Below are 72,089 nucleotides of genomic sequence, written 5' to 3' on the forward strand. Positions count from 1 at the left end.
TGTGTACATTTTCAAATACTGTGCAAAGAGTTACGTGTCAAAAATGCCACAAAGATGCAGCAACATTTAGACAAGTGACTTCATCAATGACTTTTCGGACTTTTTGGCAGGAATTATGCCCCGCTATGATCGTGTCCTCATTGTTTGAGATTTTAATATCCATGTATGCTGTCCCAACAAGCCACTGGTGAATGATTTTTTTAACCTTATAGACTCTTTTAATTTGACACAGTTTGTGTCTGGCCCCACACACGGACGTGGTCACACGCTTGATCTTGTCCTGTCATATGGTCTACCTGTGTCTAACTTGGACATTTGTGACAATGTACTGTCAGACCATATGCCTGTCATGTTTGAGGCCAGTTTTAACCGCCTGACAGCTGGAGCGCACCCTCCTGCGTGTCTCTGTCGAGTTTTTAACCCTTCCACTGCTGGTCAGTTTATTATTGCTTTTAACCAAGGTTTTTTACCCTCTTACTCTGTTTTTTCTGACACTGAGAAAGTTAGTGCATTGTTTGACTCCACCTGTGAGACTGCCTTGAACTCAGTGGCTCCGATAAAAATCAAAAAGGCCAAAACTAAATCAGAACCCGTGCGATCAGACGCGAGTGCCACAAAGCTTAGCGCAGGTGGAAGAAGGACAAGCTTCAGGTGTCACTCCAGATTTGAAAGGACTGTTGGCATCGATATCAGCACAGTAAAAGAGGAAAAAAGAGAACATTTGGCAAACATTATTGCCTCCAATGGTTTTGACCCTCATGTTTTATTCAAAATCATTGACTCTGTTCTTAATGCCCCTCAGCCTAAATGCTTGGAACCCTCCTCTGAATTGTGCAATGCCTTTTTAGAGTATTCTATTGATAAGATTGCCACAACAAGGGCTCTCATTTCTGTTCCGACTTCTGACCCTTCTGTCCCGTTTAACTACTCTGCTGTTTTTAATCAGTTTGAGCAAGTGACTTTGCGGCAGTTAGAAGAATTAACGAATCATATGAAGCCCTCAGGTCCCCCCCATGATGCTGTCCGTCCTACATTTTTTTATAGAAGTGTTTTCTTGCATAGGTCAGCCTGTTCTTAACATTTTAAATAGCAGTCTGTTTTCTGGTGTAGTTCGTACCAGTTTTAAACACGCTGTGGTTCCACCGCTTTTAAAGAAACATGGTCTTGACAGTTCAGTTTTAGCCCATTTTAGACCCATTTCTAAGCTGCCTTTCCTCTCAAAGATCTTTGAGAAGATTGTTTTTACCCAGTTAATCACTTTTTTAGAGGACTGTGATATTTTAGAAGTGTTTCAATCTGGTTTTAAACCCGTCCATAGTACCGAGTCAGCATTACTAAGGGTTTTTAATGACATCCTGAGAGCAACAGATTTAGGTGATCATGTGATTTTAGTTTTACTGGATCTAACAGCAGCATTTGATACAGTGGACCATAATATTTTAATTAGCCGCCTACAGCATCAAGTGGGCATCTGTGGTACTGCTTTGAGTTGGCTGAAGTCATATTTCACTAACAGGACTTTCTCTGTAAATGTTGCTGATTTTGAATGCTGTGTTGCTCCATTGACATGTGGGGTCCCACAAGGCTCAGTTTTAGGACCACTTCTCTTTTCTATTTATTTACTTCCTCTGGGCTCAATCCTAAGAAAGCATGATATTTGTTTTCATTGTTATGCCGAAGACACACAAATTTATTTTACGTTAAAGAGAAATCATGCCTCTTCAATGAAGCCACTACTTGCTTGCCTTGAAGATATCAAGGCCTGGATGGCGCTAAACTTCTTAAATTTCAATGAAAAGAAGACAGAAGTGATAGTGTTTGGACCTAGTGGTACCTGTGAGCTCCGCCCTGTTGACTTTGGCCCCTTGACTTTGCACATTAAGCCCATCGTCACCAACCTGGACTTTTGTATTGACAGTGATTTTTAAATTGGACCGTCAGTTTGGCACAGTGGTGAAAGCCAGTTTTTTTTTATTTACATCAGCTGGCCAAGGTTAAAAACCTCCTTTCTAGGCAACAGTTTGAGACAGTAATCCATGCCTTCATTACATCTCGGCTGGATTACCGTAACTCTTTGTATTTTGGTATTAATCAATCCTCTCTCTCACGTCTGCAGCTGGCCCAAAATGCAGCTACCCAACTTTTAACCAACACAAGAAAAAGAGAGCACATTACTCCTGTTTTAGCCTCCCTCCACTGGCTGCCTGTGTCTTTTAGAGTCAATTTTAAAATTATCTGACTTGTTATTAAATCTTTACATGGTCTTGCCCCACCTTACCTCTCTGAGCTGCTCCACCTCTATGCCCCCACCGGTCCCTCAGGTCAGCTGATCAGCTGATCCTGGAGGTCCCCAAATCAAAGCGCAAGCTCAGAAGGGACAGAGTTTCTCTGTTGCTGGTCCCAAACTCTGGAATGATCTCCCTCTCCATGTGAGACAGGCCCCTTCCTTGGCTATTTTTAATACCCTTCTTGAAACCCAATTTTTTTCACTGGCTTTTAACCCAGCATGAGACTTTAAACTGTTGTTACCGTTTAACTTTTTTAACTGTTTTTAACTTTTTAACTGCTTTTTATCTAACAAATTGTTCTTAGGGTAATTTGTATTTGCTATTTCAATGTGTTTTTTACTTCTGTTTTAAATGTTATTTTTTTAGTTTGTCCTTTTGCCTTTATTTACTTGTGGTGTACAGCTTTGTTCTTCAACTATGGTTGTTTTTGAAGGGTTTTAGAAATAAAGTTGGTAGGGTATGGTAAGTGCCCAATAATATATAATTATTGTAATTACCCATTAATTCCCATATATTTGTCTGGTTGTGGACCTGGGAAGGAGGAGGAGTACTCCGGCAACCCCTGTTTCCATCAGGGGGTTCGATGTGGACATGGTTGAGGATTATTAATACCTCGGAGTACACGTCGACAACAAGCTGAATGGGTCAAAACACGCTGAGGCCCTCTACAAGAAGGGACAGAGCCGCCTCTACTTCCTCAGGAGGCTAGAATCCTTCAACGTCTGTACAAAGATGTTGAAGATGTTCTACGAGTCAGTGGTGGCGAGCGCTTTCTTGTATGCCCTGGCTTGCTGGGGCAGCGAGCTGAGAGTGAGGGACGCATCAGACTGGACAAGTTGGTAGAGAAGGCCAGTAAAGTGGTGGGAGGGGAGCTGGACTCTCTGGCGGTGGTGTTAGAGAGGAGAAGTCTAGCAAAACTCCGAGCCATTATGGACAACACCTCCCACCCACTACACTCGCACCTTGTGGAGAGAATGAGCACGTTCAGTGGAAGGCTCAGACTCCCAAAATGTGACACAGGAGGTCCTTCATACCGACAGCCATCAGATTGTATAATGCATATGTTCCTTCTTGACTGCACTTAAATGTAGAATATATTTATATTATTCATATATTATATATATAATATATGTCATATGTTATTTATTATTATTAATGTTTATTGTGAGCGAACTGTGGTGCTGAATTTCCCCCAAGGATCAATAAAGTACTTTCTATTCTATTCTATTCTATTCTATATTCCCATTAATTCTCATGGACGGTGTCCAATTTTGGAATAATCCAAAAATGGTAAAAATTTCCAAACTTCCCCAGCTTAACTTTCTGTGGTAAATTTCTGGAAATGTATCTGAAACTTTCCACCCATTTGCAACCCTAATGGTAAGTCAACAATTTTACCTTTAGAATTCCTGTCGAATAAAATGGCGACTCCACTAGATATATTGGAGCCATGACTAAAAAGAGACTAACCTCCCCACTGTTGTTTCCAAAAAGATTAATCTCTTTTACATGAATGTGGTTCCTGTACAGATGTTAAAGGCCTACTGAAATTAGATTTTCTTATTTAAACGGGGATAGCAGGTCCATATGTGTCATACTTGATCATTTTGCGATATTGCCATATTTTTGCTGAAAGGATTTAGTGGAGAACATCCACGATAAAGTCCGCAACTTTCGGTTCAAAGAAAAAATGCCCTGCCTCTACCGGAAGTCGCAGACGATGACGTCACATGTTTGATGGCTCCTCACATATTCACATTGTTTTTAATGGGAGCCTCCAACAAAAAGTGCTATTCTGACCAAGAAAACGACAATTTCCCCATTAATTTGAGCGAGGATGAAAGATTTGTGTTTGAGGATATTGATAGCGACGGACTAGGAAAAAAAAAAAAAAAAAAGTAAAAAACAAAAATCAGGACGTATTCCGATTTTTTTAGACACATTTACTACGTTAATTTGGGGAAATCCCTTATCTTTCTATTGTGTTGCTAGTGTTTTAGTGAGTTTAATATTACCTGATAGTCGGAAGGGTGTCTCCACGGGTGTCTAGACGCGCAGTGTCTCAGGGGAGTCGACGGCAGCTATGGACGGCACAAGCTCAGCTTTTCTCCGGGAAGAACTGACTTTTTAACCACAATTTTCTCACCGAAACCTGCTGGTTGACATGTGGTTGGGATCCATGTTCTCTTGACCGCGCTCTGATCCATAGTAAAGTTTCACCTCCAGGAATTTTAAACAAGGAATCACCATGTGTTTGTGTGGATAAAGGCTGCATAGCTCGGTTGGTAGAGTGGCCGTGCCAGCAACTTGAGAGTTGCAGGTTCGATTCCCGCTTGTGCCATCCTAGTTACTGCCGTTGTGTCCTTGGGCAAGACACTTTACCCACCTGCTCCCAGTGCCACCCACACTAGTTTAAATGTAACTTAGATATTGGGTGTCACTATGTAAAGCGCTTTGAGTCACTTGAGAAAAGCGCTTTGTAAATATAATTCACTAATTCACAAAAGCTTCCCAACTCCATCTTTCTACTGTGACTTCTCCAATATTAATTGAACAAATTGCAAAAGATTCAGCAACACAGATGTCCCAAAAACTGTATAATTATGCCGTTAAAGCAGACGACTTTTAGCTGTGTGTGTGCGCAGCGCTTATACTTTCTAAAAAACTGTGACGTCTTGCGTACACGTCATCATTACACGACGTTTCAAAGACGAAACTCCAGGGAAATTTAAAATTGTAATTCAGTAAACTAAAAAGGCCTTATTGGCATGTGTTGCAATGTTAATATTTCATCATTGATGTATAAACTATCAGACTGCGTGGTGTGTAGTAGTGGGTTTCAGTAGGCCTTTAAGTACAATATTCCTGCAGAAAGCATACATATTTACTTTCAGACTGACTGAAAATAATGACTTTCTTTTAGTTATGTCACGTATCCCTCGCACATTAAGAGCAAAAACAGATAGGACCATAAGAAAAAAGAAAAAAAAGTCATTGATCTTCATGAAAGGAGTTGCCACTACTTCCCAGGGTGCATTGCGTCTTGGTCACGTGGTCTGGAATCTCAAGATATCGCGTCTTCATCCGCAAAATTTCGCAGACATCTTCACCCTCAACCATCAACTGACATAGCTGGGTAGATCTTCCATTTTCCTGACAAGTAGTAAAGATTTCTGTGGGTATGTACTTTAAACATAATTATTTAAATTTTGAGAAACTGCACATAGTAAGTATTTCTGCGACTTGCAAAGTTAGCTGTGTACAACCACGTTGTCTCCTTTTGGCTGTTGTTTGTGTAGTGAGGTTTAGAAAAATATCTTCTTTTCAACCGTACTTTTGCTACTCTCGCACGGCTCTGCTGGCATCACAGATAACGTTACCCAATCTGCTACCTCTCTGCTTCGCGAGGGCGTATACGTATGTGACTTATGACGTGACTGTATGTGACATATGTAAGAAGGTGCGATTTCTGTCAGAGAGAAGGAGAGACAGGAAAGAGTGAGGAGAGCCTGTAATGTAATACTCGCAGCTAAAAGCAACTGCGTGAGAACGTATACTCGAATATCACAATAGAGTCATTTTTGATATCGCGCAGAGACCAACCCGCGATATATCGTGTATATCGATATACCGCCCAGCCCTAAATGCCCGGGACCTTCGATCCCTCAGGTAGTACTGCATCCATAACCGACATCAGTGTGTAAAGGATATCACCACATGGGCTCAGGAACAATTCGTAAAACCACTGTCAGTAATAGAGATGTGCGGATAGGCAATTATGTCATCCGCAACCGCATCACCAAAGTCGTCATCCACCCGCCATCCACCCGAACCAACATTTTATCAGAACCGCAACCGCCCGCCACCCGCCCGTTGAAATACATCAGAGGTCGGCCACCTTTACCACCCGAAGAGCTATTTAAACCCGTGTCACAGAGTAAAGAAGACAATGGGAGCAGCTAACGTTCTCGCGAATATCCACATGTGTTCATCCTGACGATAAGAGTAAGGGCATGCTGTGAGGACATTGCCTTTGACACTTTCAGCAACATGTACAAACCGATTGTTAGTCCAGCAACATGTTGTACGCAGCTTCCGCAATCACACGTACAAGATTGAAAGGCATACTGGGTGATACAGAGTACATTGATGGTTGTGATATAAACAATTTTAACACTCTTACTAATATGCGCCACGCTGTGAAGCCACACCAAACAAGAATGACAAACACATTTCCACATTTCGGGAGGGAGAACATCCTCACAGTAACACAACAAATACCCGGAATCCCTTGCATCCGTGACTCTTCCTGAATATATTTTACACCCCCGCGCCCCCAAGCCCACCCACCTTACCGACGCATGGGGGGTGGGGCGGTGTGGGGGGGGGATTTCGGGGTTTGCTGCTAGCGGGGTGTATACGATAGTCAGGAAATGTCACGGATGCAAAGGATTCTGGGTATTTGTTGTGTTGCGTTTATGTTGTGTTACTAGGAGGATGTTCTCACAAAATGTGTTTGTCATTCTTGTTTGGTGTGGCTTCACAGCGTGGTGCATATTACCAAGAGTGTTAAAATTGTTTATATCACAACCATTAGTGTACGCTGTGTCACCCAGAATGCCTTGCAGTCGTGTGCATGTGTCTGCGGAGCCACACACAACATGTTGCGGGACTGACAAGCAGATCGTACATGCTGTAGAAGGCGACTAAGCCAATGGCTTCATAGCACGCCCTAATACTTATTAATTGGGTGACTGCCGGCAGTCATTCTAGAGAATGTTAGCGTCTCCTATTGTTTTCTTTGCTTTGTGACACGGGTCGTAAATGGCTCTTTAAACGATAAAGGATACCCATCCCTGAACCATGAATAACAAATAATTCCGAATAGTTCAACCGCCACCCGCCCGAATCTAATTAAAATCTGTTTTTCGTCATGTCACCCGCCAGACCCGCAGTTTATCCGCGGACTCTGCGGATGAGACCGCAAACTGCGCATCTCTAGTCAGTAACTACAGTTGGCCGCTACATCTGTAAGTGCGAGTTAAAACTCTACTATGCAAAGCGAAAGTCATTTATCAACCAACACCCAGAAATGCCGCCGGCTTCGCTGGGCCCAACCTCATCTATGATGGACTGATGCAAATTGTTCTGTGGTCTGACGAGTCCACATTTCAATTTGTTTTTTGAAACTGAACATTGTGTCCTCTGGACCAAAGAGGAAAAGAACCATCCATGTTGCTATGAGCGCAAAGTTCAAAAGCCAGCATCTGAGATGGTACAGTATGGGGGTGTATTATTTCCCTAGGCATGGGTAACTTACACATCTGTGAAGGCACCATTAATGCTGAAAGGTACATACAGGTTTTGGAAACATACAGTGGGGCAAAAAAGTATTTAGTCAGCCACCGATTGTGCAAGTTCTCCCACTTAAAATGATGACAGAGGTCTGTAATTTTCATCATAGGTACACTTCAACTGTGAGAGACAGAATGTGAAAAATAAATCCAGGAATTCACATTGTAAGAATAGTAAAGAATTTATTTGTAAATTATGGTGGAAAATAAGTATGGATACATACAAAATGGATACATGGATGATACAGAAGAGGATTGGGAGAATGTCATGTGGTCAGATGAAACCAAAATATAACTTTTTGGTGTAAACTCAAATCGTCGTGCTTGCATCCCAAGAACACCATACCTACTGTGAAGCATGGGGGTGGAAACATCATGCTTTGGGGCTGTTTTTCTGCTAAGAGGACAGGACGATTGATCCGTGTTAAGGAAAGAATGAATGGGGCCATGTATCGTGAGATTTTGAGCCAAAACCTCCTTCCATCAGTGAGAGATTTGAATGGTTGACCAAATACTTATTTTCCACCATAATTTACAAATAAATTCTTTAAAATTCCTACAATGTGAATTCCTGGATTTTTTTTTCACATTCTGTCTCTCACAGTTGAAGAAAATTACGGACCTCTGTCATCATTTTAAGTGGGAGAACTTGCACAATCGGTGGTTGACTAAATACTTTTTTGACCCACTGTATGTTTCCATTCATGCAATGTTATCATGGATGCCCCTACTTATTTCAGCAGGACAATGCCAAGCCACATGTTACAACAGCGTGGCTTCATAGTAAAGGAGTGCGGGTACTAGACTGGGCTGCCTGTAGTCCAGACCTGTCTCCCATTGAAAATGTGTGGCTCAATATAAGGCCTAAAATACCACAACGGGGACCCCGGACTGTTGAACAACGTAAGCTGTACATCAAGAAAGAATTGGAAATAATTCCACCTGATAAACTTAGAAATTATTGGTTTCCTCAGTTCCTAAACGTTTACTGAGTGTTGTTAAAAGGAAAGGCCATGTAACACAGTGGCAAAAATGCCCCTGTGACAACTTTTTTTGCAACGTGTAGCTGCCATTAAATTTGAAGTTAATGATAATTTGCAGAAGGAAAAAATTAGTTTTTGCAAATAATCATTAACTTAGAATTTAAGTTAACGGCTGATTGCAAAAACAAATTAAGTTTTTCAGTTCGAACATTAAATATCTTTGCAGTATATTTAATTGAAAATAAGTTCAAAATGATTGGCAAATCATTGTATTCCGTTTTTATTTACGAATTACACAACGTGCCAACGTCACTGGTTTGGGGTTTTGTCCAATATGATATAAATTTGGCTAATGCGTGTTGATGACACATTGTAGCTATGTCTGCAATTTTGACAGCGATAAGCGAACAAAGGCTTCCTCAATGCAACATAGTATTAACGCTAGCAACTAACGTCCTACCACAGTGCAAAGTCACTTGTAAGTCAGCAATCCTCACCTGCATGGCGGCAAATAAACTGTTTCTTACAAGTATCACCTTTAGAAGACGAGAAATAGCTAAAGTTGCTACACTATACACTGTAGGAGAATATGTTAAACACAAACTACAGCTCTTGAATGTAAGCAAAGCTGGGTGGATTGATAAAAATGTCAACAGTTTAATGGTACCAAGTTTAGAATCAGAATAGATTGTATTCACCTGATGTCATGTACGGCTCATTAACTATGCGAGCCTCAAAGTGGGTTGTCATCGAGCGTTTCCAAGAAAAATGCATTATACTTGCATTGTTAGGCTGTGGAACCGTTCAAATCGTGAAAAGGATAACGTTTCTTCAGAGTTTCTCGAGAGGTAATCAAAAAGAAGGAAGAATGTAAAGATTTTACAAAACGACGAGAAAAGTGGCTCTGAAATATATTACTCCAGTCCAAGGTAGCAAAGTCAAAGAACATTTGCAAATATCACATTAAGTTTGTTTGATATTCTTTTAACTTTTAGTGATTTCCCTTTCAAGTATTATGTTGGCATCATTTTTTTATTATTTTGTTTCGGAATTTTTTAAAGGCATTTATGCCGTGAGTGTTTCGTAAAGCACCAAGTCGGCAAGTCCAAATAAAAGAAAGCAAATGTGAGAAAAACCTAAAAAAGTTCAGCTTTTACTAAGGGCAGCAATTATAAATGAAGCTTTCAACACATACACAACGTTGAGAGCTATAGTTATAATTCAATAAGACAGGACAAAAGTCACGCATACTTATTGAGCTGTGATCACTTCTTTCTTCTTTCACAACCAGCCAGGTCTTAATTGGTGTCACCGATTATGTTTCAGTGGTTAACATAGTGTGAAAATGAACAACAGTGAATCAAGGTTATCAAGTGTTAAACACAGTTTGTTTACATGGAGTTAGGTTAAATTATCAAATGCAACCTTACCTGAACATTAACAATGTACAATTTATCCGGGATAATTTGATACCAATTTCCCTCACGCAGCCACACGCAAAGGAGTTTTACGTTTCCATGCTTTTCCAGAAATGAATCTGTTTTGTTATGTAGAATGACAACGTATCGTTCGACATGTCTGGGAATGCGACCGACGGATAATCCTTGAGATCACTTGACAAATCTTTCTTTGATAACATATATAGAGATAGATTGCATTGCATGATTTGATTTTTTGCTCCTAATGGCTTTTAGCGGTAAAATATAGACTCTTTGCGTACTCAGTTTGCACGCAGTGTTGCACAGTAGCCATGTTGGTTTGGTGGCCTCCCACTTTCTTTTACTTCCACTCATGTCATGTGACTGAATACAACCAACAGTATATGGTTGATCTCACAGTGGTTAGAGAGATAAAAACTCAGGAAGTACGTCCCAGGACACATGGGGGTTTTTAGGGCAAACACTAAATTATTTAAATCCAAGCCAATAAGAGGAAATCATTTATTGCTATTGTTCTATACCATTCTGTGTTTCTGGCGCATTAAAATTGTGGATGAGAAAATTCAATCATCCAATGATGTTACAAATTTAAGGTATCAGCGGAGGTATGACCAATTCTGCCCCTGTAACTACTTGGTATTAAAACAATAACGAAATTTGTAGTATTGACCAAAACTAATGTAAGGTAGCCAAACAGACGAATAAGTAGTCAATACATTTAAGCAGAAGGGTAGCTAGACACATTTTACAACAGAAAGTAACCAACTATCAACAGTAAATAAGCAATTAGATTAATAATAGTTTTGATAAAATAATACAACAGGAAATGAAGCAATATTTTACTGCAAATGTCAGCAGCCTACTTTGAAGCCTTTGTAATACGTGCCTTTACTTCAACGGCTTTTTTTCCCCGTTAGCCATATGCTTACATATGGAGTCTACAGACATATAAGTTTGAACTCTACGCTATTTTTGTATTAGAAATGGCAACAGCAGAGGATGCATGTGCATGTATGAGACAGTCTGCCCCACATCAAGAAGACAGACGAAAAAAAGAAATTTAGGGACTACAACATTGGACTACAATAGCAAACTTGTGGAAAATCTAAAATGACTTGTCTGGAGCAAGTATGAAGGCAGGCAAGATTGTTTTACTAAAAGCTCTACAATGTCTTCATGGTTTGATTTCAAACTCTCGGGACTTATGGGAATCCTAATTACACAAAAACAGGTACCAATAGCAGGCACGTGAAATGTCTGTGAACACAATAATATTCGCGGCAAAATATCACCTCTGCATTTTTTTTTTCTGTGACATCGATAAAAATACAATTGAAACTAAATCTGTTGAACGCTCTCCTCAGCTGCAGGTACTCACTGTTCATCTTGCCTAAACAAGTTGCATGACAGGCAGACGATGAGGAGCACCAAAACTAGCTTGCTAGTTAGCTAACCATCTAGCTAGCTTACTTGTTGTCATCTCCATTCGCTATCTGAGCTACAACTGTAGCGGCGAAAAGCTGTCTCGTCAGCTGATGTGCAAGCTCGCAACCGTGGCGATTTGGCAACCAGCCAAACCCCATTTTTAAAAAATATATATTTTATGGTAAAGCTCCCCTATTCACCTTGGCAACCCCAGGTAAGCTGTATAATTCGGCATTAGTTCAACCAGTCTGTTTATATGAGCAGAGCCCATCTATTTACATTCATGCGCGGGTAGAGCGCAGCACGCTCCCGTCTCACCTGCTGGTGCGCGAGCCCGGTAATTAGACAGCTGCGTCAAATCAAGGAGGGCAAAAGACGCCACCGCAGCGCAGAGTGGAGGAAGGTTCACTATCCTTGAAGATAACCCAAAGTTGTGCCAAAAAAGTACCAAAAGCTGAACGGACAGCCGGTTTTTCACCTAAAAGACTGGTAAAAGCTCCTTGAAGGGGAACATTATCACCAGACCTATGTAATCATCAATACATACCTTGATGTTGCAGAAAAAAGACCATACATTTTTTAACCGATTTCCTAACTCTAAATGGGTGAATTTTGGCGAATTAAACGCCTTTCTATTATTCGCTCTCGGAACGATGACGTCACGTGACGTCACATAGGTAATCAATCCGCCATTTTCTCAAACACATTACAAACACCGAGTCAAATCAGCTCAGTTATTTTCCGTTTTTTCGGCTGTTTTCCGTACCTTGGAGACATCATGCCTCGCCTTTATGTTGTCTTAGGGTGTAACAACACGATCAGGGACGGATTCAAGTTGATGCACGTGGTTAGCACAGTATGCTAATCGATGCTAACATGCTATTTAGGCTAGCTGTACGTACGGCGATGCTACGACACACATGGCACGGAGAAACGTGAGGATATCGTGCGACACTCAAAGCAGATGCATTTCCAACGATAAAGTCAACGAAATCACATAGGTGAGTTTTGTTGATGTTATTGACTTATGTGCTAATCAGACATATTTGGTCGCGGCATGACTGCCAGCTAATCGATGCTAACATGCTATTTAGGCTAGCTGTATGTACATTTGTAGCTATATTTGCATCCAGCCTTTCCCTCCACCCACGTTTAATGCCAAACAAACACTTACCAATCGACAGATTTAAGTTGCTCCAGTGGTCTGGTCAAAAGATGCAATCGTTGGTTGGAAGGCGATCGCCGAATAGCTTCAATAGCTATTCGCTCAATATCTTCAGTTTCTTCTTCAATTTCGTTTTCCTTCGTTTGCCTCCACACTACATCTTGCAGTGCTATCCGCCATGTTGTTTGTATTGGCATCACTAGATGACGTCACAGGAAAATGGACGGTGGTTTTACAGATAGCAAAAATCAGGCACTTTAAAGCCTTTTTTCGGGATATTTCATGATGGGTAAAATTTTGAAAAAAACTTCGAAAAATAAATCAAGCCACAGGGAACTGATTTTTATTGGTTTTAACCCTTCTGAAATTGTGATAATGTTCCCCTTTGAAGACTAGTAAAAGCTACCAAAGACTCTAAAAGCTCCTGAAAGCAACCAAAAGCTGCTAAGGCTTCTTAAAAGGAAAAAGAAGCTGTTTCATTGTTTGAAGAAATTGATGCAAACTAAAGGAAAATAAAATAAAAATAAAATAACAACGGTCTGGTCTTTTGAGTGAAATCCAGAAGCTATATTCAGCATTTGTACACCCTTTCGAGTGTGGGAAAAGCACAGCGAAGATAGCAAAACACTTGACAACAACGTTTAAGGTCTTTTTGCTAATCATATCGAGATGATTACAATCCAAACACTGTTAATTCCGAAGCATTTGTATTTCTGCACTATTAGTAGCCAGCGAGAAGGTGTATTTTTGGCGTGACAGGTTGTAAACAAGTAACAACACCGGGAATATATTAGCCGTGGCTACAGGACTTAGTTGCCAAAATGGTGAAATACTGTATGAAAGGTATTTTTGGACATATTTCCTGTGTTCTTTGCATGCATGTTATAGAATTTTACATAACATTTTCAATCCTTATTAGGGGAAACTTTGAGTACATCTACAATTTTATAATCTTTCCAATGTTTGTAATGCTTGTTATTTGGTAGGTATTTGTATTGTCATGTCTAAGAGTTTACTTTTTCCTGTGTGTTTTAATGGATGTCCTGATCTTGCTGGCTGCAAAACAAGTTTACCTTTTGGTACTAATAAAGTAACTTAACCTAATGATGATAATGTTAAATAATGTAAAAATCCGGACTCCCTGGTAAATTTAAAACATGGCTCTACCAACATGGACTGTTACCAAGACTCATGTGGCTGTTGACGGTGTATGACATCCCTATAACGTGTAGAATGAGTGGAGAGAAAGATAAATAACCTCAGAAAATGGCTGGGAATCCCTCCAAGCTTCACATCAGTAGTCCTCTACATAAGATCAGGACAGCCCCAGCATCCCTTGTCATCCGTGGTGGAGGAGTTCAAGGTAGCAAAGTGCAGAGTCTTAATGACATACAAAGTCTCCCAGGATGAACAAGTCAGACCAGAGGCGTCACTACGAGATCAGTACGCAAGTGGGCAAGCTGACACATCTGTTGCACAAGCTGAGAGCATGTTGAGGCTACGTGACATCATAGGAACGCCATTCACAGGAAGACAAGGTCTTGGAACTTCCCATGTTTAACTGTGGAGTGAAGCAGAACCCAGGGAAAGAAGAGCTATGATCGAGGAGGAAGTACGAAACCTGGAAGAGGAAGGTCGAAAATCAAGAGCAGTGGAACTAGCGACCCAGGGAGCCTGGACCAAATGGGACCTCCCTAAGAGAAGGATCACGTGGGCAGATCTATGGAAGCTGGAACCATTTTGCATCTCTTTCTTGCTGAGATCAGTGTATGACACACACCCGACTCCAACAAACTTGCATAGGTGGGGGCATGAGAGAGGATCCACTATGCAAGCTTTGCCGGGAGAAGGGTACCATGGCGCACATCCTGTCAGGGTGTAAAACAACACTTACTCAAGGGAGATACAGATGGCGTCATGACAAGGTGCTCATGACACTGGCTCACACCCTGGAGCAGCAGAGATGCAAGAAACGGAAACCACAAGGGAGAAGATCAATCCAGTTTGTGAGGGACGGAGAAAAGCCACCAACCACAGCAACATCAAGGAAGAGCCTATTACAAATGGCTCGTTCTTGGGACATGAAGGTATACCTGGGAGGAAGGCTGCAGTTCCCCCAAGTTGTCCAGACAACCCTGATGTGGTGCTGTGGTCTGAAGAGGCAAAGAAGATCATTCTCATAGAACTCACAGTCCCATGGGAAGAAAGGTGCGACCAAGCCTTTGAAAGGAAAAGTGCCAAATACCAAGACCTTTTGAATGACTACAGGGGAAAAGGATGGCAGGCATGGCTGTTCCCGGTCGAGGTCGGCTGCAGATTATTCCCTGCCCAGTCGGTATGGAGATTGCTCACAGTTTTGGGAATAACAGGGAAGGAGAGAAAGACAGCAGCTCGCAGAATGGGGGAGGCAGCAAACAGGGCCTCTTGCTGGTTATGGAACAGGAGAGACAAGATGAGCTGGAAGCCAGGTGGAGGAGATAGGCAGTTACTTGCCACCACTGCCGGCCCACCAGCGGTAGGGTGTTACGGTTCAGGGTCGAAACACTCAATGATCGCTAGATACCGCTTGATGATATCAAGTCCTCCTGGCCAAGGCTCCATACACCTAAGGTGAATGAAGAGGAAAGCATCTCTGGAAGTAAATTATCTACTAAGAATAAACAAATTATTTGGTACATTACATGGGACTTCTAAGTGTCAAAAAGACAGCCAAAAGTGGTTGACATAGTGTAGAAATGCACCCAATTGCAGGAAATTTTAAAACACCCCATAATTTTCTTATGTATGAATTGAAGAATGCATGTTACAATTAGTATGAAAGTGATTTATTGCGTACATATAATTTATTGATTTCCCTCTCTGTTTTGCAGAGGTTGATGATGCTGCAGTTCCTTTTGTGTGGGGTAACAATAGTCATCGGTAAGTCAGACAGTATCTTAAAGGGGAAGTGCACTTTTTAAAAATGTTGCCCCTCATTTTTAATCCCCATGCGAGAAAAGTACACGAATGCTTTTTTTCTTTGTTGTGCATTTTGATTTGTAGTAGAATTTGTTGTAGACTGCTAACAATGCAGGTAATGGGTATTCAATGTATTTAGCCTATAAAGCCTGTAAAACACTTCCATCAATGTTTTAAATACATTCTGCAAGTAAATATGTGATTTAATGTAATAACAAGCACTTTCATAAAGCATTTAATATTTACTGTGGAGTTTGCATGTTCTCCCCGTGAATGCGTGGGTTCCCTGCGGGTACTCCGGCTTCCTCCCACTTCCAAAGACATGCACCTGGGGATAGGTTGATTGGCAACACTAAATTGGCCCTAGTGTTTGAATGTGAGTGTGAATGTTGTCTGTCTATCTGTGTTGGCCCTACGATGAGGTGGCGACTTGTCCAGGGTGTACACCGCCTTCCGCCCGATTGTTGCTGAGATTCATAGCAGACTTCATGAGAACTAATGACTACTTTGTGACATGATAATCCAGAACTAAATCACTTGGATCCTGAATATACGAAGGATGAGCTAGAAGTTTTACACGCTGTGTGATCAGCAGATCTAAAAATAGTAAAGTAACAAGCAATACAAACTATGTAAATAGTAAAACAGTCACTTACCATACAATGTCTGCTCTCCTTATGTGTTTCCCGTTTAGATGAAGATTTCAGCATAATCCTTAGAGGTAAAATTTAAAAAGAAGATGGGAGCAAACCAGAGTTTTTTTCCGTCTTACTATTGATATCTTCGGGGCTGAATTAATAATCTAATACAAACTTTGAACAACTCGAGGCGATAATGCAACAACAGCTCACCAGCTCAGTATGTACACTGGAAAAACTGAAATCTAAGTAATATTAAATATCTCAAATATGGGTGATATGTGCTTATTTTTTGTCTGATAAGATAATTATTCTCACTAAGCAGATTTTATGTTGGTGTTTTACTTTAAGGGTTTTGGTCCTAAATGATCTCAGTCAGATATTACAGCTTGTTGCTGAGATTTTATGACCAATATTGAGTAAAACATCCTTGAAACTAGAATATCAACTGATGCAAAGCTATGTAATTAACACTCACAAGTATAAAACTACTTTTTTAAAGTAATATTTTCATACTTCAAGCATGAAAAAAAAATCATGATGCCGAGCTCATATCATTATGTCAAGATAATGGCACTAGCATTTGCTTAATTTAAGAATATTTTTGAACATATTAAGCAAAAAGGTCATTTTTTTTTCTACAAAGAAAAGTGCACTTGTTATTATTGATACTATACTTATTTTAAGGTATTTTTTGGTTCATTGAAGTTAGCTAAATTGACTTGTTTTGGAAAGTCTTGACAAGCCGAATTTTCTTGTTCTATCGGCAGATAATTTTGCTTGGTTAAAATAAAATACCCCTAATTTTAGTAAAAAAAAAGGTTTTTTGTTTTTGAACACTGACTTTTTGCAGTGTAAATAGCCACAGTAGCTAGTTTTCTCTGATCAAGGTGCTGGTAAATGTAGTTCCTCGTTGTTAGCTTTTCTAATAACGGTGTCACTAATACTTGGGTAATATGCACCTCACGGCACGTAAATGGGAGTGTTGGCGGGTTTTGGATTTTATTTTATTTTTTGGAGTTATGGACAAAATAATGTTGGCTGTGTAGTACAAGCCAAATATTACAAATTAATACAAAGAGAAACACGTTTTTGTCTCAGGTAGGGATTATGAGGTATAGACAAAATAAAAAGTGTGGCTTTCCTTTTAATAGTGGCACTATGAAACATGTTTATTTTTTGTCATTTAATGTGGTTGTAACTTCCTTTTCTACCAGATCAGAGGCCAGACCCACCAACATCGTTGGTTCAAATATTCGTCCACCAACTTCACTGCCATGGTAGACAAAAATGGTTTACACAGAACTTTATTTTTCATGTAAGTTGCTCTCCGAGCCGATTGGTTGACGTTTTTTTTTTAATACTCATTGTTTTTCATTTTTTAAACACTTAAACTTGGTTGATTTTATATTAAAATGTTTGCATTAAATGGTCTTGATCTGTGGCCTTTTGACATTTGCACAGGTGAACATTATTGATACAAATGGCCACTAAAGGGCAACCATTTTTTTCTTCTAGGTCAGATGTACAAAATAAATCTCATTACCCCTTTGGACTTCTTAATAATCTTTGATTGATTGCATTGAACAGAGTCAAAGTCAAATCACTTGCGCGATACATATTCGACCAATTAAAATGATTCTGATTAGTCATGCATACATTGGGTGGAGGTTAACAACAGCGCAATCACATTAATCATGTTGCACTTAAATGTCTTAATTCACAAGAAGTTCCTAATCAAAAATAACAGTCCTCGTATTTAAAGATTTAGTGCAGTTCTTCTAACATCCTTCTTGCCTTGGCATCCATTTCAGGCCGCTCAATGGCTGGTGGCTTCAAGACAATCACTCGGAGAGGTCTCTGATCCATCTGCTTCATAAACAAAGACAAAACAAATATTGTGCACCACTTAAACAATTTCACTCAGTGCCTTTATGTCTAAAAAAAAATGCACCCTCTGGGGGGATTTTTGTTGTAATTTCTACTCTACCTTCACTTGTCCAGTCGTGTGATGATTCAAAATAATTGCAAATACTGAAACAGAAAAGTAGTTTGGGGTGAGAGCCAAGAAGCAGAATATGCTTAACAGTTGTTTATAGTTTAGCTGGCACAACTATGCAGTAGATACTCATTGAAGTCAAACACAAAGCTTTGTTTGATTACACCGGGGTTTCGGGTGGGTATCCCAGAAAGCGGCTTAAGTGAAAACCAGAGCAGTGATTTTCAAACTGGTATGGGCTTTATTTAGTGGTACGCCAAAGAATCACTTAATTGAATACTCAAACACAGTGTAACTGTTCAAACTGTGTAATGTTAGTGGCAACAATTTTAAATATACTTGTTTAATAAAACCTTGCCTTGTTTTTAATAAATACTTAGGCCTACTATGCTACTGTATTTAAATGTTGGTTATTATGGTAGTACTTGGAGAGGCAAGTGTTTTCTAAAGTGATAGTTGGTGAAAAAAGCTTGAAAACCACTACTCTACAGTATGTTAACCCTCTGGCAAGGGAAAGTCTGGGTTCTCAGTTCTAGAAAAATACACAAGTCAGTTACCATGGGAACTTATAGTCAATACACTTAAGATGCTCGCATGTAGGTTTTCTTGAACAAACCCTGACTTCATGTCTCCTTCCTGCTGAACCTAAGGTAAACTGTCAGACATGGCATGTCTGTTCCTTCGTAACCCATTAGATGTTCATTCCCGAAACCTTGTTAGGAGAGGACTTTGAGTCTGCTGTTGGATGTACTATCATCGCATCCGACCCAAAGTTACTAGCAGTAACTAGCAGTTGTTCATTGTTTGTTTAATTGCAGCCGTTAACTAAAATCAGAAAAGTTCATTTTCCCTCAATGTACACTCATTAAGAATCTAGTTTTTTTTGCAAATGTATTAAAAAAGTAAAACTGACATCACGTACTAAAGATGCATGTAAGTAGGGGGTTGAATCATTTTGTCAATGAGATATTAAGAAAAATCTCCCTTTTTGGTATTTTGTCAAATACAGTATTACAATTTAAGTTGCATTTGTCTATTTGACACATCTTTATTTGATATGACTATAAACAAAATACGGACGTTGTACCGATCCGTTGTGGTGAAGAAGGAGCTGAGCCGGAAGGCAAAGCTCTCAATTTACCGGTCGATCTACGTTCCCATCCTCACCTATGGTCATGAGCTTTGGGTCATGACCGAAAGGATAAGATCACGGGTACAAGCGGCCGAAATGAGTTTCCTCCGCCGTGTGGCGGGGCTCTCCCTTAGAGATAGGGTGAGAAGCTCTGCCATCCGGGAGGAGCTCAAAGTAAAGCCGGTGCTCCTCCACATCGAGAGGTGCCAGATGAGGTGGTTCGGGCATCTAGTAAGGATGCCACCCGAACGCCTCCCTAGGGAGGTGTTTAGGGCACGTCCAACCGGTAGGAGGCCACGGGGAAGACCCAGGACACGTTGGGAAGACTATGTCTCCCGGCTGGCCTGGGAACGCCTCGGGATCCCCCGGGAAGAGCTAGACGAAGTGGCTGGGGAAAGGGAACTCTGGGTTTCCCTGCTTAGGCTGTTGCCCCCGCGACCCGACCTCGGATAAGCGGAAGAAGATGGATGGATGGATGGAATAAATGTCCAACTTGCTAAAATACAAATTGTGTGGGGGTTGAATAATTTTGATCACAACTGTATGTGTTGAGTGTCGGTGTGGTCTCGAGCTCGGCAGAGTAACCGTGTAATACTCTTCCATGTCAGTAGGTGGCAGCTGCTAGCTTTATAAATGTCGGAAACAGCAGTGTAAAGGTAAAATTGTGTCTAATGCTTAAACCAAAAATAAAAGGTGAGTGCCCCTAAGAAAAGGCATTGAAGCTTAGGGAAGAGTATACAGAATGAAACTAAAACCGAACTGGCTACAAAGTAAACAAAAACAGAATGCTGGATGACAGCAAAGACTGACCACGGTGTACAGCCGAACATGACATGACAATCAGAAATGTCCTCACAAAGAAGGATAAAAACAACTGAAATATTCTTGATTGCTAAAACAAAGTAGATGCGGGAAATATCGCTTAAAGGAAGACATGAAACTGCAACAGGAAGATACCACAAAAAAAAGAGAAAAGCCACCAAAATAGGAGCGCAAGACAAGAACTAAAATACTACAAACAGGAAAACAGAAGAAAACTCATAATGTCAGGGTGTGATGTGACAGGTGGTGACAGTACACCTACTTTGAAACAAGCTGTATTGATGCATGCTTGGTCATGGTTTAAATTCATATCCAACAATTGCGACAATGACCTTTTACTGTCAACTGAGTTTAATTTTTTAATGATTTCTGCTGGTGGTGTTCCTCCGCATTTTTTCAATGCAAAAATGTGCCTTGTCTCAAAAAAGGTTGAAAAACACTGTTCTGGGGATCCTCTCCCATTCTTCCTTGTAGGTCCTCCAGTTCTATCAGGTTGGATGATGAAAATGGGTGGACAGCCATTTTCAGGTCTCTCTGGAGTGTTCGATTGGGTTTAGGTCAGGGCTCTGGCTAGGCCAGTAAAGAATGGTTGCAGAGTTGCTCCGAAGCCACTACTTTATTTTATATTTGGCTTATGGTCATTGTCTTGTGGGAAGGTGAATCTTCGGCCCAGTCTGAGGTCCTGGGCACAATGGATGAGATTTTGTTCCAGGATATCTCTTCGTCCGCATTCAACTTTCCTTCAATTGCAACTAGTCGTCCTATCCCTGCAGCTGAAAAACACCCCCAAAGCATGATGCTGCCAACACCTTGTATCACTGTTGGGATTGTAATGGGCAGGTGATGAGCAGTGCCTGGTTTTCTCCACACAACGCTTAGAATTAATGCCAAGTTCAATCTTGGTGTCATCAGACCAGATAATTGTATTTGTTATAGTCTGGGAGTACTTGATGTGTTTTTTTTTGACAAACTCTTTGCAGGCTTTCATATTTCTTGCACTGAGGAGAGGCTTCCATCAGCCATAAAGCACCTACGGGTGGAGGGCTGCAGTGATGGTTGACTTTGTGGAACTCCCTCCCATCTCCCTACTGGATCTCTGGAGTTCAGCCACAGTGATCTTTGGGTCCTTCTTTACCATTCTCACCAAGGCACGCTTGCTCAGCTTTGCTGGAGGGCCAGGAAGAGTTGTGGTCATCTCAAACGTATTCTTTTAATGGAAGAAGTTTGGGAACCTTAAATGTTGCAGAAATTATTTTTTAGCCTTGGCCAGATCGGTGCCTTGCCACATTTCTTATCTCTGAGCTCCTTCGGAAGGGCCTTAGACCTAATGATTCTCATTTGCTCTGATACTGTATGCACTGTGACCTGTAAGGCCTTATGCAGACAGGTGTGTACCTTTCCTAATAGAGTCAAGTCAGTTTAATTAAACACAATTAAGCAGCAGAACCATCTCAAGGCGGATCAGAAGAAATGGACAGCATGTGAGTTCGATATGAGTGTCACAGCAAAGGGTCTGAATACTTTTGACCATGAGATATTTTCTTTTGTAATAAATTTGCCTCAGTGTCTACGATTCTGTGTTTTTTTCCGTCAAAATGGGGTGCTGAGTGTACATTTATGACAAAATGAACTTTTCTGATTTTAGCTAATGGCTCAAATGAAAATTAAAAGAGTCTTAATACTCTCTGTACTCATTGCATATAAATTAAGAAAAAAATAATCGGCAAATTCAAAATGGCAAATTATTTTGTTTATTTTAAAAATATCTCCTATTTTAGTAAATACATAAAATAAGAAACTTGGTTCCATGTGGAAATGTGTTATATATTAGGCATTTGCATTTATTCACATCACATTGTAAATATAATTTAAAACTAAATTAATAGTATTTTACAATGTATTGTTTGCATTCTCTACGTGTTTTTAAATGAAAACAATTTAGTCATAATCTGTTCACCACTTCTTCACCAAAAACAAAATGTTGAATTAAAAAAATACTGCATTTAAACTATGACTGCCCTGGGCAAACCTTTTTTTTTCTCTCCTTTATAGATTTCCACATATTTTATAATAAATGTTTTGATGCTATGATTTTCTTGCCTCCTTTGTAAAGAACTGCGTAACTGCTTTGTTCCATTACTGCAGAGATGTCCAAAGTGTTGCCTCTTGGCCATTTTTGACCCACAGTTTTAAAAATATGTTACATGCATTTAAAAATATGTATTAAATGACTATTATTAAAGAGTTGTATTAGATATGACACATGACAAATACTTCCCTAAATAGTTTAGCATATGCACATTAAATAGTAACAAAAATGGTCTGATTCTCTGATTGTAATACTCATTCAGTACAAACTACATTATCTGCACAGTCCAATATTATTTTCCAATAGTGTACACATTAGGAAAGCTGTCCAGGACTGTGCATATGCCTGCAAGCCACGTGGGTAAATAAATCGTTCTGCACGTTTACATAATTTAGAAAACTGCTAATCAAGTCATATTTGACTTAATTCGAGCTAACATTCATGATAAATGATGATGCATATCATATGGTTGATTGGATGTGTTAACGAAGATTGTGTTAATAAGTTTGCCCCATACATGCAGACGGTAAATTAAAATCACAGGGGTCAAACTCAAGGCCCGCTACATTTTATTTGGTATACCATGTCATTTTGTATGTACAACACGTCATTTTATGTGACCCAATCATATCATATTTCAGGTTCCACCCAATTATTTTATGTGGCCCACTACATCATTTGAAGTGGTACATGACATCATGAGACACTTCTGATTTAGAGCTATATAAATAAACGTTGATTGATTTTATGTGGGGGCTTCACGGTGGCAGAGGGGATAGTGCGTCTACCTCACAATACGAAGGTCCTGCAGTCCTGGGTTCAAACCCAGGCTCGGGATCTTTTTGTGTGGAGTTTGCATGTTCTCCCCGTGAATGGGTGGGTTCCCTCCGGGTACTCCGGCTTCCTCCCACTTCCAAAGACATGCACCTGGGGATAGGTTGATTGGCAACACTAAATTGGCCCTAGTGTGTGAATGTGAGTGTGAATGTTGTCTGTCTATATGTGTTGGCCCTGCGATGAGGTGGCGACTTGTTCAGGGTCTACCCCGCCTTCCGCCCGATTGTAGCTGAGATAGGCGCCAGCGCCCCCCGCAATCCCAAAAGGGAATAAGCGGTAGAAAATGGATGGATGGATGATTTTATGTGGCCTTCAAGAGGCTACAAATAAAACACTTTCTGGCTAAATGTATGTGTTCCTGGCCCTGCGATGAGGTGGCGACTTGTCCAGTGTGTACTCCGCCTTCCGCCCGATTGTAGCTGAGATAGGCAGCGGAGCCCCCCGCCAACCCAAAGGTTGCGGGGGGTGCTAGTGCCTTCAATTTTGACCCAAAAAATGTGTTCCATGCAATTTCGTGTTCTACACTGTTATCTGATCATGCAAACAGATGTTGCATTCATTTTTTTAAACAAATTAAAAATATATATATTTGGATGTCTGCTTGTCAGCTTGACTTACATTTTCAAGCAAATATTGTAACATTATATAATAATAATATATGTATAATTCTAATGTTTAAAAGCAGTTGCCTATGCAAATTGTGTTACGAGGCTATTTTATGCTTATATTCTTGTATGTTCAGTTGTTTCGGTTGGTGAATGTTCAATTACTTCCGGTGATCATACAATTCAGGATGGTGGTAGTAAAACTATTTGTCCAGCTTTTGTGAACTTGTCAAGTTATTGTGTTCAAACTTTTGTTACTTGTTCTTTTTTGGGGGGAAAGAACGAGGGCAGTGGAACCCACCAAACCAACAGTTAAAAAAGAAAACATTATTAGGTTGCCTATTTTCTGCGGGTTTGTTTTTCACATTTGAATTTGTTGGCATTTTAGATGTATATTTTATTTGTATTGCCTTGTCTTGTTGTTTTTCAAATGTTGTTTGTATTGTATTATATGTTGTACTAAAGTCAACAAATGTCCTGCCAAATTTTACATCTTGGACAAAGTCAACTCTGAGTTGAAGATTAGAGTCAGAGTTTGTTAAATTTGCTACCTGGGAATACCCCCCTGAGGTGCTAGTAAACTAATGCAGCAGTTGCTCAGATGCTTTTCCTCAAATACTTTACTTAAAATCAAGCCCCAAAAGGTTTACAACCTTTTAACAGAAGCAGCTCATCTCGGTTGCTGCAAATCTGAGATAGAATTTCCACTACTTTGTGATGCAAACAATATCACTGTATTGGACACAATGTGTACAATTTTACATTTTAGAATGGTTTCCATGGTAGCCTTGTTTTGTGCTTTGGAAACAGCCGTATCAAACCAGTAGGTACTTCCTTAGACGTCCTAAACCACAGGTGCCCAACTTTTTTGTCTCCAAGGGCCAAAGTTAAAATGTGTCCAAATATAGCATTTACACGTGTGAAACGCAAATAGATTGAAGTGCCTTTAATTAGTGCAAATAGCAATGATAGATGTCCAGTAGTAATGATCTGGAAAGATTTAGTGGTGTCTGGAGAGGGTTTTTAAAAAAGGCTTCTACAGGTAAAAGTAGTCAAACGGAGAACAATTGTAGGTGTGAAAAAACAATGACCTGTTTATTATCAACCCACTAAAATGGACTTATGCTGTCTTTAAATTAAAGTGTAGTAGTCATAGGTTTTTTTTTGGCGACACCTAGTGACGCAGAAAGTTGAATAATGCGGATATGTTTTTTACTGGATACTTTTCAATACACTTCTGCCTTGAAATTTGTATGTGTAAGTAAGATGCAACAACGATTTTTGGACACTTGTTTATAATGACAAATGCGCTGTTTTGGAGCGCAGTATTTTTCAACTTATTACGTATGTTTAGCTTGTGCGCTATTGTGTGCTTAGCTGTTGTGTAGCTGCTAGCTATAGTGGCCTACAATACTACATACATAATAAATATAAGAAAAGCCCAACCTTGTGTGCTTATTGGAGGACATTTAGATATGAACTGGCTGTCCGGCTTTGCACAAGTAAACATGCTGAAGGACTGCTTGTGTGGGACATTTTATTTGCAAGCCCATATAATTACATACTTGTGGTTTTTTGCCGCTATCGGACCAATAGCAATAACAGATCGGAAAGAGGTCAGTATGAATATATTTATTTTAGGAAGCCACCCTATGGCGGGCTAAGGCAAACGACTCGACGGGCCCCTGGCCCTACTCACGGAGGATCTCCATCGTGCAGTCTGACACCACCGTGATTCTTTGTGTATCTTGCATGTATGGATAAGTTCATAATAAAGAATCGTTGTCCAGGGTGTACCCTGCCTTCCGCCCGATTGTAGCTGAGATAGGCGCCAGCGCCCCCCGCGACCCCGAAAGGGAATAAGCGGTAGAAAATGGATGGATGGATGGATGCAGTCATTTATGCTGCAGTGTGTGTTTTAACCAGTTCAGTGGCCTTGTGGGTAGAGTGTCCTTCCTGAGACTGGGAGGGTGTGAGTTCCAACCCTGGCTGAGTCATACCAAAGACTACAATAAATGGGACCCATTACCTCCCTGCTTGGTGCTCAGCATCAAGGGTTGGAATTGGAGGTTATATCACCAAAATGATTCCCGAGCGCGGCGCACGCTGCTGCTCACTGCTCCCCTCAACTCCCAGAGGGTAAACATGGGAATGGGTCAAATGCAGAGGACACATTTCACCACATCCAGTGTGTGTGTGACAATCATTGGAACTTTAACTTTAACTACGATGCGACTCACAAACAACTCTCAGATCGGCTCGAATCGTTAACTTTAAAGAGCCGTTCAAAAGACTCCACTCGTTTGCGAAGGTCACATCTATACCAGTGGGTCGTGACTAAACCAGTCGAGAATCACTGTGCTTTTTCAATGAAGCTAAAACCGAGTTACAATTGTGTCCAGAGAGAAAAAGCCAATCTCCATTCAGGTGGCTCCTCTTCTTCTTGACAAATGGAAAAGGTCAGAGGTGAAATTCGGTCGACTGAAAACTGACACCTGCCCTTTTCCTAGTTTGTCTGTCCTCTCACACCACTGCCATTCGGAGGGGTGTGTCCACCAGCTTCATGATACTTGAGTTATTGTTTGGTAACGGTTCAGCACGCCAGATGTAATCTCCTTGAAAACGTTGACTTTCTTGGAGCTATGTTGCCATTACATAATGTTTGTTGACAGCCTGCCTGACTGGAGACTTTCTGTTCTTGCTATTCTAATTGCAGTCTCTAGGCAGTAACACTGAACAGGCAATGAATGCTCATGTCTTCTGAGCAGTCAGCTTAACTGTTTGTGCATTGCAATATATTACTTAGAACCATTATTGTTGCATTCTTTAAATATATACTTCGTTTGACTTGTGCTTCTTATAGATCTCCCTGTCCTTTCTCTAGTGGCTGGGGTGGTGGAGCGCTGCGTCCCAGGAGATGGTCATAAAATGTCAGTTTGAAATGATTCAATAACTCTATTATCTGTGCAGTTTAGTATGGAAGTGTTGTTCCCATGAGTACTTCTGATTATGTTTCTTCGGAGTGTCCCAGTCTGATAATGCTATCGGCTTGATAAACACAAGTGTTGAGTTGTATCGGCTTGCATGTAAGATGTCCGATATAAGCTCCGATACAAGCAGTCCTGCAGCACGTTTGCATGTGCAAAGCTAGACAGCCAGTTAAAATCTAAATGTGCAGCAATAAGTACACAATGTTGGTCTTTTCTTGTATTTTAGTCAAGCCATTTACAAACGGTAAATGGTAGGCTATAGGAGCTAGACAATAGTTAGCTAGTCATATGTAATAAGTGTCCTTAATTCAGGGGTGTCAAACTGATTTTATCTCAGGGGCCGCATGGAGGCAAATCTATCTCCATGTGGATGGGTAAAATCATGGCATAACAACTTAAAAATACAACTATGACAACTTCAGATTGTTTTCTTTGTTTTACTTTGGCCCAAAATAGAACAAGCACATTCTGAAAATGTACATATCACAAATAATCCTCTTGACAAAACACTCCAAGTGTGTTGAAAATTCTAAAGAAAAAATTGGTGCAGTTTCAAAAACACCATGAAGAACACAATGAACTTAATCTCAGTGTACCTACAGAGCTATTAAACTTTAAGTCACAGTCCATCTAGGATTGAACAAAAAACTAAATAAAGTAGAATAAAAACTACTATCAACTATACCGTATTTGTTGTTTCCACATATTAATCCTGTGCTAACTCAACAAACCATACAAACTGAGGTAGAAACTATTCAAGAGGGTTGAGTTACTCCCTCCCTTCTAGGCATCATTACGTATTGATAGAATAATAAAAGCTGTGCAATGTGTGAACAATTTCCACAAACCAAAAATTAAAACTTAAATCTCACGTTGTTCACTTTTTTTAAATTTAAAAGTGTTTATTTGTTTTACGTTGGGTTGAGGGGGAGGAGTCGCAGCCCGGCTTTATCGTGTACCTCTTGCTTAGTGTACTTGCTCGTCCTAGGTATAAACTATTTGCTTGCCTAACAGAATTGCTATTGCGACATCCAGTGGACACTTTTAGAACAGCAGTATATTTAACTTAAAAATTGCAGCTCAATTTTTCACGAAGCAAACTCATCTCACGAGCCGGATTGAACCTGTTTGCGGGCCTGATCCGGCTCGCGGGCAGCATGTTTGACATCCCTGCCTTAATTGAACAATATTGCAGTCTAAAACCGACATTTATAAAAAAATAAATAAAAAAAACAAGTAAGGACTATAGTTGTGATTTACTTACAGATACAAAGCCTCCAAGGCAAAAACGTATTAGAAGGTATGCAGTAACAAATGTGTCCGCATCAGGTTCACCAAAAAACAATTACCACTCCACTTCAATTTAAAGACAGTATTTGTCTACTCCAGAAGGTTAACCAAAAATAGATTTGTGTTTTTCATACCGATTATAGTTCTATGTGTAATTTCTCTCGATCAAGCTTTTTCTATCATTCCACATTACAAAAAAACAAAAAAAACATGATTGATTTGTTCTGATATCGTAAGGGCAATAATCAAGGATCTAACATTGGTATCATATCAGTTGTGAAAAAGTTGTATTGGGACACCCCTAATGTTTATGCCTATGGTTATGCCTACGGGTTTGATAGTTGAATCCAGGGGTGTCCAAAGTGCGACCTGGGGGCCTGTAGCTATTTTTTTAACGGTCCGCAGCACATTCTAAAATACTATTTCAAAAAAAAACTCCATAAAAAGTGGAATAGAAGAGCAAACAGGTCAAATATAATGAGGACAAAGTTACAATATTGACACTCATAACACAAAGCTGCCTGCAGGCTGTTTTTTTTTTACTTTGCTCAAAAAATAATAAAACCCTATAAACGACGGATAGATCTGAACATGATCTATATATATTTAAGTGCTAAAAATAAACATAATATTTATTGCTATATGACTTGTTTTTAACACTGGTGAGTAGGGGCCTTTTGGATCCACAAGATCTTTAGTCAATCAATCAAAGTTTATTTACATAGCCCTAAATCACAAGTGTCTCAAAGGGCACAACAACATCCTCAGATCCCACATCAGGGCAAGAAAAAACTCAACCCAATGGGATACAATGAGAAACCTTGGAGATTTATTTAGTCTTTAGTCTGATTCATTTTTAAACAGTCATTGTTAAAAAAAAATAATCAAAAGCAATGTTTTTGTGAAGTATTGACTTACTTTTAATCTCCAATTACTTCACATCAAATATTTCACTTTGAAAAATGGATTTGGGGAAAATATTGCATATTTTGTGTTTGCTTAAAAAAGAGGCTTTTCTTTGTTTAATGTGAAGTGTAGTGAATTATATCTATATTGCGCTTTTATCTAGTGACTCAAAGCGCTTTACAAAGTGAAACCCAATATCTAAGTTACATTTAAACCAGTGTGGGTGGCACTGGGAGCAAGGTGGGTAAAGTGTCTTGCCAAAGGACACAACGGCAGTGACTAGGATGGCAGAAGCGGGGATCGAACCTGGAACCCTCAAGTTGCTGGCACTCTACCAACCAAGCAATACCGTCCCATAATAAAATGTGTTTCTTAGTTCTGGTCAAGTGGCCTTGTGGTTAGAGTGTCCGCCGTGAGATCGGTAGGTCGTAAGTTCAAAGACTATAACAATGGCACCCATTACCTCCCTGCTTGGCACTCAGCATCAAGTGTTGGAATTGCTGTTTAAATCACCAAAATGATCCCCGAGCGCGGCCACCATTGCTGCTCCCTGCTCCCCTCACCTCCCAGGGGGTGAAACGAGGGGATGGGTCAAATGTAGAGGTTCATTTTACCACACCTAGTGTGTGAGTGACTATCAGTGGTACTTTAACGTCAGGCAACGGACAGATCTGAAATAGATTTACAAATTAGCAATGAACTGAGACCCTTTGGGTCCCCAGGAACTTTAAAGGGGAACATTATCACCAGACCTATGTAAGCATCAATATATACCTTGATGTTAAAGAAAAAAGACCATATATTTTTTAACCGATTTCTGAACTCTAAATAGGTGAATTTTGACGAATTAAACGCCTTTTTATTTATCGCTCTCTGAGCGATGACGTCAGAACGTGACGTCACCTAGGTAATAAAGCCGCCATTTTCTCAAACACATTACAAACACCGCGTCTCAGCTCTGTTATTTTCCGTTTTTTCGATTATTTTCTGGAACCTTGGAGACATCATGCCTCGTCGGTGTGTTGTCGGAGGGTGTAACAACACTAACATGGAGGGATTCAAGTTGCACCACTGGCTCAAAGATGCGAAAGTGGCAAGAAATTGGACAACATTTGTTCAAAATACAAGGGTGTGGGGCAGGGGTAGGGAACCTATGGCTCTAAAGCCAGATGTGGCTCTTTTGATGACTGCACCTGGCTCTCAGATAAATCTTAGCTGACATTACTTAACACGGTAAGTAATGAATAATTCCGCTGGTAATCACAGTGTCAAAAATAACGTTCAAAATATAAAACATTCTCATACATTTTAATCCATCCATCCGGTTTCTACCGCGCCTGTTCAAGAAGTCGCATTAACGGTAAGAATTATTTTATTTATCGTTGGTTTGCTTCAGAATAACAATGTTATTAAAACGTATAAGAGACTTATTATACTCTAGAAATGTTGGTCTTACTTAAAAATGCACGCATTTAGTTATATTCTGTGTTAAAAATATATATTATATGGCTTTCACAGAAATACTTTTTAAAATACTTGGCTTGTATGGCTCTCTCAGCCAAAAAGGTTCCCGACCCCTGGTGTGGGGAAAGCCGACGAAATGGCCAGTCGTTTGTTCCGCACACTTTACCGACGAAAGCTATGCTACTACAGAGATGGCAAGATTGTGTGGATATCCTGCGACACTCAAAGCAGATGCATTTCCAACGATAAAGTCAAAGAAATCTGACGCCAGACCCCCATTGAATGTGCCGGAGTGTCTGCACATTTTACCGGCGGTGCTAAGGCAGACATGGCACAGAGATGTATGGATAACCTGCAGATACATTTCCAATGATAAAGTCAACTAAATCACAAAGGTGAGTTTTGTTGATGTTGTTGACTTATGTGCTAATCAGACATATTTGGTCGCGGCATGACTGCCAGCTAATCGATGCTAACATTCGATTTAGGCTAGCTGTATGTACATTTGAAACTATATTTACATCCAGCGTTTCCCTCCACCCACATTTAATGCCAAACAAACACTTATCAATCGATGGATTTAAGTCGATCCAGTGTCACAAGATGCGAAACTTCCGATCGTTGGTCTGCACATTTTACCGGCGATGCTAAGGAAAACATGGCCGAATATCGTCAATAGCTATTCGCTCAATAGCTTCAGTTTCTTCTTCAATTTCGTTTTCACTATCTGCCTCCATACTCCAACCATCTGTTTCAATACATGCGTAATCTGTTGAATTACTTAAACCGCTGAAATCCGAGTCTGAATCCAAGCTAATGTCGCTATATCTTGCTGTGCTATCCGTATTGGCATCACTGGATGACGTAACAGGAAAATGGACGATGGCTTCAAAGATAGCGAAAATCAGGCACTTTAAAGATTTTTTTAGGGATATTCCGGGATGGATCAAATTTTGAAAAAAAAATCAAAAAATAAAATAAGCCACTGTGAACTGATTTTTATTGGTTTTAACCCTTCTGAAATTGTGATAATGTTCCCCTTTAACGTTCTCCAAAATTGAGGGGAGCCCTATTGGTTTTGAAAATGAAAAATATCAAAAATGTCCATTTGCAGCCCTCAGTGGGAAACTTTCGGACACTCCTGAGTTAATCCGACATTTACCTGTATTCTTTGGGGGGTCTGAGGATCCCTCTCGTCTCTTGCAGCTCACTGTTTATCTCTTTTTCTTCCTCTTCATAGGCCAGGAGCAGTGTGACCACATAGTTCATACGGCCGTTATTGTCCCAGAAATCCCCCTCGGTGGTTTCATAGCGGACGACAAACTCGATGCGAGAGCCATGAGTGACGTAAGGGGGTGCAAACGACAACTTGAAGGAGAACTGATCCGTGTCCCCGTCGTGGGAGCCGGGGACGTACTCTGCGGGGTGGTCAAAGTATGAGGCCCAGTTGTCCATGCTGGACCGGATGTAGACCGCCTTCTGGAAGGAGACATTGAGCACTCGGACCAGACCGTGGAACGCGAGAGGCTCGTGCTCCGCGGGCTGGATCTGCTCTATGGCCACTTTATGCGCGCGCACGCGCTGCAGCAGCGCGTCCCCGCCGGGGGGCTCCGTGTCCGCGTGGACGTGGAACACAGGTTCTCGCTCGCACTTGCCGTACTTTGCGCGTTCTTCCTCCCACTTCACAGAGTCCTCTTCGTCGTCCGAGTCGAAGTTGACAAACTCCCGGACGTCAACCAGGTCTCCGCCGGTTATGTCGGCGAACGACACGCGCTTCCCAGGCGAGAGAGCCGCCTGGATGCGCAGGTACTCGGCAGTCTCGTCGTGGATGGACGCGCCTCGCCTCCTGGGGATCGGGGAGCATCTTGGGATCAGGCGAACGTTTCCCTCGTCGTCGTCGTCGTCGTCGTCATCTTCGTCTTCCTCGTCGTCGTTGTCGTCATGCTGAGCTCTGCTTCTGATGGGAATAAAAAGGCCCTCTTGGCTTGGGATGGTTAAAAAGGACATTTCTGCAGGTGCGACGCGACGCTGCGTGCCGGCGGCTGTCTCTCCATGCAATTAATGACAAGCACTACTCCTCGCCTTAAATGTCACGCATGGGAAACTTGTCATGCCAGCTCCTGTGATCGTGTATCCCCCCCGCAAAAAAAACATCACACGTCGGCCGCAGCGGCAGGCTAATTTTAGCCCTGACCTACCGGGACTTCCATACTCCGAATGTGTCTTCAAGTTGGTATGATCCTGTCCCCCTGTTGCATTTGGTTCGGGCTGGCAATACGCCGCATCAACTGCAGCTTCGACATGCTGGGGTTAGTCGTGGGAGATAGTGTAATTTCACCTAATCGGGTTAAAAATATATTTTTTTACACACAATTAATTATAATCTGTAAATAATGTCTGTACTTTCTAGACCAGTGGTTCTCAACCTTTTTTCAGTCATGTACCCCCTGTGAACATTTTTTTAATTCAAGTACCCCCCTGATCAGAGCAAAACATTTTTGGTTGGAAAAAAAGATAAAGAAGTAAAATACAGCACTATGTCATCAGTTTCAGATTTATTAAATTGTATAACAGTGCAAAATATTGCTCATTTGTAGTGGTCTTTCTTGAACTATTTGGGGGGGGGGGGAAAGATATAAAAATAACAAAAAACTTGTTGAAAAATAAACAATTGATTCAATTATAAATAAAGATTTCTACACAAAACAGTTATCATGTGGGATCCGAGCCAATGATGTCATTGTGGCTTGTGCAGCCCTTTGAGACACTCGTGATTTAGGGCTATGTAAATAAACATTGATTGATTGGTTGGTTGAAAAACACTGCTCTATATCAGTGGTTCTCAAACTTTTTTCGGTGATGTACCCCCTGTGAACATTGTTTTTAATTCAAGTACCCCCTAATCAGAGCAAAGCATATTTGGTTGAAAAAAAAGATAAAGAAGTAAAATACAACACTATGTCATCAGTTTCTGATTTATTAAATTGTATAACAGTGCAAAAATATTGCTCATTTGTAGTGGTCTTTCTTGAACTATTTGGGGGAAAAAAGATATAAAAATAACTAAAAACTTGTTGAAAAATAAACAAGTGATTGAAAAAAGTGTGTCTGTGGGCCGGTATATCTATTTTTTGGAACACTAATATGAAACCTCACAATAATGATTGAAAACTAAAAAACTATATGACAGGCTGCCTTAAAAACGGAATGGAATTTGACTATTTTTTTTTTTACTGAATGAGACACCCAGAATGTACATGGAAATAAAGAATGTGGGGTTTACAATATTAACTATGAATGATAAAACACTGAATATTGACAACATATTTTACAATCAACTGAAACGCAACCAAAATGCAACAAACATAGTGAAAAACCCCCCACCTACAATCCAAGATATCTCATAGTGACCATAGTAAGTAATTAGATGACCATAGTAAGTAATTAGATGATGCAGACTCCATGCATTGAAATATTTAGTATAGTTGAAGACTTCCGGTCATAGAAAACATGACTGCACATCATAATGGCAGCTACACTTTCAATCTTAAACATCTAAAACTATTATCTGGGAATGTCCGGCGGGCCAGATTGAAAAGCTCTACGGGCCGCATGCGGCTCTCGGGCCTTAATTTGCCCAGGTCTGGTCTAAAGATTGGTAGAGTAACCGTGTAATTCTCTTCCATATCAGTAGGTGGCAGCAGGAAGCTAATTGCTTTGTAGATGTCGGGAACAGTCTTGTGGTGATGACAATATGCAGACGACAGCGGGAGGCAGCGTGCGGGTAATGAGGTATTTTATGCTTAAAACCTCCAAGGGCCTTAGTGGCCACATACGTGGACAGCGCCTTTTAGCTCTTATTTCCAAAATTGTGTACACTGCATAATTGGGGTCTTATGCCGATATATGGACACTTATACTGCTATCTAGTGGCGTCAGTACAGTATAACATGCAATGGAATTTGGAAAAAAAAAGTGTAAAAATAAAAATTGGCATGTCACTGCATGGGGCAGCACGGTGAAAGAGGGGTAAGTGCATGTGCCTCACAATACGAAAGTTCTGAGTTCAAACCCGAGCTCGGGATCTTTCTGTGTGGAGTTTGCATGTTCTCATGTTCTCCGGGTACTCCGGCTTCCTCCCACCTCCAAAAAAAAACATGTACCTGGGGATAGGTTAATTGGAAACACTAAATTGGCCCTAGTATGTCAATGTAAAAGTTGTCTGTCTATCTTTGTTGGCCCTGCGATGAGGTGGCGACTTGTCGAGGGTGAACCCCGTCTTCCACCCAAATGCAGCTGAGATAGGCTCCAGCACCCCCGCGACCCCGAAAAGGACAAGCAGTAGAAAATGGATGGATAGATGTTACTACACATGAAGTACATGTTTGTGTACTTATGGACTAAGTACATCATATCAAAATATGATTTTTAGTTTTTATTCTAATTAGGGTCCAAAGAATAATTTAAAAAAGAATGTAAACAAACAGCTTGCGCCTTAATAGGTTAAATTAAACCAAAAATAAACAAAAGGCGAGTGCCGCTAGGAAAATGCGTTGAAGCAAAAGCATGGCTGTGCAAAACGAAACTAAAACTGAATTGGCTGCAAAGTAAACAAAAACAGAATGCTGGACGACAGCAAAGACTTACAGCGTGCAAAGCAGACACGGCGTCCACAAAGTACATCCGTCCATGACATGACAATCAACAATGTCCCCACAGAGAAGTTCACACAACTTAAATGGTCTTGATTGCGAAAACAAAGCAGGTGTGGAGAATAGCACTCAAGACATGAAAATGCTACAAGAAAATACCAATAAAACAGGGACAAAACACCAAAATAGGAGCAAAATTGAGGGGAGCAGTGGGCAGCAGCGGTGCCACGCCCGGGAATCATTTTTGGTGATTTAACCCCCAATTCCAACCCTTAATGCTGAGTGCCAAGCCGGGGTTTGAACTCACGACCTACCGATCTCAGGGCGGACACTCTAGCCACAAGGCCACTGAGTAGGTAATGAAACTGTTGTTGTTATTATTAATTTTTGTTTGACTACTTTTGATTGTTTTGTGTCATGTTTGTGTGTCCTTTCCATTGCTCTGTTGATTGCTATTCTGAATGTTGCTGGGCCAGGTTTTTGTTTTGGAATTGGAATTGTATTATTATGGTATTATTTTGTATTATATTGTTGGATTGATTAATGAAAATAATAAATAAATAACAACATATCTCAACGCGTGAAGAATATGAGACAGAGTTATTTATTTATTTAAACTATATTGATGGCGTGAATAACGACATAGCAAACTAATACTACAGAAAAAGCAGAGGACAAAATCATACAAAGTCAACAAAAATAACAACAAATATTAAAATAAATTAATTAATTACCCTGAATTGATTAACGTGGTGTGCTGGGGTTTTTTTGGTAGCAGGGGGTGTATATTTGTAGCGTCCCGGAAGAGTTAGTGCTGCAAGGGGTTCTGGGTATTTGTTCTGTTGTGTTTATGTTGTGTTACGGTGCGGATGTTCTCCCGAAATGTGTTTTTCATTCTTGTCTGGTGTGGGTTCACAGTGTGGCGCATATTTGTAACAGTGTTAAAGGCCTACTGAAACCCACTACTACCCACAACGCAGTCTGATAGTTTATATATCAATGATGAAATATTAACATTGCAACACATGCCAATACGGCCTTTTTAGTTTACTAAAGTGCAATTTTAAATTTCCCGGTAGTTTTTTCTTGAAAACGTCGCGTAATGATGACGTGTACGCTTGACGTCACGGGCTGTTAGGAATATGAGCTCTGTGCAGACACACAGCTAAAGGTCGTCTGCTTTAACGGCATAATTATACAGTATTTTGGAGATCTGTGTTGCTAAATCTTTTGCAATTTGTTCAATTAATATTGGATGAGTCAAAGTAGAAAGATGGAGTTGGGAAGCTTTAGCCTTTAGCCACACAAACACACGGTGATTCCTTGTTTAAAATTCACGGAGGTGAAACTTTACTATGGATCACAGCGAACATGGATCCGAACTGAATGTCAACCAGCAGGTTTCGGTGAAAAAAATTGTGATAAAAAGTCGTTTCTTACCGGATATTAGCTGAGCTTGTGCCGCCCATAAAGCTGCCGTCGACTTCCTTGACACACTGCGCGTCAACACACCCGTGGACACACACCTCCGACTATCAGGTTCCTTTTAAACTCCCTAAAACACTAGCAACACAATGGAAAGATCAGGGATTTCCCACAATTATCCTAGTAAATGTGTCTAAAAACATCTGAATCCGTCTCAATGCAATCGCGTTTTGTTTTTTTTCTAGTCCGTCGCTATCAATATCCTCAAACACAAATCTTTCATCCTCGCTCAAATTATTGGGGAAAATGTTGTTTTTCTCGGTCCGAATAGCTGTTTTTGTTAGAGGCTCCCATTAAAATCAATGCGAATATGTGAGGAGCCATCAACATGTGACGTCATCGTCTGCGACTTCCGGTAGAGGCAGGGCTTTTCTCTTAGCACCGAAAGTTGCGAACTTTATCATGGATGTTCTCTACTAAATCCTTTCAGCAAAAATATGGCAAGATCGCGAAATGATCAAGTATGACACATAGAATGGACCTGCTATTCCCTTTTAAATAAGAAAATCTCATTTCAGTAGGCCTTTAAAGTTGTTTATATATACGGCCACCGTCAGTGTGACCTGTATGGCTCTTGATCAAGTATGCATGGCATTCACTTGTGTGTGTCTGTAAAAGCCGCAAATATTATGTGTCTGGGCCGACACGCTGTTTGTATGGAGGAAAAACGGACGTGACGACAGGTTGTAGTGGACGCTAAAGACAGTGCCTTTAAGGCACGCCCCCAATATTGTTGTCCGGGTGAAAATCGGGAGAATGGTTGCCCCGGGAGATTTTCGGGAGGGGCACTGACATTTGTGAGTCTCCCGGAAAAATTGGGAGGGTTGGCAAGTATGATCCGGACATCACAATTTGGGGTATCAGGTGGCAGAGGAGTTAGTGCATGTGCCCCACAATGCGAAGGTCCTGCGTAGTCCTGAGTTCAATACCGGGCTCGGGGTCTTTCTGTGTGGAGTTTGCATGTTCTCCCCGTGACTGCGTAGGTTCCTTCCGGGTACTCCGGCTTCCTCCCACGTCCAAAGACATGCACCTGGGGATAAGTTGATTGGCAACACTAAATTGGCCCTAGTGTGTGAATGTCAATACATGTTGTCCGTCTTTCTGTATTGGCCCTGCGATGAGGTGGCGACTTGTCCAAGGTGTACCCCGCTTTCCGCCCCAATGCAGATAAGATAAACTCCAGCGGTGACTCCCCCCCACCCCGTCCCCCGTCACCTCAAAGGGACAATCGGCAGGATGGATGGATGGAGGTGAAAATGGCAACTGTACATCAATCCAGTTTCACTATTAAAACCGTATATTTTAATGTTAATGTCTTACAGACAGAATTGATTGATTGAGACGTTTACTAGTAGATTGCACAGTACATTACATATTCCGTACAATTGACCACCAAATAGTAACACCCGAATAAGCTCTTCAACTGGTTTTAAGTCGGGGTCCACGTTTCCTCATTTTTTTGTTTAATTCAAAATGCCACACCTTTATAAAGTGTTATGTAAACATTGCAATGATATAATAATAGTACATAAAAAGAAATAGCGTATGTATTGTTATCATCCGGCAAACACACCCTTAAATCTGATTGGTGGAGAGATTTTAGCGCGACGTGCTGCAGCCAATGAGAGAATTGTTTTTTCTGGCACGTTGGAACGACGGACAGGAAGCTGTAGGATTATTCCACCACAAGCTAATACAAAGAACACGCGTTGCATTCGAAAGATATACATATCACGGTAAAAGTAGTATTGTTTGTTCCGTGTGCTCCTTCTTAATGGTCCGCCTTTTGTAACTCCGAGGACACACGCACTGGATAATGTAGCGCTAACTAGCTTTAGCATTTCACGGCTATCCGCTAACGTTTCTCGTAGGCCGCAAACTGCTTCCTGTTTACTCGTCATTGATGATGTAGGTTACGCTAAGAAACATCACATAATCACACAATCACGACCGCCCGTTTTTGTTTATTCTTAGAATTCACGCGATACGTCAACATTCCTTGTGCTAGAGCTTAGAGACTACCTGTCCTGTTAGCTGTTTGGCTCGCCAGCCAGCATGAGTGAATTGACGGACAGCAAAAAGTCCGCCGACTCCGAATCGAGGAAGAGGTGTCCATTGCCGGACCAGGATGAGGGGAGCTCTATCCCTAACAAGTTATCTAAAGTAAAATACGCTTCTAAAGAAGTGCATGATCAGTCGGAAACTTGCAAGAATGGGGACCCTGAGAGCACAGTAGCAGTTGGGCGAAAGAGAGGTGAGGAGGAAACAAATGCCGTGCAAATAGCACCTGGTGCAGAACTGATGCACAACACCGATGCTACAACTGCCAACAACTCCAGTTCGGATGACCACAAACCGCAGTCCTCAAAGGCTCAAACATCTGCTGCTGCAAAGGAAGATGCCGGGGAGACCACAGGACCAGATCCGCGTACTCTTCTGGACCAGTCTGATTCAGCCGCTATAGCAGCTGCTGAAGCACTTGCCAGCCTCACAGGAAGAGACGGGGAACACAGCCGAGAGACTCCATGCTCGTCTGAAAAAGCCAAACAAGTGAAGCAGGGCGGCAAAGTGAAAAACCGAGGGGGTCAACAGGCCTTAAGGGCGCGCTCTAAAACCCAGGCGGCTGCTGCAGACAGCTCCACGTCCATACACAGCACAGACAGAGAGGATGCTGATGATGCTGTAGATGCAGGTGAAAACAATGACTCTTTGTCTGGCTCTTCTTCCACACCAAGCTCCTCTTTCCCATCTGAGAATGAGGACAATGAGGACGGTGAGTGCGCCATTGTGTCCGTTAAGATGGCTCCCGAGATGAGACAGTCAGTGGCTCTCCTGGCGCAGGTACAGATGAGACTTGAAACTCTCGAGAAAAAAAGCGCTTGGCTCCACCAGCGCCTTGAGCAGAAAATCAGCCGCATGCGTCGGCCTCATCTTGACCAGCGCAGCTCCATCACAAAAACAATCCCTGGCTTCTGGGTGACTGCTGTATCCTTCCACTGAATACTACCCCACTCGCCACCAGTTACCTTTACTTTAAGTGAATACTTTATGAACGTAAAAATGTTGATGCTTTACCTTGACTCTGACGCTATCAGCTCTTGAACCACCCGCACCTTTCTGCACACATTGATGAGACGGACGAAGATGCTCTGAGCTACATGATTGACCTGGAGGTAGGATACACACTTGTAAGGTGTAAGTAATTTTGTGTGTGACCTTTTTTTAACAAACCAACATTCTAACATTTTACTTCAGATAGAGACTTTCAAGAACCACAAAGTGGGTTTCCGAATCCGTTTCCACTTTCGACGTAACCCATATTTCCAGAACAACATCATCATGAAGGAGCTGCAACTTGGACTTGGAGGTAAAGAAAATAAACAAACAGTTCATATACTACTTCCGCGCACAGTATTGAAAACCCATTTCAAGAACTTTTTTCAACATTCTTCATTGACACTAGAGTTGAGCCGATCAATTGGCCACTGACGATTTTTGTAAAAAAAAAAGTATGTAATTGGCCACAGCCCACTAATGCTTTTCAACGGCGATACCTTCTGGTTGACACTTTATTTATTTTTTGTAACTCGCCTGACAGAAGCGGCTATCTGCTAAAGATGCCCTATAAACTTTATTTCTTAGTATTTTAATCAGTCAATCAATCAATCAATCAATCAATGTTTATTTATATAGCCCTAAATCACTAGTGTCTCAAAGGGCTGCACAAACCACAACGACATCCTCGGTAGAGCCCACATAAGGGCAAGGAAAACTCACCCCAATGGGACGTCGGTGACAGTGACAATGATGACTATGAGAAACCTTGGAGAGGACCGCAAATGTGGGCAACTCCCCCCCCCCCACCCCAACATATGATATTGTGAAAGTCCAATCCATAGTGGATCTAACATAACCGTGAGAGTCTAGTCCAAAGTGGATCCAATATGGTGGCGAGCAGCAGGAAACCTTCCCAAGCGGAGGCGGATCAGCAGCGCAGAGATGTCCCCAATGGATACACAGGCGAGCGGTCCATCCTGGGTCCCGACTCCGGACCCTGGATGGTCATGGATGGTCCTCTGGGTCCATCCATGACCACCGGACCGGAACCACTCCACAAGGGAGAGGGTGACAGAGGAGAAAAAGAAAAGAAACGGCAGATCAACTGGTTTACAAAGGGGTCTATTTAAAGGCTAGAGTATACAAATAAGTTTTAAGATGAGATTTAATTGCTTCTACTGAGGTAGCATGTAAGTATATAAGTATTTTAAGTATCACTCTCAAGTACCATTGTTTATCAGCAGACAAGGCTGAGCATGTTTTACAGGCATGCCAATTCCAACGCCTAGATAGCTTGACACAACACAATAAATAAGTGCTTTAAGAAGTCCAAAGTTTTATTTTCACAAAATCATAATTTTTGTTTATGTTAACAAACTTGGGGAATATAAGTCCCTGGACACAGGATGGCCAATGGGGCAAAACCGTAGGATTTAAATAATGGTAGTTATTATGTGCTTTTGATTTTGTTTTGCTCAAACTCATGTATATAATAAAGGAGAACCACAAAGTACTGTTTTAGTTATTGTGTTGACATTGTTACACTGTCAATAGCACTCACCATGAATACATTAAAACATTTGCAGTTAATGCATATGACTGTAGGACAATGATGTAAATACATCATTGTCACGTACCTTGTGTAAGGCACAGGGAGAAAAGTGGTTGAAGTGTTTTGCCCAAGGACACAACGGTCGTGACTAGAAGGGCGGAAGTTGGAATTGAACCAGGAACCCCCCAAGTTGCTGGACGGCTGCTCTAACATCTGAGTCACCCTGCCTACATTAATATTGGCAGATTGCAGACAACAAGGAAACATAAGCTAAGCTAGCTTGAAACAACATAAGAATAAGTTATTTGTTCACTTGAACAAAACTGTAGATGTAATCTAGTTACAAGGAAAAATTAGCAGATTTCACTCGGAAATTGAAAAGTAGATTAATGTGAGTCTAGTGAGAGGATAATATTACAGCAAACAATGCAACTGGTGTGCTCCGATACTGTCTGTATTAATAAGAGTTTAGAAAGAGGATAATATTACAGCAAACGATGCAACTGGTGTGGTCTCAGAGTTTCCTGCACCGCCTAGACTAAGGTGGCTCTTTGTTGTTAAGGCAGCCGCCTTAACAACAAAGGGCCACCGCCTAAACTAAAGTCTTTAAAAAAAAAAGTCTTAACGAGCTGCTTTGCTTAGTTCTGCGCCTGCCTCTGTCAGTATGTCTATTCAGCACCCAGCATTGTCCCACCCACAGAACCATCTGATTGGTTACACGCAGAGCGGTAACAGCCAATCAGCAGTGCCTATTCAGAGCGCATGTAACGTGGAGTGAGCAGAAAGGTGTTTTTAGCAGGTAATGCAGCGGACTCTCCCCAAATGATAATAAATACCTCCCAGTCAACTACTAGTAACATCACTATGATCCCGTTATAGAAACAAGCGGCAGCGCAGCCCGCTCGCAGTCCTTGAGGGGGAAGGCTAATTAGCTATTAGCGTAACGTTAGCTCAATGTGCCGTGTGTGTGTGTGTGTGTGTGTTACGGACAGCAAAGCCCTGTCTGTCTGACAGAAAGACAAGCAATATTGACTTACAGTTAAAAACCAAGTTATTTCACTTGACCTTTTTCTGTGTTGATAAAGCTGTGTTGAAGCAGCTAAAAGGGACATGTTAAATGAAGAGATTCGGTCTCTGATAGTTGATATGATAATGTAAGTGTATCATAAAGCCTACATGAACTCCATGGTGTTCACGGATGAATAGTCTCTCCTATTGCTATTGTGCTATTTTTCAGCTATAGTTACATTAATTTTGAACATTACATTAATTTTAGATTTGAATGGCAGGGTCCCTGCTATCACATGTTGATAAAAATATATCCATCCATCTTCTTCCGCTTATCTGAGGTCGGGTCGCGGGGGCAGTAGCCTAAGCAGGGAAGCCCAGACTTTCCTCTCCCCAGCCACTTCGTCCAGCTCTTCCCGGGAGATCCCGAGGCGTTCCCAGGCCAGCCGTAAGACATAGTCTTGTCAACGTGTCCTGGGTCTTCCCTGTGGCCTCCTGCCGGTCAGACGTGCCCTAAAAACATCCCTAGGGAGGCGTTTGGGCGGCATCCAAAATATAACGTTTACATAATAAAAATTCAACTACAGGCTTCCCAAATTCTATAATAAATTAAGCATGATGAGTTGACCATACATCAGCATGTGGCCCCACTTTTAACTTTTTTTTTTCAAACGCTTATTGCAAACACTTACTAACAGTAAGTCATTAATTTGACCTTGTAAGTCATTATTTTGACTTGGTAAAAATACTAAGTCATAATAATGACGTGCTTAGTATCTCAGGTAACTAGGGCTGTTTTGTTTTTATTTTACGTAAAAAAATATCGAGATATATATCGTATGTAACCATTCAGCAAATGGAGCGGAAAACACAACCAAAAATTGTAGGCTTCTTCAAGCGATGAAGCCGCCTACTTCACAGCTGTCTGTAGTCTATTGCCTCCCAGGCTGTGTTGGCAGAGACGAGGTGGAGACGTGATGGCGACAGGCCAAGATACACCGATCCTTACACCCACCTACCCCTTCCCCTGGTCCTCTCCCCCTGGAAAGTCACCACCTTAACTAACACAATTTCTGGGGGAAACACTGGTCTGTTGTGTGTCAGGTGATCATGGACAAGGGTGGATTAATCCATCTAGATATTGTAATTTCACAAAATCTTTTTTTATTTTATTTTTTTAAATCAGGAAGGAAGTCGCTGGACACAATAGGACTTTGACTTTTATATTTGTTAAACAGTTGTATGAAATACAAGAGAATATTGAAATAGTTTAAATATTTAGTTGATCTTGTTTCTATGTCTTTGTTTTTTCTACTAATTATAATTGTGATTGAAAATTAAAAAGTTAAATTACTTAGTGATCTTAAATATTTAAAGTAAAATGCATTGCTATCAGTACCACTACTAGTTAACTTTTCAAAAATTTAGGTGAGGTTATGGGTGCTTTTTCAGATCATCTAGTTACGCGCGTTCACCATAAATACAAACCCCGTTTCCATATGAGTTGGGAAATTGTGTTAGATGTAAATATAAACGGAATATAATGATTTGCAAATCCTTTTTCAACCCATATTCGATTGAATGCACTACAAAGACAAGATATTTGATGGTGAAACTCATAAACATTATTTTTTTGCAAATAATTAACTTAAAATTTCATGGTTGCAACACGTGCCAAAGTAGTTGGGAAAGGGCATGTTCACCACTGTGTTACATCACATTTTCTTTTAACAACATTTAATAAACGTTTGGGAACTGAGGAAACTAATTTTTGAAGCTTTGAAAGTGGAATTCTTTCCCATTCTTGTTTTATGTAGAGCTTTAGTCGTTCAACAGTCCGGGGTCTCCGTTGTCGTATTTTATGCTTCATAATGCGCCACAAATTTTCGATGGGAGACTTGTCTGGACTGCAGGCGGGCCAGGAAAGTAACCGCACTCTTTTACTACGAAGCCACGCTGTTGTAACACGTGGCTGAACATTGTTTTGCTGAAATAAGCAGGGGCGTCCATGATAACGTTGCTTGGATGGCAACATATGATGCTCCAGAACTTGTATGTACCTTTCAACATTAATGGTGCCTTCACAGATGTGTAAGTTACCCATGCCGTGGGCACTAATACACCCTCATACCATCACAGATGCTGGCTTTTGAACTTTGCGCCTATAACAATCCGGCTGGTTATTTTCCTCTTTGTTCCGGAGGACACCACGTCCACAGTTTCCAAATATAATTTGAAATGTGGACTCGTCAGACTGCAGAACACCTTACCACTTTGCATCAGTCCATCTTATATGAGCTCGGGCCCAGCGAAGCCGGCAGCGTTCCTTTGTGTTGTTAATAAATGGCTTTCGCTTTGCATAGTAGAGTTTTAACTTGCACTTACAGATGTAGCGACCAACTGTAGTTACTGACAGTGGTTTTATGAAATGGTCCTGAGCCCATGTGGTGATATCCGTTACACACCGATGTGGAGTTTTTGATGCAGTACCGCCGGAGGGCTCAAAGGTTCTTAATATCATCATTTACGTGCAAGGATTTCTCCAGATTCTCTGAAACTTTTGATGATTTTACAGACCGCAGATGGTAAAATCCCTGAATTCCTTGCTATAGCTCGTTGAGAAATGTGGTTCTAAAACTGTTCGACAATTTTCTTACAAATTAGTGACTCTCGCCCCATCCTTGTTTGTGAATTACTTAGCATTTCATGGAAGCTGCTTTCATACCCAATCATGGCACCCACCTGTTCTCAATTAGCCTGCACACCTGTGGGATGTTCCAAATAAGTGTTTGATGAGCATTCCTCAACTTTATCAGTATTTATTGCCACCTTTCCCAACTTTTTTGTCACGTGTTGCTGGCATCAAATTCTAAAGTTAATGATTATTTGCAAAAAAAAAATGTTTATCAGTTTTAACATCAAATATGTTGTCTTTGTAGCATATTAAATTGAATATTGGTTGAAATTGATTTGCAAATCATTGTATTCCGTTTATATTTACATCTAACACAATTTCCCAACTCATATGGAAACGGGGTTTGTATATAACACAATTTACAGTTAGTCCATGTGGTAGTATCAGCTAAACTCACTTATGGATGATGGATATTTGAATTGGCAGCATAGAGCCAGATCATGACACTCTTGGATGCCACCAAAGAAAATGGGCCTTTTGAAGTGATCTGTAAACTGCAAATTAGGAATGATTTTTCACAACAGCACACATTGTAATGCACAGGGCACCAAGAGTGATTTTCCAGAATGGCGTAGGAAACACAACCGTATTTTTATTTTCTATCCCCGACCAAACATGCATTTAAAGTTTCTATCTACAAGAAAATTGTTGGTGTATTTTAAAGGAATTAATTTAAAAAATGTGTTGCATCGATACACTAAACAGTTTGTTACAAAAATAAATTCAATCAACAGATTGTTCGAAAAATGATTCAATAAATAATAGTTTGGTGCAGCCCTAGTTGCTACTTAGTGGAAGATCTCACTCATTGAAGATCGGCAGCATAAAACCCGTCACTACTTAACACTGATGTGGATGTGAAGTAAATTTAATTAAATTTTAGTGCAACCAAAATCATTATTTTGTATTCTTTGACATAATGCTCCATTATTATAGATGGAGCTATTTTGAAATTGTCAGGGTATCATTTTGTGGTTTTCATTTGTCATATTTTGTATGGAAATCTCTTGACCTCTCAGCCACTGGATTGGGACTAACGCTCTGATGTTTTTCAGCATCTCCTATGTCTATTTCCAACCCCATTCTGTGGAACCGTGGCCATAATCTAACGGCCAACAGCGAACCCAGGAAGATGTCACGTGGGGTCTACCAGACGTTTTTCAGCTGGTTCAGTGACCACAGCAACCCCAGTCAAGATGATGTTGCAAAGGTATGTCTGACTGTGGGTTTGCAATATTCAATGTTTTGAATTTACGTGTATTCTGTTTTTATTTATTTAATGCATACAGTTAAGATGTTCTCATTTAAACTGTATGTCCTTATCTAGATATTGAAGGACGACTTGTACAAGGATCCTTTGAGATACTACCTCACGCCACTCTGGCAACCAAGAGAGAACGGCAGGTAGGACAGATTCTCAGTGTTTGTTTTACATCTATCCACACTTTGTGTAAATTGATTTAATTAATTTAATAACCTCCCCTTTTTTGTAAAATACATTAAATAATTTAAGACTGGATTTACGCCAGTGATACACCAATATGATTTATGCAGGACCAATACCGATTTTTAGTAGTCAAGTAGGCTGTTAACCCATATTTGCATATTCATTGGCAGTATAAGTAAAAATATTAACGTTAAATGTTGAAATAATAAAAACTTCAACTCTTAGTTCAAATTCATTTTCAATAAAAAAAAAAAAATTGGGTTTATAACATTGGTAAAGATTTGTTAATAACTTTATACATTAGGAATCTTTTGGTTTAAAATTCCAATTTGGAATGTAGGGATATCCAAAGCTCAGCAGCATCTGTTATAAAGGTTTATTAACAGTTTATTTGTATTATTTTTTATTAAGATAAACATTATTTTATCTTCTAAGTTCAAACCAAAAGTTAAAGGAAGTTCCCTGGTCAGCAGGATCTTTTGAAAAGTTAACGGAACATTTAAATAAATAGATTCCTAAAGTTGTATAAAGTGAATAAAAACAATGTTTCTATTATGTGCGTCCATAAATTGCCCCTGGGCCACACTTTGAACATCACTAGATTACTGTTTCACAACCAAGTGACAGAAGAGTGTCTCTGGTCTGTCTATTTTACACTTACAGAAGTAATAAACAATGAGTAGCACGCTTCTGAAGTTTTAAAAAAAATATATATTTTTTAACATACCTCAGGGTTTCTCAATATATTTGATCGTGGCGTACCGCCACGGCCAAATTGAAATTGCCACACCTTAAAAATAAGTTGTTTTCCTTTTACATCAAAAAAATAAAGTAACACAATGAATTGTTGCTTCCAGAAGAAGTCAAAAGTCTGACATTTTTTTTTTTTTTTTTGCCAATCTTATGCTAACAACATGCCCTATTCCAATGGTATTCCCTCCCCAGGACGTCTGTATGCTTCCCCAGACACACAACACTTCCTCATTCTCCCGTCAATCTCCTTTCAGGCCTTTTGCGATAATGGGATTAGGGAACATTGAACATCAAATCACAACCACGCAAACAAAGAACATTACAGTATGAAAAGAGAATAGCCTATTTTTGCAATATTGACTGGCAATGCGCCGAAAATTTGACCACCGGAAAAAACTTTAATCGCCGAAAACGGCACTGCCGAAACCTGATGCTGTGATGACGTAAACAAGACACACAATTGTCTGGAGCATAGGCAGCATGTCTGCGATTAGATGTGGACATACTTCAATATATCCAAGATAAACCCACAGCCAGTGATCTACAAAATGTGCAAATATTAGGGGATGGTAGCGGCTTTCAAGCAGAGAAAGTTCAACTGGAGCAGCAGCGTAAAGCAAGTGTGTCGTCATGCTTACTGCAGCTTGCTTTTTTTTGGGGCCCGAAGTAGAAGAGTCTTCAAACACGAGTACAGTCTATAATAAAACCAGAAAAATGTGTTGCTAGTCGTTTTTAATAAAGAAAATCACAAAAAGTCTCTAGACACTTAATTTTCCACTAAGTACATTGTAAAAAAAGCAGCATTAATTGAAAATCAAGCAAAATGATATAATATAAAAATATATGTTAATGCTAATACCACAGATTTGTTTTTAAAATATACATTTTTGAGAATTTATAAAGAATATCATATCATCATAGATAGAATATGCAAATTGTACGATTACGGCAGTGTGACCATGCCCCTAACCACACCCCCACTGCCACATGTAGCTTGGCAACCTACGGGAAAACCTGTACCTTGCAAGGCGGCTGTATGCACACTCACTGGACTTGTGGAGGCGGATCTAAGCTCTTGTGGAAAACACAGATCCCTTCTGCCATGTTTTCTCTGGCAAACGATAAGATGTGCTGTGAAGCGGAGTTGTGGACGAACTGAGTAAGCAAAGTCTGCATTTTTGGCAGGTCGAAATTTAATTCATGGTGTCCTCCCACAAAAAAATTAACACATGGAAAAGACTAACCTATTTTTTAAGAGACTTCTCTACACAATTTTTTTCCCTTTGCGCCATGTGTGAGCGCTGAGTAGCACTGCACGCACAGCTGTTACTGATGATTGACTGTTAACTGTGCTGGCTGTGGGTATAACCAATCAGATGGTGCTTTGAATGGGACAATGCTGGGGACAATGCTGGAGACAAAGTAGTGGCTGCGTCAGAGCCAGTATATCCCAGTTTTAAATTGCTATTATATCCGTCATCAGCTTTCCAAAAAGGCTAATGCAGATACGCGTCAAAATGCCCCTCATCGGTCCTGTTAGAGAGAGAATTTTTTTTATATCGGAGCAGGCCTCTTCCGAATGTGGATAACAATCAATTTGGCACATTAGATGTATAGATAGAGGCCACAAAGAAAATAATATAATTGCTGATGGCTGCCATCGATGTATTGCTGAGATTGTATTTACACTTATGATGTGAAGAGTCGGTACAGGCTAACTAACCAGATTTCTATTCGTATTTATTATTGCACGATTTAAAACTCTGATATCCGATAAGGGTCACCTGAAACATTCTTGAAACAAGGATATACACTACTCCCAAAAAGTGCAAAGGGATATTCCGGTGAAACTAAAATACACTGTAAAGTTTAAAGGTGAACTTATTTCTGGACCTTCTGCAAAGTTTTGAACGCAAATGCCCAACTTTTCAATGTTTCACTGCCTTTAAGACAACTTGCTGTTCTCTAACAAGGAACTGAAAAGGTGTTTGATCCATGAATCAACCAATTAATGTCCTAATTGATTTAGAATTGATATTTAAGCAGTCCTCATCATGCTCTTCACATTTTGACATTATGAGATGACACCTATAATTTAGGGCTGTGAGTCTTTGCGCACCACACAATTCGATTAGATTCTTGTGGGTAACTATTTAATTCAGAATCGATTTTTGATTCAAAATCAAAAGTTTTTTAATAACATTGGGTGCAAGTGTTATGATTAACTGCATTCCTCCATAAAATAGATTAACAGCTCTGATAGATTTCTATATTATATAAAAGAAAACTGGTTTTGTTTAATACCATCCTTCTTAAACACCAAATACAAATAAGGTAACAAGAAAAGTATCCCACACTTCTAATTTAAAAGGACAGTATAAAAAAAAGTTGTTGGTTTTTCTTCAAAAATTAATTTTTGATTTTTTTTTTAATTGATCAAGAATCATGACAAATACAAATCGTGATTAATTCGAAAATCCATTTTTTTGACACCCCAACTAACAATTGAACAGCAGTACCTCACTATTGCTAGGATTCCAACAAAATGCTCCTCGGGGTAAGTGGGCAATGAGATTAATGTCATCAGCAAGTTGCAAAAGACATACAGAGAGGAATGTAAAATTAAGAAAAACAAGTCCTGTAAATTGTTTAAGTTCAAACTTTATAGTGGATTTTAAGTTCATTCTGAAATCAAAATATCCCTAATGTTTTGTTTGTGTTTAGGGATTTGGACCTGCAGTGTAAATTAAAAAGATATCTGCTTGAATGTATTGTGGTCTATAACCTACAATCATGCATTTCTAGCTTATCGACCTGACTAGTGCATGTGTTTCTTCAGTGATACGGGAGTCGATGCCAGAGCAGCTGACGGCAGCAATGGTGACGACTGTGTGGTAATATCTGATTCAGACGACGATCCCGGTGAGGAAACGAGTGAGAAGGAGCCAGGCCAAAGAGAGGAAGAGGAAGAGGAAGATGAGGAAAAAGAGGATGAGGCACCAAGTGCAGGTAGGCACCAGTGACGTGCTGTCAGGGGAGGCAAGTGAGGCAGTGCCTCACCTGCCACCAGGTGGCTTAACCATTAGATGTTCCAAAACGAATGAATAAAATATAATAAGTTTTAATATTTCTCTTTTGGTTTATGCTTTCTATGTGATTTTGGTGTGGTTCCTGTATATTTTGATCATTTTCATGGTCAAAATCAGGGAAATTCCATGTTTCCTGATCAAAACAACGCAGTAGACAAAAAGTGAGGCAGACACAGGCGGTGCCTCCAGGACTACACACAGTGTATATTTGGCATGTGTGTGCAAGGGGGTGCATGCTTGTTGCCATGTGGAAAAGGCAGGTCTTGAGGCAGCAAGTACCTCTGCCTCAAGGTAGGGGGCGATATATTGTCAACTTGCAGTTCAATGCCTCAGCAGTACTCTGACACGCCACACTGGGAGAAGTGGGGGCGCTCAAGCTAGCAGACACAGGTCCCTCCAGAGGAAGCCAGCATTATTTTCTTTTCTGTTTTTTAACTGTCTTTATAACAAAAATGGCATTTTAATTAGAGTAAGCCAGCATTTGTGGGTGTTTTTTGTCAGATGCAAAAATATTGTATAATTTCTTGAAATGAAATTGAATTAAATGAATGTTTCTGCCAATATGGAGGATTATATACTGTATCCAAGATGAAATACTTCTCTAAACTGGACTTAAAGACAAAATGAATGCGATCATACAAAAGTATGTTTTCATGGAGGATACCTATTGCTGCTTCAGATACAAATACAGAAAGGTAATATACGTACACTCTCATTACTTTATTTATTTAGTTAAAAGCAAATGGGACCAAAAAGTATTTAATAACAACTTTATCCAAATCGTTTTTGGACCCATTTATCATATCATAATTTTACGATAACATTTTTATGAAAGCGAATAACTCCCTTTTTTCCCCTGTAATTCTAATGTGCAACCTAAATCAACAATGACTAGAGCTGCACATATGAATTTAAGTTAAAAAAAAGAAGAAAAAAAGTATGTATGCCTCACCTGGTGTTTAGTTCACCGCACGTCACTGGTAGGCACCCTTTATTTCTGTGCTATAAGGCGCACTTAAAATCCTTTTATTTTCTCAAAAATCGACAATGCGCCTTATAACCCGGTGCGCCTTGTGTATGCATGTATTTCTAGTTGTGCTAACCGACCTCAAACCAATTTTATTTGGTACATGGTTAGATAATAAGTGTGTCAAGTAAATGGCAGTCACACAAAAGAGATACGGTTGGACTGCAGGTTGACACCTGTTCAATAAATGACTCGAGCAAGTACGTGTGTAAAAGGACCCCAAAATGGCAAATATTAGGAGACATATTATCTGGCGTTTTGTTTCGACCTGTTCTGCCAACCCAACTATTTTTACCTATTGCTACCTTTGGGATCTGCATAAAGTCCTGAAAATTTGCCTGTGTCCGCCATTGTCGTCCGACTCACAGTCAATAAGGTCATTCTTTTTCTCTGTTCCCTTGTTGTGGTGCATTCATCCTCCGCTGTTGCTATTTGTAATGCAAATTATCGTATAGTTCGAACTTAATCTGTCAGACTCCATATGGAAGCGCTAGCAACTACAAAAAAGATAACAGGGAGAAGACGTAGTCGAAATGAAGCCATGTAAAAAGGACCACCCACCAAATGGCGCATCCTAAAGAGACGGTCAGAAAGCATCTTGAAAATGATCCGTAAAATATAATCTCTGCAAAACGTTGACCAAATAACCACCTAAATACATGGTATGTAGACCACAAGGAAGTGTTTCAAATGTAAAAAAAAAAAATCATAATATGGCCCCTTTATAGCACCTTATAATGTGGTGTGCCTTGTGTATGAAAATAAACCCGTTCATCGACAGTGCTGCCTATAACCTGGTGCACTTTATAGTCTGAAAAATATAACTCTTTACGTTATATGGTGTTATTTGAAATCAAAACTTCTTAATGTATTATGTGTCAGCTTTGGTCCTCAAGCCCATGGGGTTGAGACAAGTAAATGTCTAACTTTACACAAAAAACTAAACAAATGTTTTCTCTTTAGGGGAGAGCGACGACGATGAGGAGGAAGAGGAAAGAGGTGGGGAAATTGTGATAGATGGTAAGGAATCTTAGTTTGTTTATACTGTGAACATACAAAATAACTTGTTGTATGAATGGTGTCATAATGGAAAATACTACAAGTTTGATGTTTGTGTTGCAGCTTCTGATGACAGTGACCATGAAACTGAGGGGGCCTGAGAGGACCAGTCATCAATGGACATGAAACCAGAAAGTTAGGATGGATACCGGGTATGCCCGCCGCGCATTTTCCTGATGTCAGTTACATTATGCACAAAATAGTATATTTTTTTAAATGTAACAAAATATGGTTCATAGGATTTTCAAAATCAGGGTTAACTAAAAAAAAATTAAGCCCAGGCAACAGGATCCTATGGTTTTATATAGTATATTGTAAAACAATATACACAAGGACTGCAGATTCTTTTTTAATGGACATTGTGTGTCAGCCTACCTTTGGCAAAACAATTGATAAGAATCTCACCAATATTGGAAGCAGTCATTTTTATCGTTGGCTGTTTTTGGAAAAAGAACAATTCCATTCAACTATGTTCAGATATGACCACATTTCAGGAGCACTTAGAACTGAACCAAAATGTGTTCTCAGGGATGGGCCTACAATACAGTCTTTTACACAATTCGGGGATGTGACTAAGCAAATGTGTACTCTACTGTATCAATAAGAACATTGTGGTTTCAATAAGCTTCTTTTGTTTCCCCTGGCTTTCCACATCTTAACAAGTCACCTCTGTAAACACTGTGTGATAATGCATCCTATTTCCCCCCATCCTGCTCTAGGTAGAATGTTTATTTTTAATAGATGTTTGCTTAAATCTGCGCCACATGATGTGCAACCATTTTTTTTTTTAAGCGATGTTATTAAGAAATTGTTTCTTTTTACACCTCAGGGCATGTGAGCATCAAGAGGTGTGTAATGTATTGATGTCCCTACCCATTAAAGGCTTACTGAAAAGAGATGTTCTTATTTAAACGGGGATAGCAGGTCCATTCTATGTGTCATACTTTATCATTTTGCGATATTGCCATATTTTTGCTGAGAGGATTTAGTAGAAAACACAGACAATAAAGTTCGAAACTTTTGCTGTTGATAAAATAGCCTTGCATGTACCGGAAGTAGCAGACAATATGCGCGTGACGTCAGGGGTTGTTGAGCTCGTCACATCTGAACATTGTTTACAATCATGGCCACCAGCAGCGAGAGCGACTCGGATCGAGAAAGCGATGATTTCCTCATTAATTTGAGCGAGGATGAAAGATTCGTGAATGAGGAAAGTGAGAGTGAAGGACTAGAAAAAAAAAAGACTATACAGTGGGAGCGATTCAGATGTTATTAGACAAATTTACTAGGATAATTCTGGAAAATCCCTTATCTGCTTAGTGTTTTAGTGAGATTATATGGTCGTACCTGTACAACCTGAAGGTCGGCCCCGCACCTTTCTTCAGCACCAGTCGACGGGTAGGGTTGGATATCGTTTGAATTCGAACGATTCCGATTCTTTGTTTCGATTCCGATTCCTGACGATTCTCGATTCCGATTCTTTCTTTTAAAAAAAAAAAAAGGCAGGGTCAAGGAAAAGTTTAGGATATTTTAAATGAGCTAGCTAACCTACAGTCTTTCTGAATGAAATAGTCTGACATTCTCCATCAATTTTAATTATTTTAACTTTTTATGAACTTTACTATAAATTTCTCACAGGACTGTTTTCTACTAGAATATAAATATCAAAACTATGAACTTGAATATATATATTATAAATTATGAATACATTTTCACAGGGGTACACTTTCATCAAGAGAACTTTATTTTTGAAAACCTCATGAAAACACATTCAAACGAGTGTATTTAAACATGTTACCGTGCTCCCACTGATGGGGTAACCTGGTGCAGAAAAGCAAACAAACAATAAGAAACAACTTGCAAAACCCAGTCCAGATGAGCAGCAGGTACAGTATAAAATAAGAGACAGTTCTTGTTTAGGAAAATGACCATATCCGCCTTGTCAGGCAGGATGCGTGAGCGTTCTGGACAGATAGTGTCTCCTGTCGAAGACGGGACACGCATTTATTAGTACTCCATGAACTCGGAGGTGCTTCATCATGTTCAACGTGCACCCTCCTAAGCACGAAACAGTCCTGTCGCACGTGTTCCATTTCGCCGATATTTCATTTTTTTTTTTTGTAAAATAAAGCGACACTTTCGACCGTCGACGCCCGCTATCCATGCTTGACTGACTCGCTCGGCTACATAGGCTCGGCTATGCTAACGCTTCCGGCGGTGGGCGCTTCTTCGTTGGTGTTCAGCGGCTTCTTCTTCCGGGTCGGTGGACTTATTATTTTTTTCCAGTCGGCGGACTGGGTATCGAAACTAGGAATCGAAATTTAAACTTTTGAACGATTCTGGAAGATTCGGAAAGTTAGTCCCGGTTCCAAACGATACTCGATACCCAACCCTATCGACGGGTGGTGGCGATGCCCATCTCTGCCCTTCGCAAAGGATCCTCTTCAAAACACGATCTTTCGAAATGATCGCTGTATAATACACTGTACTTTGTGTGTGTGGTCCAATCCAACCGTGTTTGCTTGACCGCTCTTTTCCATAGTAAAGCTTCACCGTCATCTTTCGGGAATGTAAACAATGAAACACCGGCTGTGTTTGTGTTGCTAAAGGCGGCCGCAATACACCGCATTCCACCTACAGCTTTCTTCTTTGACGTCTCCATTATTCATTGAACAAATTGCAAACGATTCAGCAACACAGATCTCCATAATACTGTGGAATTATGCGATGAAAAGAGACGACTTATAGCTGTGAATGGTGCTGGAACAAAATGTCCTCTACAACGCGTGACGTCACGCGCACGCGTCATCATACCGTGACGTTTTAGCATGATACTTCCGCGCAAAATTTAAAATTGCAATTTATTAAACTAAACCGGCCGTATTGGCATGTGTTGCAATGTTAAGATTTCATCATTGATATATAAACTATCAGACTGCGTGGTCGGTAGTAGTGGGTTTCAGTAGGCCTTTAATGCTTTGTCCACTTTGCCCTCAGTTTACAGTTGAGAAGTACACATTAGTGTAATTATGTATAAGTGTTTATGTCCAACTCCTGTAATTGTGGAGCCCTTTCTCAGAAAACGCCTGTTTCATAAGTTGCCCCACATTTTAATTTAAACTATGTCCAGCAGGATGCTTGCAGTTGTTTTTGGATGACAACATGTGTGTACACTAATAGTAGTAAGTATACTTGAGTTTGTATGTACAACTGCAAATATAGGACCAAGACTACATGCAAACAGACAGGAACAGTACGCTCACAAGATAATATAGAGAAATCAATTCATTAGCATTATTAAAACAGACATTCGGTTGCACAACATAAAAGCTAGTTTAGGTATTGCCTACTTTTTTCCTTGCGCTGTACCTTGTGTGCTTCGATAGAACATTGTAACCCATTGTGTTGGTTACTTTCATTTGTTATGGGTGAAATGTCCACCGTTTGACTGAGACTTAATAAAGTAGTAAATTGTTTCACTTTGCTGTTGGCCTTTTCTTTATGCTTGCGCTAGCGTTCGAGAAAAGTCATTTCTGCAGAAGCAGCTCTACTTGTATGTGGAATGGTCCTGCACACAGCCACAAGATGGCAGTGTGGTTTAGTTTATTATCTGTAGAAAAGTGACTGTTAACAACCTTTAGTCTGCTGTCTTGAGGGCACTAACTTTGGAAAGTGTTTCCCTGTGAAACATTACACTATATTCGGCTCTTCTTCCAACTTTGTTCATGAAAACTGTGCCACACGTAATGCACACACATTTTGTTGGCAGCTAAATTCTGATGTTCGTGTCTGTTTAGTAGGGGTGTGGGAAAAAATTGGTTTGAATTTGAATCGCGATTCTCACGTTGTGCGATTCAAAATCGATTATCATTTTTAAAAAATCGATTTTTTATTTTTTTTTAGTCAACCCAACAAAACAATACACAGCAGTACCATAACAATGCAATTCAATTCCAAAACCTAACCTGACCCAGCAACTCTCAAAACTGCAATAAACCGAGCAATTGAGAGAAGACACAAACACGACACAGAACAAACCAAAATTAGTGAAACAAAAATGAATATTATCAACAACAGTATCAATATTAGTTATAATTTCAGCATAGCAGTGATTGAAAATCCCTCATTGACATTATCATTAGACATTTATAAAAATAAAAAGAAAGAACAATAGTTTCACAGTGGCTTACACTTGCATCGCATCTCATAAGCTTGACAACACACTGTGTCCAATAATTTAACAAAGATAAAATAAGTCATATTTTTGGTTCGTTTAATAGTTAAAACAAATTTACATTATTGCAATCAGTTCATAAAACATTGTCCTTTACAATTATAAAAGCATTTTTTTTAAATCTACTACTATGCTTGCATGTCAGCAGACTGGGGTAGATCCTGCTGAAATCCTATGTATTGAATGAATAGAGAATCCTTTTAAATAGGGGGAAAATCATTTTTGAATCGAGAATCGTGTTGAATTGAAAAAAAAAAATCGATTTTGAATTGAATCGTGACCCCAAGAATCGATATTGAATCGAATCGTGGGACACCCAAAGATTCGCAGCCCTACTGTTTAGCAACTAACTTGTGCTATCAAATGATAAATCATTTAATCAGATTAATCATGATCAATCACAGGTTATTACCCACTTGCATTATTTAATTTAACTTAAGAGCTAAATATTCAGGCACAAATGCAATTTTGTCAGAATGTCAAAAATAATTGTTTAAAAAAAAAAAAAAAGGTTTTACCTGAGTGCACGTAATGTATTAGTTAAAAATTTGAGAACAGATTTATCTGAAGTCCATTTAGTGCATTTTGAAGTGAAATTTGCCAGTGAGCACAACAGTCCAAGTCTCATCACTCATCTTTGCACTGAAGTATGAATTGACCTGACCACAAGAGGTGGCCAAACTTTTTGCCTCAAAGTGCCAAAGTAAAAACATGCCAGTGGGCCAAACGCAGCGATTTTAAGCGTACATTTGCCGCACAATAGAAGTGAGTAGTTTAATCCAATACCACCATGATTTAAGGGAGTTGAGATCATCACTTTTGATAGATAAACATTTTTAGTCTTGCAGACATGCCATCAATGATTGTGTGAGTTTAAAAGAGTATGAGTATGTATAACATTTTTGGAAGCCACCCTTTGGTGGGCTAAACGAAACGACTTGCAGGCCGGTTTTGGCCCGCGGGCGTCACTTTGACCACCCCAGTCTCACATCCTTCAGCCTTGCAGATAACCATCTTGGTTAAGGTAAAGGAGCATGTACGGTCAAAATAAATAGCATGATCAGTCTATATACTTGATTAATGCAAACATTTTTGTGATTAGTCATATGAGTTAACATATATTTGACAGCCCAACTACTAATGTTTGCTATCATTAAACATATAGCTACCGTGATATAGGAGCTAACAAGACTGCAAATTGTTAGTTGCTTCATTCGGATTGCTTTTGTGTATATGTGCACTTACAAAACAGTCGTGAGTGAGCGCCAGATTTTTTTCCTTGTGTCGCTGAACATATGTTTATTAAATATAATTAGGAATTGTAAAAAATTGAGACATTTAAAAAAAATAGTTTATGGTCTTGTTGTATTTTTTGGTTTGCAAAATGTTCCGGGCATGTACCTTTAATTATGTTGATATACTGTCATTCTGTGTCAGATAATCACCCTTTAATGTATGTAAGCTTTATTTAAGAAAATAATAATTATATAACAGTAAACAGTAACGTTTACCAACGCTTTAAATCATTACTTCTTACAATGAACTCTTTTAAGAAGACTTCTTGACATTTAAGTCACCTTTCAAACTGTTTGTTTGCCCCTCTTGAAGTGGGATCTAACAAAAGCAACAGTGACAGTTGTGCTTTAATGGATTTCATTGTTGGTGCAGTGGCAGCATGTGATACCACTCCCGTTTTCAAAGTAGCACTGTAAATAGCTTCCAGCAAGGCATTTTTGGACAGGCCCAGACAAAGGAACGGCAGCAGTGTTGCAACGGTACACTTAAACCTTTGATTCCTCTTTTAATGCACAGCTATAAATATTCCACGAGCAAAAACCTGTCCTGCTGAAGGCCCAGTAGCACTCAGTGTATGCGGCTGAGGATGGGCACATACTATTAATACTAATGTTGCAAACACATTACACCAAGCGAAATGATCCCATGTGCAACACAGCATTTTGCTTCCACTTTGGTGACGTTCATTCAGCCCACCACCGGCCGCCACATGTTTCATGGTTCTAAATGAATAACCGGTTTGGGTCCTTCCATATTGATTGTTACAAAGTTTGTACAGACGTGCTTTGCGGTCAAACGCCACTCCCCCGGGTTTTGCTACTGTACACAAATCAGCTTGTCATGGCGCTTTCATGCTTTCCTGCTATGCAGACTGATTCGGTCATGTCTGGAAAAAAATGGAAAGATAACACACACGCTCATCTGTGTGATAGATGATGGTGAGGTGGTGTTCTTCTGGAAGGTGGGCCACAGGAGAACTGCTCTCTGAGGCGCCTCTAGAGTGGGTAAGATGATAGAAAAGCCCCAGAATACCAATTACCTGTGTGTGTGTGTGTGCCTTATCACACACTTGTGAATGCTCTATGTTGATCTCTTCTTCCACAGAAGCACTCGCATTACAAATTTGAAGCACATAATTACTTCTGATGGTACACTTTTCATCTAATCGAGATAAAGAAATCCATCGGAGGGTGGGCAAGCGGGTTGACGAGAGCGGCATATGAAGGGGGAAGTGTTATGGAGGGAGGGGAAGTGGACGAGTGCAGTGATAAGAGGGGTTGTCTGGGTCTTGTCACATACACACAGCAGATGGATGACTCTTATCTGGGAGATCGCAGAGTGCATGCTTGTGCCTGGGCCCAGTTACAGACGATCACACCAGACAGATGAATGCCCCCCCCCCACCCCCCAACCAATCACACTGCACACACACACACACACACACACACACACACACACACACACACACTCAAGTGTAGAAACAGATTGTATAGCATGAATTACCTTTACACTTTCCAACAATGAATTTCTGCTATCCACCCATACACGTTTTTTGGTTGTTGTTTTTTATTTAATTTTTTTACATTTAATGTACTTTTTATAATTTCAACATTTCAGTGTGGAGTATGCACTGTAATCTCCTTGCTTAGCCAATATTTTTAACTTAACATTTTAGTTTATTCATTATCAATTGAATAAGTCCCTTTTTCCTCCTTTTGCCTTTTCCAGCTATCACTTTCTTCCGGTTCCTAATTGGCTGCAGCGCCACTTGCCGCTCTGGAATTCTCACGAAAGCTTATATATGTGTTTTGTAGATGAAAAAAAGTAACAATATTGACTTGAATATAAGGTGACAAAGACAAAAAAAATTTAAGTTTTTTTTTGTAAAAAGCCCTGTTAACTGGGATATAAGTGATCATGATTACTATTTTCTTACAATTGACTAATTTGCCTTATATTGACAAACTGTTGTATGTGAGTCACAAGAACAAAAGCTCTGACACGCTTGGAGAAAAGTTGTTCGGCACCGCCTGTGGGTTTGCATGTATAAACTTCTGATCCCTAAAAAGAGACAAACTTTGTCAGTACTGTATTTTTTTTGTTTTTTAAAGGAACGTTGTATAATGTGTAAAAAGAGAAATACAGTGTTTGTTTCGTTGTAGAACGTGTAAAGAGACAAATACAGTGTTTGTTTCCTTATCTTTAATGTCTGCCTGCAATGAGTTTTTTTTTAAGCCTATTATGACAGTTTTAATATTTTATATTCTTTTGTTTTAAGCCTTGCATGACTCTGTCCTCACCCTGTAAAGTTGCTGGTAAATTAATTTTGCTTTAAGATAAATAAAGTGTCTACACAATTCTACTCAACTCAAGCTACAATTCTAGTATTAATACATCAGTAAAAGAGGACGCAAAACAGAATAGTTCTTTTTCTCTGCTTTTTGAGCGCTTGTGTCCCTTGCTACGACCTACAATCCTTTGTTTACAATATGAATGCTATTAGTTACATCAATTAGTATAGATTTACAGTCCTGTATAGAAATACATGCATTGCGATTATTGTCTAAATACTCCGTCAACACAAGTGCACCTTAGTGAACATGTCCAAATTGTGAGGAAATTAAAATTTTTGTTTCTCCCCAATGAACTGCAGCACTTATGCAGTTCCAGAACCTGACACGACCACCCAGGTGCATCAAAGCGGGTACTTAAGTGGGGATGTAGTAGAGTTTTATTTATTTTTTTCTGGAACTTAAATATGTGAATATGAAATAAGTATAGCCTTGATAGTTCAATATTAAGGTTGCTTGAATTAAACAAATAACGTCTACTTACACACCTTTATCAAAAATGCTAAATGCTTTGTTCCGGCAAAGCCAGCTTGGAAAACTTCACTCATAGCGGATGGTAGGCGTCATCAAATCTCACCTTTAGGCATTCATACACAGCATCAACATTTTGGAACACAGATGAAGTGGTAGAAGAAAGGCAATAATATAATAATGGACACCATTTATAGTGTTATACAGTTATATATATATATATATATATATATATATATTGTCTATTGTGAGCGAACCGTGGTGCTGAATTTCCCCCAGGGATCAATAAAGTACTTTCTATTCTATTATGTGTAAATTTCACTTTTACATACAGTGGGGCAAAAACGTATTTAGTCAGCCAACGATTGTGCAAGTTCTCCCACTTAAAATGATGACAGAGGTTTATAATTTTTCTCATAGGTAATGAGAGACAGAATGTGAAAAAACAAATCCAGAATTTGACATTGTAGGAATTTTAAAGAATTTCTTTGTAAATTATGGTGGAAAATAAGTATTTAGTCAACCAATCAAAGCTCTCATTGATGGAAGGAGGTTTTGGCTTAAAATCTCACGATACATGGCCCCATTCATTCTTTCATTAACACGGATCAATCGTCCTGTCCCCTTAGCAGAAAAACAGCCCCAAAGCATGATGTTTCCACCCCCATGCTTCACAGTAGGTATGGTGTTCTTGGGATGCAACTCAGTATTCTTCTTCCTCCAAACACGACGAGTTGAGTTTATACCAAAATAGATACATTGATGATACAGCAGAGGATTGGGAAAATGTCATGTGGTCAGATGAAACCAAAATAGAACTTTTTGGTAAAAACTCAACTCGTCGTGTTTGGAGGAAGAAGAATACTGAGTTGCATCCCAAGAACACCATACCTACTGTGAAGCATAGGGGTGGAAGCATCATGCTTTGGGGCTGTTTTTCTGCTAAGGGGACAGGACGATTGATCTGTCCCAACTGGAACTGGTGGTGCGTTCAAAGACCCTCTATTAAAGCTAAAAAAAAAATTGTCTTTTAAAGACAGCTTTGCTAGCCCTTCGTAGATGTACCAATAATAATATAGTCATAATAATACAAATTTATTTTTATGATTTGTATAATCCTACATCAGTCGGCTAATATGCACTTTAATAATTATATAACCTCTTAAGGCCCAAGCTGTTTGTTTACATGTTTTTTTTCTTCTTTGCTATTTGGCCTTACTGGACCCTAATTATAATAAAACATAAAAATCATCTTTTGATGTACTTAGTCCATACATACACAAACGTCTACTTCATGTGTAAGTGACATGCAAAGTTTTATTTTTACAATTTTTTTCAAATTCCATTGTATGTTATACTCTTCTGACACCACCAGATAGCAGTATAAGTGTCCATATTTTGGCATAAGACCCCAATTCAGTAGTGTACACAATTTTGGAAATAAGAGCTAAAAGGTGCTGTCCACGCATGTGGCCACTGAGGCTTTTAGAGGTTTTTAAACTATTGATGTTAAGGAAGACTTGACATATTTATACTGTAATATTTAAGGAAACGGTGACAGGTTATATGATGATTCAAAACCATCTACTGGTCACTTTATTTTGAATTTGTTAGCAGTTTTTTTTGTAAAAAATTTCAGGGGTTTAACTAGATATGTTAACCCATCTTTGAAAAGTCAAAAACTTAATTCTAAATTTTAGATGTGTTTTAAAAAGCTGGATTCAACCAAATCCATACTATAGTTTGTTTTTATAGCATGTACACTTATCAAATGTGTGTGTGTGGCAAAGTTTGGTTTATGGTGGGATGAGGGAACCTTTCAGGAGTCATGTTTTTGGAGGCCTCTTGGTGTTTCACCCCTGCCACCACCACCTTGATTGACTATAGGCAAGACACAATGACCATAGCACTCACTTTTTTCCTGTTATTTAGTTTGCCACTATTTAGATCAGGGGTGTGAAATTCATTTTAACTCAGGGGCCGCTTGGAAGAAAATCTGTTTTCACATGGGCTGGACAGGTAAAAAATCATGGCATAATAACTTAGAAATACAACTATGACAACTTACGATTGTTTTCTTTGTTTTACTTCGGCCCAAAATAGAAAAAGCCCATTCTGAAAATGTGCATATCACAAATAATCCTCTTGACAAAAGAGTTTTGTTTTCATGATTCTCGGTCCAAAAATTCCTTCAAAATAAACTCTCTGCCGTTGACCTTACTTTACTTCGAACCTGCATCCGCTCTGATACATTCTTGGTAGTAGCGTCATTTTCGTAGCGCAGGCCGAGATTATTTCTTGATGCTGTTTGCTATTTAACATCAGCATAGCCATTGGAGACGTAATATTTCTAATCTGGTGTCAATATTACAGCGGACATCACAACATAGCTCTTAACTTGTTAGAAGCCACATACGTCTACTGCAGGGGTGTCAAACGTACGGCTCGAGGGCCGGATCAGGGCCGCGAACAGGTTTTATCCGGCCCACGGGATGACTTTGCCAAATATAAAAATGTACCTGAAATGTTTTAATGAAAGCAGCAACTGTTCTGAATGTGTCCACTGAATGTCGCATTAGCAATTATTTGTATCTTTGTAGATGATGCTACATATGTACAAAATAAACAATATAAATAAATATTGTTTATTTATTTTAATAAATAAATAAAAATTAATAAATCAGTCAAGGAAAATTATCAAATTACATAAATAATATACTGTAATTGGATTTTGATGTACCCCGCCTTCCGCCCGAATGCAGCTGAGATAGGTTCAAGCCCACTTGGGATTAGATTTTTCTCCATGTGGCTCCCGATCTAAAATGAGTTTGACCCCCCTCGTCTAGTGTGATGTCATATAGATCAACTTGAAAATAAATACATTAAACGCGCTAAATGAAAATAAGAGCCTCCCAGTGTACAGGGAGGCACACTGCGTATGACCAATAGTCACATTTGAGATTGTGCTTGGACACTTGGACTTCACACCTAAAGTCACGATTACAAGTTCTCCGGTTCTGTTTTGTGGGTTTTGCTGTCCATGAACTGGAGTCATAATTAAGAGGGACTGCTGCGGGCATTTGTATATTGCCGCTAGAGGTGAAATTATTGGACGCAAGGCGAACGACAGCGAAAGCATTTGCCAAGAATGTTTTCGTTAATCAGGAAAGAAAGTCGGAAGTTCGAAGACGATCAGATACCGTCGTAGTTCCGACTAAACGATGCCAGCTAGCGATCCGGCAGCGTTACACCCATAACCTGCCGGGCAGCGTCCGGGAAACCAAAGGCTTTGGGTTCCGGGGGGAGTATGGTTGCAAAGCTGAAACTTTAAGAAATTGACAGAAGGGCCCCACCAGGAGTGGAGCCCGCGGCTTAATTTGACTCAACACGGGGAACCTTACCTGGCCCAGACACGGAAAGGATTGACAGATTGATGGCTTTTCCAATAATTTCTACAACTCTTATTTAACAGCACAATTTTTTATTTCATCTGACATCACATGGACAAAGATGAGACCTTCCGGAGGAAAGTTCTGTGGTCAGATGAAACAAAAATTTAGCTTTTTGGCCACAATACCTAGCAATATGTTTGGAAGAGAAAAGGCCTTTAATCCCAGGAACACCTCACCTACCGTCAAGCATGGTGGTGGTAATATTATGCTCTGGGCCTGTTTTGCTGCCAATGGATCTGGTGCTTTCCAGAGACTAAACAGGACAATGAAAAAGGAGGATTACCTACAAATTCTTCAGGACAACCTAAAATCATCAGGCCAGAGGTTGGGTCTTGGGCGCAGTTGGGTGTTCCAACAGGACAATCACCCCAAACAGACGTCAAAAGTGATAAAGGAGTGGCTAAATCAGGTTAGAATTAAGGTTTCAGAAGGGCCTTCCCAATGTCCTGACTAAACGTGTGGACAATGCTGAAGAAACAAGTCCATGTCAGAAAACCAACACATTTAGCTGAACTGCACCAATTTTGTCAAGAGGAGTGGTCAAAAATTCAACCAGAAGCTTGTGGGTGGCTGCGATGAGGTGGCGACTTGTCCAGGGTGTACCCCGCCTTCCGCCCATTTGTAGCTGAGATAGGCACGAGCGCCCCCTGAGACCCCAAAGGGAATACGCGGTAGAAAATGGATGACTACCAAAAGCGCCTTATTGCAGTGAAACTTGCCCCTTTTGGGGGTCGCAGGCCAGGAGACATGTAATCAAATATTAACATTCCTGTATGTTATACTTTTGACCCAGCAGATTTGGTCACATTTTCAGTAGAGCCATAATAAATTCATAAAAGAACCAAACTTCATGAATGTTTTTGTGACAAACAAGTATGTGCTCCAATCACTCTATCACATAAAAATAAGAGTTGTAGAAATTTTTGGAAACTCAAGACAGCCATGATATTATGTTCTTTACAAGTGTATGTAAACTTTTGATCGCGACAAGGTGTGGAAATACAAAAACACAAACTATTTGAGAAATCAGACTAATTTAGTGTTTTGAAACATAGCAGGCAAGATGTTCCTTTGGACTAAAGCACCAACACAAATGTGTGTTCTGCCTTGCACACACTGCATTCATGCATGTCATCACACTTATTTGCAGCAAGAGCCACAGGCGCTCTCACTCCTTATTCCCCCCCCCCCCCCTCCCCTCCCCCCCCCTTAGTGGTCCATTTTATTCCATCAGATCACAAGCACCAAGGTTAGAAACATTTTATCCCGTCAGATCACCAGCGCTGAGTTCAAAAACAGCGTAAATTACCGTACCCCCTTTCAAACTGGCACACGTCACCTTTTGTGCCAACAGATGAACTTTTCTCTCTCTTTTTTTGAGACAAGGCACGTTTTTTTCATTGAAAAAATCTGGAGGCACACCACCAGCAGAAATCATTTAAAAAATCACACTCAGTAGACAATAAAAAGTTGTCGCAATTGTTGGATATGAATGCATCTTGTCTCAAAGTAGGTGTACTGTCACAACCTGTCACATCAAGCCCTGACTTATTTTAAGTTTTTTGGTGTTTTCCTGTGTGAGGTGTTTTAATTCTTGTCTTGCGCTCCTATTTTGGTGGCTTTTCCTGTTTTGTTGATATTTTCCTGTTGCAGTTTCTGTCTTCCTTTGAGCGCTTTTCCCCGCACCTACTTTATTTTAGCAATCAAGAATATTTAAGTTGTTGCTATCTTCTTTGTGGGGACATTGTTGATTGTCATGTCATGTACGGATGTACTTTGTGGACACCATCTCTGCTCCACATGCTGCAAGTCTTTCCTATCATCCAGCATTCTGTTTTTGTTTACTTTGTAGCCAGTTTAGTTTTAGTTTCATTCTACATAGCCACCCCTGAGCTTTAAAGGCCTACTGAAACCCCCTACTACCGACCACGCAGTCTGATAGTTTATACATCAATGATGAAATATTAACATTGCAACACATGCCAATAGGGCCTTTTTAGTGTACTAAATTGCAATTTTAAATTTCCCGCGAGTTTCTTGTTGAAAACGTCACGGAATTATATGAAATATTAGCGCTGCACAACTCGCAGCTAAAAGTTGTCTGCTTTAACCGCATAATTACACAGTATTTTGGACATCTGTGTTGCTGAATCTTTTGCAATTTGTTCATTTAATAATGGAGACTATAAACAACAATGCTGTTGGTGGAAAGCGGTGGATTGCAGCTGTCTTTAGCACTGAGACACAGCCGGTGTTTGTTTCTTTGTTTGTTGTGAAGCTTTAACACAGAGTGGTCAAGCGAACATGTTTTCTCTACGTCAACCAGCATGTTTTTGAATGGGGAAATTGTGATATATATCTTACCGGAGACATCAGGGGATTATTCGTCGTCCTGCAGCAGCTGTCAAAAAAGGAAGCTGTGAGCTTGGCTCCTCGGCTTCTCTCTGAGACACTGCGTGTTCACCGCAGCCATCCGACCTCGAGGTATGTCTTTACAATTTTTAAAATCTCACTAAAACACTATTAAAACAATAAACAGATAAGGGATCTTCCAGAATTATCCTAGTAAATGTGTCTAATTACATCTGAAACGCTGACACTGCCGCCGCCCGGAGCCCTCACTTTTTTTTCTTCTAGTCCTTCACTATCAATATCCTAATTCACGAATCTTTCATCCTCGCTCAAATTAATGGGGAAATTGTCGCTTTCTCGGTCCGAATTGCTCTTACTGCTGGTGGCTCCCATTATAAACAATGTGAATGTGCGGAGCCCTGCAATTCCTGACGTAACGTGCACATCGTTTGCTACTTCCGGTAAAGGCAACGCTTTTCTATTAGCGACCAAAAGTTGCAAACTTTATCGTCGATGTTCTCTACTAAATCCTTTCAGCAAAAACATGGCAATATCGCAAAATGATCAAGTATGACACATAGAATGGACCTGCTATCCCCGTTTAAATAATAAAATCTCATTTCAGTAGGCTTTTAATGCCTTTTCTTAGGGGCACTCACCTTTTGTTTATTTTTTGGTTTAAGCGTTAGATACCTTTTTACCTGTCGTCGTCTGCATATTGTGAACACGACAATTCCTCAACGTCTCACAGGACCTGTTCCCGATATCTACAAAGCAATTAGCTACCAGCGGCTGCCACCTACTGATATGGAAGAGAATAAGCTCTAGACAGCATCGACACTCAACAACGTCACATTATTTGGCGGATTATAATTACTGGTTGGCAAAAAATAATTTTAACCCAAATAGGTGAAACTGCATAATCTCCCACTGCACACCAGACCTCGCAGATCTCACAGTGGTTCTCTGTCTCCGCTCGGGATGGTCTCCTGCTGGCCCCATTATGAACTGGACTCTCACAATATTATGCTAGATCCATTCGACGTCCATTGCACCGGTTGCCCTAGGGGGGGGGGTCCCCACATCTGCAGTCCTCTCCAAGGTTTGTCATTGTCCCATTGGGTTGAGTTTTTCCATGCCCTGATGTGGGATCTGAGCCAAGGATGTCGTTGTGGCTTGTGTAGCCCTTTGAGACACTTGTGATTTAGGGCTATATAAATAAACATTGAATGATTGATTGGTTGGTTGAAAAACACTGCTCTATATCAGTGGTTCTCAACCATTTTTCAGGGATGTACCCCCTGTGAACATTTTTTTTCAAGTACCCCCTAATCACAGCAAAGCATTTTTGGTTGAAAAAAAGACATACAGAAGTAAGAGACAGCACTATGTCATCAGTTTCTGATTTATTAAATTGTATAACAGTGCAAAAATATTGCTCATTTGTAGTGGTCTTTCTTGAACTATTTGGGAAAAAAGATATAAAATTAACTAAAAACTTGTTAAAAAATAAAGAAGTGATTCAATTATAAATAAAGATTTCTACACAAAACAGTAATCATCAACTTAAAGTGCCCTCTTTGTGGATTGTAATAGAGATCCATCTGGATTCATGAACTTAATTCTAAACATTTCTTCACAAAATAAGAAATCTTTAACATCAGTATTTATGGAACATGTCCACAAATATCTAGCTGTCAACACTGAATATTGCATTGTTGCATTCTTTTCACAGTTTATGAACTTACATAATAAATATATTTATAAAGGATTTTTAAATTGTTGCTATTTTTAGAATATTAAAAAAAAAAACTTCGCGTACCCTTTGGCATACTTTCAAGTACCCCCAGGGGTACACGTACCCCCATTTGAGAACCACTGCTCAATATCATCCTTCTCAAGTACAGTAAGCCTGGCTTCCCTAACCCTTCATTACTTGGAGGGAGCTCTTCTTCAACAGCTGTGGATTCTCCTGCATGCATTTTTATTGAGACGCAGACTTCCAAGTCTTGTCGAGAAGGCAGATGGTGGCGGACACGTGGCAAGTGAAAAGCTGCGTCATGCATGGTAAATATACTGTTTTTACCATCACCTCAACGCTCGTACGCAACGTGAGGCATAAGGCCTGGAATGTGTGTCACATATACCTGCCTCTCATCCTTATGTTAAAGACGTTGCCCAACTTCTGTAATAGCTGGCATGTTCAGGGACTTGGCCAGGCATCTGTTCTTTTATTTGGATGTTTTCTCACACATGTCAGATAATAATTAGAGGCAAAGGAAGGTCGGTGTTGTGATAGAAAATAGTCCCGAATATTTTCTCGACCCTGTGATTTCCTCTTGGGGGTCACAGGCTGCATCTGTGAACTTGTTGCCTCTTGTCGCATCGGGCATGTGCAGGCCGCTTGCAATTTGTCAATATAAAATTGACTGTCAGGAGGTCAAATACTTTTTGTTTTTTTTTCACCCTTAAGGGGACGACGCTCCTGCTCCTGGTGATTGATGGATTTGATGGGGCAGGATCACTCAGTCAGCCTACAGGGAGAAATGAGAAGACGCCAAAATCCATCCATCATATCAGGGTCTGCTGGGTTACTCTCAACCTGTGCAAACATTTAACATTCAAACCCATGCAGAAGCATTAGGAGCTGCATGGTCTGTTCAGAAGTGGCCAGAGTTGAAAGGAAACCTGAAGTCAGCACACATCCGTGACTCATTTCCTCAGCTGGAAAAGGAGCAGCGCTGGCAAGAAAGGACCCCATGGAGTCATCTTGACTGCCACGTAACTTTGCATGGCTCATATACCCAACATGTGACAAAGCTTGGATCCATCAAGGATGTGTATCTAAAAAGATCAAGTCAAAGGTTTGCCATAAGGATTCTTTGACCTTCTGCATGCATGACACCGCACCGGCCCCTGGGTCCAGTTCAAAACTTTGGAGACAAACGTTTTTTGCAGAAAATTCCTAATTACTTAGACCACTGTAAGCACATTGGCAGACCCTTGCACTGATATTTATAATAATAATAATAATAATGATAATAATAATAATGGATTAGATTTATATCGCGCTTTTCTATTGTTAGATACTCAAAGCGCTCACAGAGAAGTGGGAACCCATCATTCATTCACACCTGGTGGTGGTAAGCTACATCAGTAGCCACAGCTGCCCTGGGGTAGACTGACGGAAGCGTGGCTGCCAGTTTGCGCCTACGGCCCCTCCGACCACCACCAATCATTCATTCATCATTCATTCACCGGTGTGAGCGGCACCGGGGGCAAAGGGTGAAGTGTCCTGCCCAAGGACACAACGGCAGCGACTTTGATGTCCATAGGTGGGAAGCGAACCTGCAACTCTCAGGTTTCTGGCACGGCCGCTCTACCCACTACGCCATACCGCCCCAAATTGAAATCTTGCCAGCAAACATAGAACACTGCAGTCCAAAGTTGTGATTTACATAACTGAGGCGTTCCTCAAGGCACAACTTTAAGTCCTCTCCTTTTTAGAATTACATTGTATTCATTTTTTTTTATGTGATTCTTGTAATTAAGGTGTTGCTAAAGCTTGTTAAGATTAGATTCAGTTAGTAGTCCTTTGTTTAACTAACTTGTAGTGTCCTACTAGCAGGAGAGGGAAGGCAGAGCAGAAGGGAGAAGGCGATATAGCTTGGTTAGTAGAGCGGCCGTGCCAGCAACTTGAGGGTTCCAGGTTTAATCCCCGCTTCTGCCATCCTAGTCAATGCCGTTGTGTCCTTGGGCAAGACGCTTTACCCACATGCTCCTAGTGCCACCCACACTGGTTTAAATGTAACTTAGATATTGGGTTTCACTATGTAAAGCGCTTTGAGTCACCAGAGAAAAGCGCTATATGAATATGATTCACTTCACTTAAGGTTTCTTAGAGTTAGACAAGGGAAATTGTTCCACATAGTAACTCAGTTTTAAAGGAGGGAAAGGGTAAGGATGGAAAGGAAAATGGAGGTATGAAGTAGACTTAAAATGTACCATAGTAGCAATACAAAGTATAGCATATTTGTAATAATTACATATTATATATACAATATATGATATATACTGATATATTATTTATCATAATATATTTGTTTATAATATATACGATATATAACAGATCCCAATTACCATGTACAATACAGTACACACATTCAAAAAAGCGGTTATTCATCCTCTTCTTAAAAGACCTAACCTCGATCCTGACCTCATGGTAAACTATCGTCCGACCTTCCATTTATTTCGAAAATCCTTGAAAAAAATTGTTGTACAGCAGCTAAATGAACACTTAGCGCCTAACAATCTCCGTAAACCCTTTCAATCCGGTTTCAGGGCAAATCACTGTACGGAGACAGCCCTCGCAAAAATTATCCAATGAACTAATGATCTATTGCTAATGATGGATGCTGATGCGTCATTCATGTTGCTGCTTCTTGATGTTCGCGCTGCTTTCTATACCGTCGATCATAATACTTTATTAGAGACTATCAAAACACTTATTGGTATGTCAGACTTAGCCCTGTCTTGGTTTAACTCTTATCTTACTGACAGGATGCAGTGCGTCTCCCATAACAATGTGATCTCGGACTTTGTTAAAGTAACATGTGGAGTTCCCCAGGGTTCGGTCCTTGGCCCTGCACTCTTCAGCATGTACATGCTGCCGCTAGGTGACATCATACGCAAATACGGTGTTAGCTTTCACTGTTATGCTGATGACACCCAACTCTACATGCCCCTAAAGCTCACCAACATGCCGGATTGTAGTCAGCTGGTGGTGTGTCTAAATGAAATTAAACAATGGATGTCCGCTAACTTTTTGAAACTCAATGCTAAGAAAACGGAAATGCTGATTATCGGTCCTGCTAGACACCAACACCCATTTAACAATACCACCATAACTTTTGACAACCAAACAATTCCACAAGGCGACTGGGTAAAGAATTTGGGTATTATCTTCGATCCAACTCTCTCGTTTGAGTCACACATTAATAGCGTTACTAAAACGGCCTTCTTTCATCTCCGTAATATCGCTAAAATTTGCTCTATACTGTCCACTAGCAACGCTGAGATCATTATACATGCGTTTGTTACGTCTCGTCTTCATTACTGTAACATATTATTTTCAGGTCTTCTCAATGACTAGCATTAAAAGAATACAGTTGGTACAAAATGCGGCTGCTAGACTTTTGACAAGAACAAGAAAGTTTGATCATATTACGCCTATACTGGCTCACCTGCACTGGCTTCCTGTGCACTTAAGATGTGACTCTAAGGTTTTACTACTTACGTATAAACTACTACACAGTCTAGCTCAATCCTATCTTGCTGATTGTATTGTACCATATGTCCGGGAAGAAATCTGCGTTCAAAGAACTCCGGCTTATTAGTGATTCCCAGAGCCCAAAAAAAGTCTGCGGGCTATAGAGCGTTTTCTATTCGGGCTCCAGTACTCTGGAATGCCCTCCCGGTAACAGTTAAAGATGCTCCCTCAGTAGAAGTATTTAAGTCCCAACTTAAAACTCATTTGTATACTCTAGCCTTTAAATACACCCCTCTTTTAGACTAGTTTATCTGCCACATCTGCGGTCCTCTCCAAGGTTTGTCATTGTCCCATTGGGTTGAGTTTTTCCATGACCTGATGTGGGATCTGAGCCAAGGAAGTTGTTGTGGCTTGTGCAGCCCTTTGAGACACTGGTGATTTAGGGCTAAATAAGTA

At 40.2% G+C, this 72,089-nt stretch overlaps 2 protein-coding genes across 4 annotated transcripts; one reads left to right on the forward strand and one right to left on the reverse strand.

Moving 5' to 3' along the window:
* Window positions 1-17,541: 17,541 nt before the first annotated feature.
* si:ch211-167b20.8 (protein phosphatase 1 regulatory subunit 3A) lies at window positions 17,542-32,609 on the reverse strand. 2 transcript variants are annotated; one of them, XM_061903623.1, is made up of 3 exons: window positions 31,547-32,609; window positions 18,241-18,284; window positions 17,542-18,119 (listed from the first exon to the last, which is right to left on the reverse strand). In XM_061903623.1, exons 1-3 carry the CDS (start codon window positions 32,389-32,391, stop codon window positions 18,070-18,072), a joined length of 939 nt encoding a protein of 312 aa, XP_061759607.1. In that variant the 5' UTR covers window positions 32,392-32,609; the 3' UTR covers window positions 17,542-18,069. The 2 variants fall into 2 exon arrangements, with proteins under 2 accessions (XP_061759607.1, XP_061759606.1); XM_061903622.1 differs by having other exon boundaries at window positions 17,542-18,122; window positions 31,547-32,606.
* A 5,534-nt stretch (window positions 32,610-38,143) lies between these two features.
* tspy (testis specific protein Y-linked) lies at window positions 38,144-60,100 on the forward strand. 2 transcript variants are annotated; one of them, XR_009807164.1, is made up of 10 exons: window positions 38,144-39,506; window positions 39,617-39,694; window positions 39,777-39,888; window positions 45,889-46,043; window positions 46,161-46,237; window positions 49,873-50,042; window positions 52,113-52,169; window positions 52,272-52,360; window positions 58,671-58,742; window positions 59,467-60,100. XR_009807164.1 is itself a non-coding variant. In XM_061903624.1 (8 exons), the coding sequence occupies exons 1-8, from the start codon at window positions 38,577-38,579 to the stop codon at window positions 52,307-52,309; spliced, it is 1,617 nt and encodes a 538-aa protein (XP_061759608.1). In that variant the 5' UTR covers window positions 38,144-38,576; the 3' UTR covers window positions 52,310-55,687. The 2 variants fall into 2 exon arrangements, 1 of the variants encoding a protein (XP_061759608.1); XM_061903624.1 differs by lacking the exons at window positions 58,671-58,742; window positions 59,467-60,100 and having other exon boundaries at window positions 52,272-55,687.
* The last annotated feature ends 11,989 nt before the right edge of the window (window positions 60,101-72,089 follow it).

Source organism: Nerophis ophidion, linkage group LG06 (genome assembly GCF_033978795.1).
Source record: "Nerophis ophidion isolate RoL-2023_Sa linkage group LG06, RoL_Noph_v1.0, whole genome shotgun sequence".
Lineage (NCBI taxonomy): Eukaryota > Metazoa > Chordata > Actinopteri > Syngnathiformes > Syngnathidae > Nerophis > Nerophis ophidion.

Excerpts from the sequence above, each read along its gene's own strand:
- si:ch211-167b20.8 (XM_061903622.1), bottom strand. The coding sequence starts at position 32,391 with ATGTCCTTTTTAACCATCCCAAGCCAAGAGGGCCTTTTTATTCCCATC. Across the intron at positions 18,285-31,546 it reads AGACCCCCCAAAGAATACAG|TATTTGCAATTATTTTGAAT; the intron begins GTAAATGTCGGA and ends TTTCTGTTTCAG. Across the intron at positions 18,123-18,240 it reads ACACGACTGGACAAGTGAAG|CAGATGGATCAGAGACCTCT; the intron begins GTAGAGTAGAAA and ends TTGTTTATGAAG.
- tspy (XM_061903624.1), top strand. The coding sequence starts at position 38,577 with ATGAGTGAATTGACGGACAGCAAAAAGTCCGCCGACTCCGAATCGAGG. Across the intron at positions 39,507-39,616 it reads CTGGCTTCTGGGTGACTGCT|CTCTTGAACCACCCGCACCT; the intron begins GTATCCTTCCAC and ends TGACGCTATCAG. Across the intron at positions 52,170-52,271 it reads TGGGGAAATTGTGATAGATG|CTTCTGATGACAGTGACCAT; the intron begins GTAAGGAATCTT and ends TTTGTGTTGCAG.